Source organism: Stenella coeruleoalba (assembly GCF_951394435.1).
Source record: "Stenella coeruleoalba genome assembly, chromosome: 5".
Classification (NCBI taxonomy): domain Eukaryota; kingdom Metazoa; phylum Chordata; class Mammalia; order Artiodactyla; family Delphinidae; genus Stenella; species Stenella coeruleoalba.
In genome coordinates this window covers 44,242,295-44,314,383 of record NC_137150.1, presented here as the reverse complement: position 1 = coordinate 44,314,383, position 72,089 = coordinate 44,242,295, and positions in this window count along the sequence as shown.

Genomic DNA, 72,089 nt, shown 5'->3' with positions numbered 1-72,089 from the left:
TTAATGAAAATTACTTTATAAAACATTTGATTATTAAAAAATTCTATTTGATACATGTAGTTTTGAAAAATATTTGTTCACATCTACATCTGAAATTAAAGCAGAAGAATTATAATGAAAAGACTAAAATACAAGATAAATCTATTTAAGAAGTTTAGCATCAAAAAAGTTTTATAAATCAAAATTTATCCATAAAATTTTTTCTCATAACATTTAAACATCAAGATCTGAACTAAAACTTTTATTCTTCATCTTGGGCTAGTTTGAGTTTTCTGCATTAAAGGTTTCTCGGGAACATTAACTGATAATATTAATTAATCTTCATAAAAATCAGTAAATTTTTGAATCAAAGAATTATCTCAGTGCAAAGAACTTTAGGTTCATAATCATTTTTTCTCACAATTTTTGTACTATAACCCTTGGTTTCCAGTACTCTAGTACAAGGAATTTAATTCTAATATAATTTCTATTCCTTTAACTCATGGAAAGCTATTTGAATATTCTTAACTTTTGATGGTCTGATATTTCACCAAGAAGTGTTAAAACTGGTTCAAATGAGAATTCAAAGTTTTATATCTACACACACAAACACACATGGACAAAGTGGGGAGGGAGAGAAAGAGAGAGAGAGAAGCAGAGGGTGTAAAGGATGATAAATTGAATATACAAATAGATGAAAAATTGGCTTAAGGGAGAAATAATTTCCATCCACCAGAAATAACTAATTTGCCTATCTGTTAGAAAAACAATTCAGTTGATATTGCTATCAATAATCTATAACTTACAGAATTATAAAGTAGCTCAGAGGTAATGAAATGAAGAGAACTCTGTCTGGTTGATTGGAAAGCTAGTTAGGATACCCACACATTTCATCTCTCTTTTCATTTCAAAGTTGTTTACAACTTTTCTTGAAATAAATATGTAAACAATAAATAAATAAATAAATATCTGGGCCCTTGTGACTGAGTCCCTAAATGAAATCACATTTAAATAAAGAAAAGTCAACACACCACATTTAAATTAATAAAGGATTTTCTTTCTTTACTTGCTTTTCTAGAATTTTGAAGAGGATCCAAATGCAGTTCCACAGTATTCTCAAAAGGCCCTCTCTCCACTTTTCCACTCTTGAAGATCTGGGATATCCTTAAGCTGAAGGATTACACTTTTAGCTAAAAGATAGACTAGCATAAATTTACTTTACTTAGAAAGAGGCTATAAAAGCAAAGCATTACAAAAAAAATTCAGTTGTTTCAGCCAGAGTTTTGCATGAAATAATAATGATAAATGATCCCTGAGAACTTGTTAGCATAGTCCTGCCCTCAAGTGTGTTTGGAATTTGAATTTTAAAATACGGTGGTGGTTCAGAATATTTGTGTGTTAGAGTGCTAAATTTGCTTATATTATAAAGACATCTTAGACAACCATAGCCACTGACCTAAATGGTCAGTGGCAACACTTCTAAATAATAAAATATTATTATCCATCATATGTAAATCATCCTCATAGAATCCAATAATGGACAAAAATATGTCAGGCAAATGAGAGAGGGAGAAATCTAAACGGTTAATAAACACATGAAAAGTATTCCATTCTAGGCGATGCAAAATCAATCACTAGGGGATTCCATTTCAGACAATTTGTGGATCCAAATTGTGAAGTTTCAACCGTACTAAGGGTTGAAAATGTAGCAAAACAGGGAAACTCAAACATCTAAAGTGTAGTACAAAACTTTTGGTGAGCAATTTGGCAACATCTAGGGATTTTGATACTCTATTACACAGTAATTCTAGTCCTAGATTTAAAGCATACAATCTCTCTTACACATATGCACAAGTACATATACAAAGCTATTCATAGAAAAATTTTTAATAGCTAAAAACCACTAACATATTTATTAAATGGAAAATGGATATGTCAATCATAGTATATTAATGTATTGGAATTTTATACAAAGTGGCAAAAAATACATATGTATAAAAATGGCTAAATCTCCAAACATAACATTTTAAATTATAAATTATGATACTACTTGTTTGCACTTTATAAAACGAGTCTATGTATTCCTTAAATTTACAAACATATAAAGTAAAAATATAGAGACATATCTAGTGAAGTTAATACCTTACTCACCTTTAATGCTAAATACCTTATTACCTTCACACCTCCCTCTCATCTTAAGAGGAGGGATGGAACATCAGTACTATGAGTAATCTTGCATTTTCAGCAGGTAGTGTGAACATGAGTTTTTAATATTTTATTCATCACGTATTTTTACACATGAATTATTTCAAAATCATAATACATTAAAAGCAAAATGAAGCATGGTACCAACATGTGTCTTCCAACATTGGCAGCATCAGTGAGATCAGACAGGAAGATATTCTTAGAACAGATTCCAAAAGGGAGGGATAATGGTAAGTAATATAAGATTAATATCTATTCCTTTACTTGGTAAGATCCACTGCTCCAGGTTTCTACAAGAAGCACTCCAGGGTTTTGTTATCCCTTTGTGCCTATTGAGGCACATCCAAGGCAACAGCAGCAACAGTCTTCTATTTTAACATTTGCATTCAATGGATAGCCGCTGGCCTTGGAACCATGCTCTTAACTCAATAGATTCTGGTAGTGGTGTTTCCAGATAGCACAGCTTGGTCATCATGTGGTTCAAAGGTGGTCCTTTGTATTTCACATTCTTTGAATAACTTGCTGCCAGTTAAAAATGGTCCAGAAATTGAAACAGCTATAGATCTTGGATTGTTATTACTGAAGTTTAAAGGAGTGAATCATTCATATCTTTCCTTGTCATGGGATTTATTATTCTGGATTCTTTTTGTCCCTTAACCTAGGAGCTGTGAGTCATTATAGTAGCTTTGGGCCCTTTTACCTCTTTTCTTCAGTGAGCAGGAAGTTTTTTGTAGACAAGTTACAGCCAAATGAACATCTGCTTGTATTGACCTAATGACAGCAAAACACTGTTCTGCTAGTCTTTTCTGCAGTTAGGCACAAACAGTCCACGTATGTACTAACATGGTTAGTCTTTCATGATCTTGGCTTCCTGGGAAGAATTTAATACTAAACATACAGTAAATGCTGTCCTTATAGTTAAAGGATTTAAATCCCTGGCTTCTTTGCCACCCAAGCAATTATAAATTATCTCTCTTGGTAATTTTTCCCTCCATGGCTTGACTAGTTGAGAACCAGATTCATTGCCTGGCATTTTTGAGAGTCTATTACTATAGAGTTGATACATCAGCACGAATTAGCCTCTTACTTAGAGGCTAATTACCAGAAGAAGCTCAATAGGAATTTCTCCTATCTTTGTCTCCACCACCAGTACCATAATCTTTATGATTTAGAAACTCCTGGTATACAAGATAATAAAGTTCTGCCATGCTTACCTCTGATGGACCTTTCATGTACATATTTTGCTCCTCTCTGTTTAAACTTTTTGGGAAGAGACCATGTGATAGGTCTCAAACCATAGGCCTTTTGAGCCTTAGATTCTTTATTTGCTTAATAGTGACACTATTCTCTTGCATAATTATCACTGGTAATGAGGCTGCACGTTTCGCATTTCCCAATGACTGACTTCATATTTTGGGGAAAAAAATCCAAAGTATTTTGTGTTCTGTTTTCCAGCATCCTTTAATGTCTTACATTTGGATTTCATTACCCTTAACTCTAGTCATATATTTGGCAATTATTTAATGACGAGTATATGTGTGTATATATGTATGTTTATGTGTGTCTGTGTGTGCATGTAAGTTTTGTGACAAGGACCTCCCTGGTAGTGCAGTGGTTAAGAATCTGCCTGCTAATGCAGGGGACACAGGTTCGAGCCCTGGTCCGGGAAGATCCCACATGCTGCGGAGCAACTAAGTCCGTGAGCCACAACTACTGAGCCTGCGTGCCACAACTACTGAAGCTTGTGTGCCTAGAGCCTGCAACAAGAGAAGTCACTGCAATGAGAAGCCCGTGCACTGCAACGAAGAGTAGCCCCTGCTCACCACAACTAGAGAAAACCTGCACACAGCAACGAAGACACAAAGCAGCCAAAAATAAATAAGTTTTTTTAAAAATTAAAAAAAATTTTTTGTCAGTGACTTGAAGAATAATATTTATATAATTAACTTAATCCATGCTAAATGTAAACATTACTGTAAGCTAGCTATTTGAAGACTAGGTATGTTTTTTAATGTCCATTTTCAAATTTCTACATTGTTTATTGAAATGCACTTAAAGAATAAATACACTGAATCTTTTTTTACTTCTAGCCCTGAATCTGTAAGTTATGCACTTTCATAAGTAAGGTCCCCTGGGCCTCAATTTGCATCCCCGAGTGGAATCTATTCATTTGAAGAATATATTTAAGCAACTTTCATGCTCAAATAGTCATGAAATTGAGGGGGCTTTCAGTTTCACTAAATCATATACATTTTCCTATTCTCCGTAACTCCTTTTCCTTTGTACAGATGTGGCATGTGTTCCTAAGTTATTTCTGGGAGTACATTTTTGGTAAGGCAGCACCATTAGGAAGGATTCTACTTTAATTTATTTTGAATTACCCCTAAAAGAAGTGAAGAACAATTCAAAACGCCATAAATTAAAAAGCTTATATCAAAAAGTCACAATTAAAAGCATACAGAATAAATTTTTATAGCTTCATTTTGAGATCAAAGACTATATTTAAAATGATGCTCAAAGAGGATATTATATATAATAGACAAAATTATTTCTTTCCTATTTTGAATAACCTGTCATGTTTTATTAACATTAAAATATATTATTAAATGCCCATAATAAGAGTTTCACCAGGCAGTTTCCTATTGCTTTTCATGTGTTGTTTGGTTTTATTGTTTTATTCTCACAACAAACCTAACAAGGCAAAATTATTATTATTTCCATATTACAGATCAGGGAACAGTCAGGCGGGTTAGTCATACAGATCAACTCTAGAATGAATGTGCTTAATTCTCACACTATGTTACCTTCTCTCTCCATACATATTTCCTTCAGAATACGTCAATCATGGAATAATGGTAGCTATTTAATGTTTCCTTATCCTTTTCTTCTGAAGTGATTAATATACCTACACATATATTTGTCATTATAATTTTTTAAGTTTACGTTGGTAGGTATAGCATGTGCATTAATTCTCACTTAATTTTGCAGAGTGGTGAATACAAATAGTATGGGCTCCAAACATTACAGAGGTTTAATGCTACAAAGATCTTAAGTTAACCTCCTGAAGTTAAATAGTCTAACAGAAATTTAGTGAACCATAATGCAGGATAGAAAATCTATACCTCTTTCTCTTTTTCTGTGGCCCACTCAGTAATTTGACAGAGTTAGACATGCTCAGGGGTTGATTAATGAGAAGAGGATGAGATTAGGAAGAACTTAAAGACATTATTGTGATTTTTATGCCATCATATTTTTTAAAAGGTTTTGACAGAAGTTTCTCTCTGAGTATAAAGTTTAGATAAGGCTCATACCACTTCTATGATGTCATCAGGTATCTTATTTTTAATAATAAAATATTCCAAGTTTATGCAAACCATTGAAATCTATTCTGGTACTAAGGGACCACAAGTTTTAGGAATGTGTTTTAGGACCAGTAAAACATTTTTAAAATGGTGACCCCCCCAAAAAAAATTCTAGAATGCATGATTTTCCTGTTAAGACTGACTCTAAAATATATTATCCAAGTAGACAATATTTAAAACTCAACATGCTAGCTAGTTTTGTAAAAAACTTTGTACCAGAAGATTCTGTATAAATGTACACTATCATTAGCCAGTGATGATATTTAAACAATGTAGCAATACTTGTGTAAAAATTATCTTTATATTATAACTAAATGCTATGAATACATAACTGTTTAAATAGAATCCTTCCCATTAAATAGCAGACAAGTATTCTAGTTTTCCAGGTGTCTGTTTTAATAGTTTATACCCATGGGATGATGTATGCTCGTCACTGGGGCAAAACTTAATATCTTAACATTTGTGAACCACACAAATGTACTTCAATTTTAATAAAACAATATGCATCCTTGAGTAATGATTATTATAAGTAATTTTCAAAGGCTAAATTTGTATAAAAGGAATTACTTAATAACTTTCTCCATTATGTAATATATATTCCATTTTTTTGAGTTGCTTGAATATCTATGAAATCTTCCTTTTCCCCTTCTATCTAAGGAAATTTGTAGGGTGGGGCATAGGGAGAATACCAATACTATTTTAAGAGCAAATACAGTTAATATCAATAGATGAGAAAAGCTGACTCTAACACAGAATAATATTTCAGTTTTGATAAGAGTAAAATCATATTAGGATGAATTTTAATGTTCAAATTATTCAAATTCATTAATATATTTTAGGGAAGGTCTTTTGTGTTGAAACCAACATTTTTGCCATAAAACAAAAAACCTAATTTTTTTATGTGCTATTTTTGTGAAGATAAGGAAAGCAGTTTATTGCAGGTGTCCTCATCAGCAAAGAAGGCATGCAACTGTTTGTAGACCCTGTATAAATCAGGATTTAACCAGGATTAGTAAGCAGCATTCCTCACACTCCCTTTATACAAAAATTACTTCCTTACTTCAATTGTTCATATGTCTCTTAAATTAGTCTTCAAGATAAACTTTTCTAATGGCATTGTTATTAAGAAATTCATAGATTAATATGAAAGCTCATAGGTCTTTTACGATGGACTCACATCTAATATTTGCAGGGCCTATGAAGACTTCATATCTTATATCTTAATACTTAATAAATTAAATCATGCTAACAAATTATTAAATAAAACATATCTTCTGCCTTGAAAAATATAACATCATTATGACAAAATTTAAAATATAATGATATAATTGCAAGCATCAAATTTATCAAAGATGATTATATAATATTTAATTATTGTGATTCATGTATGGGCTGATGATAATCGTGTCAAAGCAAAAATTGCGGGCTTCCCTGGGGGCGCAGTGGTTGAGAGTCCGCCTGCCGATGCAGGAGACACGGGTTCGTGCCCCGGTCCGGGAAGATCCCACATGCCGTGGAGTGGCTGGGCCCGTGAGCCATGGCTGCTGAGCCTGCGCGTCCGGAGCCTGTGCTCCGCAACGGGAGAGGCCACAGCAGTGAGAGGCCCGTGTACTGCAAAAAAACAAAAAAAAAAAAACCCAAAAAACCACAAAAATTGCACTGGACAAAGTTAAACAGACAAGGAAGATTTCATTCAAAGCTATTGTAATGGGGAAGAGAGAAGAGTACCAAGTCTGTACTCAACTCCAGTGAAACAAGGGGTGGAGAGTATTAAAGAGCTGGTGTGTGTGTGTGGGTGTGGGTGTGGGTGTGTGTGTGGTGGTGGTGTGGGACGGGGATCAGAGGTCATCTACGTTTGCTAATTATCCTCACTCAAAGGAAAAGCAAACTTTCACATACTTCATGACAGGAGGTAGCTTTACAGTTTGACACCAAAAGAAGATGGGCTCCTATCATCTCCTCCCTCTTGCGTCTCCCTTCCACCCTCCCTATCCCATCCCTCTAGTCATACAGAGTGAAGTAAGTCAGAAAGAGAAAAAAAATACCGTATGCTAACACATATATATAGAATCTAAAAAAAAAAAAATGGTTCTGAAGAACCTAGGGGCAGGACAGGAATAAAGAAGCAAGAGGATTTTTAAAGAGATGTACCTCTCTAAAGAACAGAGAAATAACTCACAATTACAAGTTTCTAAAGGGAGGAGGAGAGATTTCTGTGGTTATGCCATTTGGATTCTGTAGACCCTAGGATGAGAGGGAGGTCAGGACCCTATCATCGGGAAGAAGCCTGCCTAAACCACAATCAAAAATAATAATCTAAAAATAAAATATTCTTAAGCTTTTAAAAATGTTCTTAAGCTTTTTTCCAAAATGACGTATCAATATTAAAAGGCAAAATAGAAGTTATAATTGAGTATACATTTTAAAATCAAAATTATTAAAATTGAATATTTAAAATTGAATTTATGAAAGTGCATTTACAAATCTTACTAAATATTTTAATAGAAATAAAACTACTCACGACTCAACTCTAATGTTCATTGTCCATTAAATGACTATCAGTATCATGTTTCTTGAATGCTTTATCTAGATCAATCTATTTTGTATACAATTTTAAGTATCACACAATTTGTAAAACAGGGCAAAATATTTCTCAGCCACTTGTACAAATGATTCTGAGTTCCTCCAGACCAACAACCTGGAACACAGAAGGAAGCAGGAAAATGAACATTAAGCTCAACTGAGAACTGACACTTTCCTTGTTTTGTTTTGTTTTGGAAGAATCTGTTTCATTCCTGCTGAGAGAAAATAAAAATGATAATAGATTCATCTTTTCTCTTACCTAAGTGCTTCTGTTTTACAAACTCTCCACAGTCACAAGCAGTGTCCGATTTCAGGCTCAGTAGCAACACAGCACACACACTTTCCTGCATTAGGACCATATCTTTTGCTTAGAGGATGTAGATCTTCATTTCTCCAGGTAGATGATGTTGCTAATGAGAAGAGTCGTTAATGGTTTTAGTACATGATGTCCTAAAGCTGAGCACTGAATTCAAGCGTCATCCATGTGTGTGACATACAGATGTCTCTAAGGCTTCAGGTCCACAACATTGGTCCCTTTTACCTGAGTCTATGTAGAGATCCAAGACTGAAATCTATGGGTTATAGAATCATTATTACAGCATACTTAAATTTTAATTAGAATTTTAAACCATTTACCTGAACCTTGTTCAAATGCTTATCTTGTTTTAATAATAGGAATGTATTTAACACCTGTTTTTGTCTCTTTGAAATATGTGGGATAGCTGATTTGGTATCTTCAACTACCTGAATGTTGTTAATTAAAGGTACTAATCCATTTATATTTGGCTTATACTTTTCCTGAAGCAATACAGCACTTCTTAAATTATACAATTAAGATAAATTTCATGTTCTGATAACGGATCCATTTTAATAATTCAAATCTACCAGCTAATTATGACTTTGTGAGTTCTGTGTTCTTGATAAGAATAGTAATATTTCCTAAAACAGTGTTGTCATTTGTCACACATTAAAAGTATTAGTGATGGACTCACATAAGAGAAGGGATCCAATTCAGAGAGAAAAATTCAACTTTTTAATTGTAATTTTAAAAGTAATGTTTATATCACCATGAAGCACATAGTTACTGTGTATAGAATATTTTAACAGAATAATTTTACTGAGGGTTGTAAATATCTCCCATCAGGATAAAGTGATGTGTTTGGCTTGAATGGAAAACCATAATTTTAATTTTTAAAGTGTATGATATAAATTCATTGTGAATACTTGAGTTATACATTGGAATATTCTAAGCATGGTTGTAATTTGTAAAAGGACATTCAAGAAGATGAACAGTAGGGGCTAACTAGCCTGGTCAGGCTAGCTACATCTGAGAAGATTGCAGCCAATTTGAGAACATTCAAATTTTACAAGAAGGTGAGATAGTTAGTAAAAAATACCTTCTTACAAACAAAAATATACTTTAAAGCTCAATTTGAAGCTCGAACAGGATACCTAATTATTGGTAGTTATTGCTACAATTATGATTACAGTGATTTTATAGAAGTTGATCTGTTTAAAAACTTAAATTTTAAGCCAAAGTTAAAAACTAAACATTATTTATATATTTTAATCATTACATGTTTATATTCTTATCACTACACATTTATTTATTGACTAACATTTCTAATTTACTTTATAAGGTGGGCTGAATGTCCTGCCAAGATGGATAGGGCTCAGTGATACTCTGCAAGAATGTAGACTTTGGTTATCAGAAGCATAAATCAATTGTGATGTTTGTTGATATTGCTTTCTGTTAATGACTTTTTAAATATTTTTTTTCTTTTTACACTTACACTAAATTTAGGTATATTTCAATAAGGTGGGAGTGGAGTGGGAAGCCCTGAGGCAAGCTGAGTAGGACAATCCTCAGGAGTAAATTGGTCCTTTGTTTCTGGGTTAAATTTTCAGGCAAGAATGGTTACGGTTTGAATCTAAGTAATCGTTGTTACTGTTTCAATCCTGAGATTGTCTTAATTCCATAATAGTTATCAGTGTTTTTCATTTTTTAATTGTTGAGATTGATGGTTCTAAAATATATAATCATCTTTCTTTGATTAAAAATATAAGTGCTGAGATTAATACAATAGAGTACCAATATATTATTATTTATTTTAATTAGTATTTCCTTCTCAAACCTTATCATCAGCTCCTAAATTAAGTATAATTTTAAAGTTTGTCTTTCAAACAACCATTAACTAGGCATTTACTTTGTGAGGCTCAACACCCTGAGTTGTCAAGATGAATAATGTGTCTTCCTGCCCTAAAAGAGTGCATAGACGCCAGGAGGAAAACAAGCACTAATTTTATAAAGCACATGACATCTACCATTTATTCTGCTCTGAATTAATAAAAGCATGAAATATCCCACAATTCTTTTAATGTTTAAATCAGATGTGTCCGTTAGGTGAATCAGAAAAGTTAAGTGCTGGCAGTCTGAGATCAAGAATAAAGAAACATTTTCTTGGTTGACTACAGCGAATTGTGATATTTTATTTATTTGTTTAGAATAAATATCTACTATGATTACATTACAATTCATTATATGATTATGATATATAATCATGCACATTGAATTATATTTTATTTATGTAGATATATTCTATATAGAATTCAATCATATAGAATATTATTATATTATATTATAGCACATAATAGAATCTTACATACAAAAAAGAATGTAAAAGGTAATACCAGTACATTTAACTTTCTTTTCGAGAAAAAGGTTTTTTCTGTCTCTGTGGGTCTTTTCATTTTAGGAGTTTTTCAGTGACCTGTAGCTCTCAGACACTTAAGTGTTAGGTCAGTCATCTGTGTAGTTACAAAGAGAGGCTAGAGGAACTCAATAATTATATGCATTCAGAAGAAGGAATGGCTTTTTAAATGTGGATTGTTATACGCACATATGGAGGACCATAATATTCTTCTAAGATAGTATCTGAATTGAGTTATTTGGATTTCAAAGTCTCTGAATATCACCATTCCATACTCAAAACTTCTGTCCTCATATGATGGAGTTATTACCCTGTTTTTTATTTGTAACCAAACCTATTTATCATGTATTTAATAAAAATCAAAATTCTTAGCTCTATCATATTAAAATAGCTAAATCATATCCATGTATATGATTAAGAGACTGTAGAACCATTGACTATGATTTACTACTAAAGGTAATAATATGCAAACCATCTCCCCTGCTGAAGATTAAACTGCCAGTTACTTGCTTTCTTAGGCACACGTGCAGTCAAGATGCTGGATGTGACCTGGGCCCCAGCAAGTATTGCATGATTGCAGCTGGACATACACAAAACAGTGAATATGAGGAAGCTATCCTGTGAGTGTTGTGATTGGGAATTTCCACATCCAGGTGGCAGTGCTGGCAGTGGTTTCAGCATCCCCAGCATCCAGAGTTGATGATGTCTGAGGTGCACTTTGGAGTGCCTGTTCTCAAGGATATTGGCAAAAAGGTGTTTATGTAATGTTAGGTGATAGAACTTGTGATGTTATTCCTGGCTATGTAGTCTTCAAACTTGATCTAGACATGTACCAAAGTTTGTGTGAGCTACGAAGTTATCTTTTATTCAATTCCCTTTCTGTTTAAATTGGCTGAAGCTGATATCTGATGCTTGCAGTTAAGAATCCTGACTGATATAGGAAACAAATCAGTTAAAATACTATGTGTCCTGAAGATAAAGATATGATGTGTCCCCCTTCTCCTCCTTCCTTTATCCTTCAAAACACTTTTTACCCTTAAGCAATAAATAACTGTGTTATACACTTAGTATATATATACTAAGTTCTATTCTCTGTGGTAGAGCTTGCAATTTTTGGAGTATCTTGAGTCTCCGGCTCACTGTAATTTTTTTTTTTAATTAGATTCTAATGGCCTATTCACAGCTGGAAAATATTCACTCATGTGACTCCTTCAATGAACCATTTTTTTTTCAGGTCAGAATTTTTATGAGAACAAATTTGTAAAATTCTTCCCATATCTGTTTATTTAATTATCACCTTATATAGGTTTATCATATCACATATATATGTATATGTTATTATCACACATATGTATATGTTTATGCTATATATATGTATATAGAGTTTTCATAAGCATAATAAGGAAAGACGTTATTTAGATATTTTTCAGTTAAGTATTTTGAAGGGCAAATTGTCCAGGCAATGTTTTACTCTATATAGTTCCCTTTCTTTCTGTCCCTGAGGCCATGGGTGCTTTGTTAAAAGTCCCTAAAGCTATTCTTTTAGTCTGAAGGTTTTGCCCTACAATCTGTGTTGAAACACCAAATGCTCTTTTTATTTGTCTCCAGTCTTAATTCCTGGGCTCGATAATTAAATTTTCAATCTTTGCCCCTTGGTTTCATCTCTCTGTCTCTGTCTCTTTCTCCTTCTACATGGAAGCTTGGTGGTAAGATTTGCCTGCACAAAATTGTGGTTTCTCTCCAAGATGCTACCTTTTCCTTGCTCCCCACATCTTCAGGAAATGCAACCTATGAGTAGTACCCATCTCTGCCTGACCTTGGTGCAGCCTCTCTGCATGCTGCACCCAGCCCGGAACCTCTCTCCACAGGCTCCAGCCTGTCTGGGAGAGGAGGTAATCTGACAAGAATAACTTAATAGCCAGAGGCAGCCTGCACACCAAGTGCATAGTTGCCAGAACAGCAGAAATGCTAAGTTTACCGTAAGGGATGGGCAGCTTTTTAAAAGTGTCTAGCTGCAGGGAATTAAAGCTTCCAGATGGCAGAATTGCTGCTGATCTGCAGCCAGACGCCCCACCCTGCAATTCTCCAAGACACAGTCCCATTCTTAGCAATTCTAGGCTTAAACTCGAGAGGCAATCTTTTCCCCTTTTCCACCCTTTCTTCTTCCCACTCTTAGATATGTAGGGCATTCTTATTTTTTTCTGTTCAAATTATAGGTACAGACTAAAACTGATTTTAAAATAGTATGTCTAGTTTAGTTTGGAAAATAAAGAAATAGATTCAGAAGACATAGAAAGGTTTATTCTCTCACCCACACTTGTGCCAAATAGGGCAAATAATTATATCTGCCTAGGCTTCAGGACATTTCTTCTGAAAAATTCATTGTCTACAATGTTTTATGAGAGCAAGAGTTATGGTGCTTTGATTTTAAAAAAGCCTATTGTAAAAGAAAGGCTTTAAAATCCTAATCCAAAATATAATAGTGTCCTACTATCTCCCCGTCTGGAGATCAGACTCCCGGCAACCTGGAGCACAGGCACAGCTCCAAATTCAACAATAGATCACAAAGGTTCTTGGGAGTAAATATAGAATTCACATGCATTTTACTTCTTTCATGGGGACCCACTGCAACTATCAACAGACTTAGAAAGCTGTTCATAAGGAAGTTTTATTACTAAACCAAACCAGATAAATATTAAAGAGAGTTCAGCAGTGTATCATCTTTTAAAAAATTATGACAGTCATTTGTTTCAGTACCATTTATTGGATAGACCATCCTCTTCCCACTGATTTTAAAATCACCTCTGTCATATTATAAAGTTTCTATAAATGCGTGTGACTCTTTCTTGGTTCCCTATTCTGAACAACTGGTTTATTCTCTATGCTAATTCTACAATAACATTGTTTTAATTACTAAATTTTATAGTATGTCTTGAAATTTGACAGGGACAGTTTCATATTTTAGTCTTCAAAATGGTCTTGCCTGTTCTTGGCCATTTATTTTTACATGAAATTTAGGATGGGCTTCTTAAGTTCCATTAAAAGGAAAACACATTTGTGATTTTTATAAATACTTCCTAAAATGTTTATAGATCTTGTAAGAAAATCAACATCTTTATTTTTTCATTTATTACATGCTTTTTAAAATGTTTTGTATATTTCTTAATAAAAATTCTAAGCATCTTTAGATAGATTTCTCAGACCCTATACTTTTAATTCTATTTTAATAATATATTTTCAGTTACTGATGTATAAAAATATTATCAACATTTTTTAATGTTGTTCTGTCTAGTTCACTTGCTCATCTTATACTAACTATTTTAGGTGTTCTGTATTTTATATGTACTTTTATATATTAGCATTCACATTACATAAAAATTGGAATTTTTCTCCTTTTCAGTCTATATCTCATTTTTATTTTTTATTGTCTTATTGCACTGCTCAAGATGATATGTAACAGAAATGGTGAACGAGGGAATCCATTTCTGAAATGTCAGGTTTCTTTTTTTTTTTTTGGTTGCACCACACAGCATGTGAGCTCTTTGTTCCCCAGCCAGGGATCAAACCCTGTGTCCCCTGCAGTGGAAGTGCAGAGCCCTAACCACTGGACCACCAGGGAATTCCCTAGGGCATCCATTTCTTAATACTAAATTTAATGGCAATTATTCTATGGTATCTCTATTACTAATTTGGTGACTAGATTAGTTGGATAGCCTTAATTATGTTAATGAAGTTCCTTTCCATTCACAGATTGCTAAGAATCTGTTTTTTTATTATCATGAATTATAGTAAGTGTTTTTCTGCATCTATAGAGATAATCCTTTTTTTTAAATCTATTAATTTGGTGGTCTACATTGTCAGATTTTTTAAGTTGAGCTATCCTTCTATGCCATGATACAATACTTGTTTCTACTTTTCTGACTCCATTTACTGAACTATTATGCAAAATGTCTGTATCTGGTTAGTGAATGGAATTGAGATTGTCTATTTATCTATGTATCTATCTATTGTAAAAAATTAATAAACAGAAATCTCAATTAAATAGGGTTCGGAGATCAGAGGTGGAGCACTCATGCCCTGTGATGAGAGCAGAGCCCAATAGGAAGAAGAAAGACTCCTCTCCTTTCCTGGCAGGGACTCAGCCAATGAACAGCCATGGATTCTTTGTTTACTATAGCTGTGCCAACTTCCTTTTCCTCGATACAAAAGCATTCTCTTTCCGTTGCCAGGTGGGGACTTGCACATGGCTTGCCATGGTTGCAGACCCTGAATTGCAGTTCTCCGTGGATCCTGAATAAAGCCATCTTTGCTGGAGAAATATCTGGCAGCCCATTTGTTTCAAGTCAGTATTTTGGTGGCCTGTACAGAGAACAGAGGAGACTCTCTACGGCTCTGCCGCTGATGAGCAAACAGGTGCAGGGCCCACAATTGAGCCCATTGTTGCTCACTGCTTTTCTCATCAACCATGGAGTTTGAAGGTGCATCTTTCTCCTGATCCAAGCTCATGCCCTCTTTGCATTTGAAGCTCTCCAGGCTTTATTCTGGACCTACTTAAAGGTTTTGTCTTTCTGGTTGAGGCCTTGTTCTGTATGCAAGTACTCGTTTGACCTCTCTGTCTGATTTTGAAATCAGACTATTTCACTGAAGTTAGCTAGCCTTTGACCCATTCTTCTGGAAACAGGGTTGGGTTGCTTCTCTGAAATGGTGCCAAGTTTTTTAGCCTTTGGCCTATTCCTTTGGAAGGACTATTCTCTCTAGAAACTGGCTAAAAATTCTTTGGCCTGGCTACTCTGGAACCAAGCTGTTTCCTTTAAATTGGCTGGGATTGGCTTACAAGCTGTCTAAATTGAGCCATTTGTGTTGTAAGTTATTCAATCTATTTGCAAATCATTCTTTAGAGGAAAAAAACTCTAAGAAATGGGATCCCGGTTATCTAAGTATTTTGAGAGTGGCCCCCATACAGGAACTTTGGTCAATTTTATATTTAAAAGCCTTGGTCCTTTCCCATGCACATTTCTAACTAAATGGACCAAACTGACCAAAGGAAAGTTAGAATATCAGTGGCCATTATGGGGAACTTTTGAAATCCCCAAACTGAATTTCCTTGAAACCAAATTGGACTACAATAGCTCAAACATTTCCAGTACTGAGTGGAATGCTTACTTTGATTGGTATTTTGAGGCTTCCCCATGATATCAGGAGTCTAAAATTGCCTCTCTGCAAAATAAGATTTTAAGATTAACTGAGACAAACAAATGATTGAAGAAAGATAAAATGTCTCCCAAAGCATCAGGCTCTTCTTCCTTGGCTTCTTTGACTCAGACTCCACTTCTGGCACCATCTTCCTCCTTTCCTTCTATCTGCCCGTGCCTCCCCTATACCCTCACAAATTCCCCCAAACTAATTCTCTTGCTCAACTTCCCTTTTTCTCTGAAGCACTGATCATTTGTCCCTATTGAATCAGTTACCACTTTCCTTATGGGCAAAATCTCCAACTGATGTTGGCAAAATTCATAGCACACCTCCTATCAAATTTCAAATGGACTCCTCAAAACTGCTTCCCAGAATTAATCAATACTCTATAAATAAAGAATCCCTTCAAGACCATAATAGAAAATTACAAGGCTCAAAGCCTCATTTTCCTTTGTCTAGCCCCTGTAATACTCACACATTACTGGTGAAAAAACTTAAGGGCTGTGGGTGGAGATTGCCCAGTACCTCTGAGCAAGAAACAACTTTGATATCCCTCCTCACCCTGCTGTTTCTAACCTTCACACCTCACTAACATCCATTCCCACTGGAAGAAAATTCTTTACTGTAATTGATTTATGCAGTGCATTCTTTAGTATTCTGGTTGATGAAGCTAGATGATAGCTTCATGCCTTCACTTGAGAAGAAAAACAATTCACCTGGATAGTAATGCCTCAGGGTTATACTAATAGTCCTTGTTATTTCTTGCAAATCCCGCAGGCTGATCTGGATGATATAAAGTTTCCTAGAAGTTCTACTTTGTTGCAATATGTGGGTGATTTGCTTCTTTCCTTTCCTTTACAAGTCTAGTTCCCCCAAAGACAGCATCCGCTTGCTAAAGTTTTATCCTTAAAAGGACATAAGGTCACCAAAGAAAAATTGCAGTTTCCCCAAACCCAGGTTGATATTTAGGGCATCTGATATCAGAACAAGGCCTACACCTAGATCCAGATAGATTTTATGGTGTCTTAGGTTCCCCAAAACCCTAAACTAAGTGCCAACTGTGAGGTTTTTCTCAAGCTACTTGGTTATTGCCTAAACTGGATTCCAAATGTCTCTCTTACAGTCAAAACTCTATATGTTTTACTCAACAATAACAACCCTGATCCCATTTTATGGGAAGAACCAGATGACATAGCCTTCAAGGCCTTAAAGGAGAGTTTTATGAACCCCCTGCTCTTGGGAATCCTATATCAGAGTCTTCTTTTTGTATACAAAAAGGAAGGAAATGCCCTTGTGATAGTCACCCCAAAACACAGGGACTACAATTAACCCATAGGGTGTTATAGTCAGCAACTGGGCCCTGTGGCATGGGGATACTCACCTTGCCTAAGAGCCATTACAGACACTGCCATTTTAGACAGTGCCGTTTTGACTGAGGCCACTGGGAAATGCATTATGGTATCCCCTTTAACTCTCTGTGTACTTCATGCAGTAGATGCTCCTCTGAATTCTCACCACAGTCAACATTTCTCAGTCAGTCAACTCACCTCCTATGGAGTCCTTTTGTTTACTGGCCTTCACATAACTCTTTTACATTGTAATAACCTTGACCCAGATACTCTTCTTCCCTCTGTCACTGACAAAGTCCCTCACAACTGCTTAATACTGATGAATCACCTCCTGACTCCTCATAGTAATCTACAGGAAATTCCATTGGGTAACGTTGACTTCTCATGGTTCACTGATGGTTCCTATTTAAAAGGTGACAATGGCAATATTGTCCTGAGTATGCTATTACAATTCCTTTTGCTATTGTGGAGACAACATCTTTACCTATTGCTACTTCAGCCCAACAAGTTGAATTATACACTCTTACACAGGCTTGTACTTTAGTCAAGAACAAAACTGTCAATATTTATGCTGATAGTAGATACACTTTCAGAGTCATTCATGATTTTGGATTGTTGTAGAAGCAGCATGGCTTCCTTACTTCCAGGGGAAATGAAATTAAGAATGGTCCCATGTTTAGGAATTATTCTGTGCAATACTTTTACCTGTCCTTTAGCTATTATTGATTCTGTGGCATTCTAAACTTGACTCTCTCTGGAAGCTAAAAGAAGTCACCTTGCTGATATTTCTGCAAGGAATGCTGCCTTTAAAGGGACCAACAACAGCCAGACTTCTATTATAGTCCAAAGGGATATTTCCCCAAATGATATTTTAGGAAAGCTGGGTAGAGAGGCTTAACAACTGGCCTCAGGAAAGGAAAAACAAGCTTGGAAATTCAACAGTTGTGGTTTTGGTAAAAAGGGGAAGTTCTGGTTTGGACCAAATAACAATCTAGTTTTACTGGAGACTCTAAAATTTCCATTCCTCACCACTGTACATGCATTAGACCATCGGTCTAATGACAAAATGATAGCATTCATGAATTAATATTGGTGGGCAAAAAAGTGGCTACCTCACCTTTCCCTCTTGTCTGAAGTACAACCCAGAGAAGCCTGTTTGTCCTGCTCCTGGACATTTTAAACTGCGTAGCGGACCATTGGTGGTCTGGCAAATGGATTTCATACAACTTTCTCTGTCTCATAAATATAAATATATTTTAGTCACGGTCTGTATGCTCTCACACTGGACTGACTATGCTTACTAGCCTCAATCCTCTGGTTTAGTCAAACACATTAATGCCATTATTAGGACTCAGTTGGCAAAATGTGTAGAGGCCCTCCTAATACCTTGGCCAAAAGCATTGTGGTCGATCCTGCTCAATCTCAGTTCCACCTATTTTGGAACTCACAAACTCTCACCCTTTGAGATAGTCACAGGAGGCCCAATGTACTGCTTCTTCTGACCCACAACTGATAAAAGGACAGATACTCCAATTTTGCAAAGGCCTAATTGCCCCTATTAAAAATAACCATGTTTTGGTAGGGAAATCTTTTCACAGTGTACACTCAGGAGATGAAGACCTTAAGAACCATATCTTACAAGCTGGAGATATTGTCTTTTGGAAAAGATACGTCCAGAAGAACTCTCTTCAACCTCACTGGAAAGGCTCTTATCAAGTGCTGCTAACCTGCTTTTGTACCACCAAAGTCCAAGGAATAGACTCTTGGATTGACATGACACATCTAAAGTGTCATGAAAAGCACTTACTGGACCTGCACATCATCTGATGAAATCTGAGATTAAAGATATTTCAGAAGTGAATCAGGTGGCATTTGTCGAGACAGCTTTCCCAAGATATCTAAACCAAGCCTGTTGGAAGTTTGTCACCAAACATTTGATGATGGTATAATTCTTCAGATGATCTCCAATGTCTATGATCTTGAAAACATATGGATTTTAGATAAAAAGTGCCTAAGAGTTCACTCTCTTACTTCTCCTTGTTACTTGAATGTGACTTTAGTAGGTTTCCAATCTGTCGCTTTCCCTCCAATGTGAGACACTAAACCCAGGAAAGGTCTTTCTTGACATTGAAGGACAAAAAGCCACTGAATCTAGAAAACTTGACTCTTCATCAGCAATGCTTTTAGGGAAAGATCTTGATCAAGATGTATGGGGAAATGTAAAAAATTAAGTAACAGAAACCTCAGTTAGATAGAATTGGGAGACCAGAGTGGGGAGCTCCCACATCCTGTGATGACAGCAGAGCCTAACAGGAGAAAAAGGACATATCTTCTTTCCTGTCAAGGAGGTAGTCAATGAAAAACCCTGTACTCTTTGTTTACTATAGCCCTTCCACTTCCTTTTCCTCTCTATAAAAGTGTTCTCCTTCCCTTGCCCTGTGGGGACTTGCATGTGACTTGCCATGGTTTGCAAACCCTGAATTGCAATTCTCTGCTGATCCCGAATAAATCCATCTTTGCTGGAGAAATATCTGGCAGTCTATTTGTTTCAGGTCAAAATGTTTATCTATCTATCTATCTATCTATCTATATCTAGCTCTAGACAAATCAACTAAGACAATCAGGGACAAAATTGTAATTTGAGAAAGTTAGATTTATTGACCCATAGCAACAAGAGAAAACACACTCAAAACTCACCATGGGACATCTTACCAAAAACTGAAAAAGATGGAGTAATTGTGAGATTAGAAGAAAGAATGGAGTTTAGGTAAAATTAAAATGAAGTGTTTGGACAGGCTTAAATCAAAGTAGGTTGCATGTAAAGGGGTTAATATCTGCTCTGGACAGCAAACGGAATCCAGGTTTCTGTTTCTTTCAAAACTACAAAGTTATGATAAATGTGAAAAAGTGTTTTTAGAAACTCCTTATCTGACACTCTCCATCTGGATTGGAAATCAAGGCTGCTTTTCTGTGTCAAAGCCAATTAGATCCTCCAGGCAAGAGAAGGATGTTACATTTCTACTGATGTAATTTCAAACAACAATTTCTGATAGGCTTTAATTTTGGAGTTAGAGAAAAAAGTTTTGCTGTGAATAGAAAGTAGTCACTTAGGAAGGGACTGCTATAATACTTTAAAGTTGTAGAGGGACCATGGGAAAAAAAGTTGTTTCTTGTTAACTCAGCAGCTGGCTTTATCTGTATCTATCATCCCAGCCTGATGAATGGAAGAGCAGATTTTTGCTTTCTCAGTCAGAGTTAATTCTCTCTTTCTCCCTCTCTTTCTCATATATAAATGAGCTATACGTATGTAGTTTTTATATATATATATATATGTATTTATATATGTACACATACATATATTTACACATCAATATACACATACATTGGTAATAGTGCATTTATATTATAAACTAATAATATTTTATAAATACACATACCTACACAAGCATACATAATTTTCAATTTTTACTAACCCAGATTATTTTAGCACCAAAGCTTTAACTTCCTGAAAAAATTAAGTTGTATATATGTCCCAATTTAGAAAGATGCAGTCATCCAAATCATTAATAAGGTGCTTTATTTCTTGTTATTATTTTGTTATTTAACAGTATTCTAATTTTAATAATATAAAAATGTATGGAGGATAATATAATAAAGTAAAACACTTTAACAGATATTGTCATTTTGCCAAATATGCCTCAGATTTGTTTTTCTTTAAGAAACAGACTATTACAGACATAATATCTCCTAATCTTATTCTCCCTAGTGTTAGCAACTGAATTTTAGTTATACATAAATGTGCACATATACACATGTATGAAGCTGTGTGTGTATACATAATTAAATTGAAGAAAAGTCACTAAAAACCAAGAAGAATGTATATATATATAAACCCACAGATGTACTTTTTAATTTTCTATTGACTTTTTCATGATAAATAATTAGTAGTTTTCATGTTCATTGTTACTTCTTCTGCTTTTACCTATTATTGTTTTATAACATCTATAGTTTCTTGTTGTTTTTGTTTGATTCATTTTGTTTTGTTTTAGATGTTATGTTTTCCTTTTTCTGTTTTAGGATCTTAACCATGCTTACTTCAAGTTTACTTTTCATTAATGCAGCATATTAATTTTGTCAAAATTATGTTTCTATTTTTTTTTTGCAGTACGCGGGCCTCTCACTGTTGTGGCCTCTCCCGTTGCGGAGCACAGGCTCCGGACGCGCAGGCTCAGCGGCCATGGCTCACGGGCCCAGCCGCTTCGCGGCATGTGGGATCTTCCCGGACCGGGGCACGAACCTGCGTCCCCTGCAACGGCAGGCGGACTCTCAACCACTGCACCACCAGGGAAGCCCTATGTTTCTATTTTTGATTTTAGATTTATTCATGGGTTTCTTTAAAATATTCATGAATTTTAATTTTCAGGTTCATCATGGATGGACATTTATTTTCCTGTCCTTTTTGCTTTGTCTATCTGCATTCACCTTTATTCATCTAGTAGTTTTGTGTTTGCTTACTTTTGGTCTCTGTGGAGTCTCCATGTTTGAAATAGATTTAATATCTGTTGTTGTCTCCCCTTTCTTATGGTAATGGTGATATTAAAAATAAGTTATATCCAATGAGGAAGGCTGTCAGTGAGTTGGCCAAATCCTGAATTTAATGCTACATTTTCATTGCTCTCCCCTCCCATGTATGGGGCTGCATATAAGTCATTGCTCAAAGAGTCATGAGTAAGAAATTTTCTTTAAATGTGTTCTTGAATGGGGGAACCCCACCCCACTTTCTGGATTCAGGCATTCTGTCTCAAGCATCTACTCTCCCCTCACAAAAACTGAAGGCCTGCATAATTTCTAATCCTCATTACTCTGTAATTCTCACCACATCTACTCCCTTTCAAAAGCCAGTGATCAGCCAACTACAACTTCTGTCTTGTTCAATACTTTGTATTTTAAACCCAAGATATTCTTGTTTTTAAATATAGCTCTGTACGTATAATTTGCTTTTAACTCTTTATAACACATTGCTATGTGTTTGCAGTAGTGAGTACGGGAGAAATTTCCCAAACGTAATCTACTAACACCATCTGGAATGGAAGCATATTTACCTTATTTTCATATTTGAGGTGAAAGTCCTTGTAATTGCTTCACCATTTTATGTATATTGCATCTCTTCTATATTACCAGTGGTGGTATTTGTTGAATGGATTAATGAAAATTAATGAATGAATATTTTTTGGCTTGGTAGAGCAATTTTAATATAAAAAGACATCATTAGTAATTATTATAATGAATTATAATTCAGATATAATATATATATATAATTCATATCTTATTTAATAAGTGAAATTATTTGTGCTTTAGGTTCTTTTTATCTTACTTGGATGATTTCCTTTTAAAAATGACTCAATTCTCCATTATGTGAGATGAATATGTCAATAAAAATAAGGTAATATTTTCTTAAGAATACAATAGTTTGGAAAGTGAAGTTGACCTAAAGACACAAAGAAAATTATTTTTCTACTGGAAAAGCTAGGTAGATTTTAAACTACTTCTTAAAACAAACAATTATTTTAGATCCTGTAAAGGAAATTCTTTAGAGAAATAATTTTTAGTACTTGAAAATGATTTGAGAAAGCATTTTAAAGTAAATATATATTTCTCTTAATGTCATTTAAAATTTATATTTTCTAAAGCAAAACTTTAATTTGAAATAACACTCACAGAAAAATACTACTTAGCATCTAAAAATGAAATCATCCAAGAATGAAATCATTTGGATATAAGTGGAATTGTTATTATCAAATTAATTTTACAGCATTGTTCAATTTAATTTTTACTCTGTTCATCTAACAATCTTTAAAAATATTATATATCATAATCCTTATAAGAAAACAATTATATTATAGTGTCATTCAAACATTCCTGTGCTATTTTCTGACACTTTAGTTTCACAGATATAATCCTTACCTATTTAAAAGCAGTAACATTCTTCCCTTCCTCAGCATTTTTTTTTCTTTTTTGTAATTTTCCTTGTTGTTTAGTCCCAGCATGAGCTGCTTCATGATTGATGAAACCCAGCAGGCTGTTACAACCATTCAGAGAACAAGCTATGTCTTCATTTATACCTTATTAACGTAAATGCCAGGGTTCATTGGCAAGTTGTAATTGCTAAAACACAATCTGATCAACCACTTGGGGAAAAAACGACTGAAAATTTACTTAGAAATCTCTCGGTATATAAATATTAGTGACATTAGTTATGAAAGTTATCTTGTCCAGAATACAGGCTTTGCCATCTTATGAATCCAGTGGCAAATTTCACAGTCACTTGGATTATTGTACTTAAGAACAAACACAAATCTGAACAAACACAAATGACACTTCTCTAGTTAGAAATAATATTTGACGCAATGAATGCTATTTTATTTCCAGAAATAAACTGTATAGGTTAAAGTAAACTTAACTGTTACTATCTCCAAACTTATTCTTATGCTTTTATTTTACCGGGCTGTGTCTGTAACTCTCCATCTCTGGAAATTCTATGTTCTATATTCTAGTAATACAGACCGTATATAGTTCTACCAGGATGTCATATACTTTCCTTCCATGTCTTTTTTCAGGATATTCTAAATTTTGAGAATGGTCTTCTTTTAACTGCAAAGTAACTAAATTCCTACCTATCTCTCAAGGACGAGTTTAGAAGGTAAGTGCTACTTTGCAGACCACCTCGGATTTAGAGACAGATTTTTTTTCTCTTCTTCCTTTGCAGATGATTTCATATCTACATCAATGACAATAATTTAATTTAAACCACATTCAAACCAAATTAACATGCTTTTGTGCTATTCCACTCCACTAATCATACAAATATATATATATATATATATATATATATATATATATATATATATATATATATATACCTTCAAAGAATTTATAGATGGACAGAGAAACAAGTAAATAATTATTTGATGTTCTGTATGTTAAGTGCAACAATAAGCAGGATAAGTGTCTGTGGTCTGCTGAAGAATGACAGGGAGTTAGTATTGCAGAAGATTAATGTCTTAACCAAGGAATTGCATGAGATAAAGCTGGAAAGACAGACAGGCCATGCTATGAAGGACCATATTGTGAATATGAATTCATATTCATCACATGAATTGTAAGATATAGTAAAGAGCTTGGCATATTTCACTTTAGGTACTAGATGATTACAGAAGGATTTAGAGCAAGGAAGAGTTATAAGTTAATGAAGGGAAAAAGAGATGGATAAATGGCTGTTTTTACAATAACTGTGGAGGAAAATGAGTAGGAATTGATCTTAAACTTGAAGTATGAAATAACAGAAAATAAAATGAAAGAAATGAAAGAACAAAAAGGGGGGAAGTAGTTCAAAATATTTAGGAGGTAGAAATAAATCAACCACTGACTGATTGTATATGAAGGAGAAATAAAAGACTCAATGCCACTTCTAGATATTCTACCCCTCTTTGTGAGGTTACTGTAATGTAGAGGTTTGTTCTGTTATACTGCCTTGTCCCCCTACTTATATCTATTTTCCACCAGTCTCTCTTACTCATTAAACTTTAGCCCTGACTTATGTTTTTCCTTTCCACTATAAGTTCTGCTATTTTTCTAGGTTGTCCTTAAGGATGCACATCTAGCACCTGGCCTCCCAGGTCAGTAACCTCCTCAATTCCAGTGCAGTACTCTATGACTAACCTAAGTCTATACTCTAGACTCTAACTCAAGGCTTGACTCATAAAATTATTATTGATAACATTCTGTCCTTCCAACTTACTTGTTCATAAATATCCCACTTTGATGTCAACAACCATCAATCTGGAATATCCCCCACATAGCTGAATAATTCTTAAGCATCTTTCAGACTCCAAGGTCACTTATGGACCTGTTCTCTTACATTCAGTGTAAATCACACTCTCCAACCATCTTTTATTTTCTCTTTTAGATCTCATCATATCTAATTATTATATATTTATTTTGAGGGCATATTTTTTACAGTGTATTCTTTGCAATAAACTTTAAGTTCAATTTTTAAAATGATTCTATTTTTACCATAAACGACTAGTCAAGTTTCTGTCCCAGGCAGATAAGTTGCTATTGTTAACAAGTGACAAAAACAGCAGAAAGAACAGATTTGAGTTGGAGATGGGAAAGGAAAAATAACCATTATTTGAGGTACTTCATTCCTGATAACATTTTCAAGTATGCATCTCTTTGTAAGGGATATAAGGCTGCTTATCACCCCATAATCAAGACTCTGGAGCCAGCATGCCAGAGTTCAAATCCTAGCTTCTCCATGGACCACTTGGTTAAATGTGGGCAAATTACTCAACTCTCTGATACCTCCTTTGTAAAACAGGCATAATAATAGAGATTAGTGTTTAGCTTTTGTGTGAATTAAATGAGCTAAGTGCTGAGAAGATTGCCTGTCAAAATGAGCGCTTGAAAAATTTTAGTTGTGATTTCTATTACCTTTGTTATAATGAATGCTATTTCTAATTGTACTTACTTACATAAGTAACTTACTCTTGTAAGTTACATGTTACATGAGTAACGTGTAACTTTAGAATTGTTGAGAAAATTAAATGAAATTATACCTGCAAATAACTTACATAGTGCCAGACCCTATTATAATTATTGTTGTTATTAACATATTATTACTCACCTGCTAATATTTACACTTGTTCACCAGGGACACATTATTATTACTTTCTTTGTGAGGTAAAAGTTACAAATTTTTCCACATATATTTGGAAATATTTATATTTAAGGTTTTAAGGTAATTAAAATAGTTTATTTAGTTCACCTATGTTTATTCTCTTGTCACTTGACTTACACAAATAATCAGTATATAAAATGACAAATAAATAAAAATTAAAATGAAAACTTATCTTCCTACCAAAGATAAGTTCAAGGTGAATATTTGCCAAATAACATACGAATGTGTGTGTGTGCATGTGTGTGTATGTGTGTAGTTGGTTGAGACTAGAAATAGTTTTGATAGAGACACACATTAAAGCTAGATAAAATGTAGTACAATTGTATATAATTGAATAAAGCATCAAATTAAATAAAGTTATTTAATCAAGAAATCAGTGGATAAAATGCAATTGCCCAAAAATAATAATTTGGATATTCTAGGTCTTTTCCTTTTTACATACATTTTATATTTGGCTTATAATTATCTAACAAAGTCAGATGGAATCATGATTGTGACTGCATTAAATTTAATAGGTCAATTTGGGCTTCATTGATGTGTTTACAATATTTAGATTTCCACTCCAGGAATATGTTGTATCCCAGTTTATGCATGTCCTCTTTAATATCTCTCATTATTATTTTGTTCTTTTAGTTCAAAAGACTTGCACATCTTTTGTTGAATTTGTTTTTGAGGATTTTAAGGTTTTTTTTTGTGTGGTACTATGCATTAATTTTCAAATAAATCCATTGTGGTCAGAGAATTTACTCTATATGATTGTAATCCTTTTAAGTTTATTTAGATTTTTCTGTGGCCCAATGTATGGTCAATATTAGTGAATGTACCATGTGCCCATGGAAAAAAACATTTGTATTCAGCAGTTACTATGTGTTTTGTTCTATACATATCAATTAATTTAAGATGGGTGACAGGTTTATTCAGGTTTTCCATGTTTTTATACTTTTTCCTAGTTTTTCTATCAATTGCTGAAAGAAGGATATTGGAATCTTCAGTTCTGATTGTGGAATATTCTATTTAGCTTATTCACTTTTTCAATTCTTGCTTCACACCTTGTGAAGCTCTGTTATTTTTGCGCCTACATGTCTACTATGATTAGTTATCTTCCTATGAATTGAAATGTTCCTCTTTGTCTCTGTTAATACATTTTGTCTTGAAGTCCACTTTATCCCATATTTATATATCCATTCTCATCCATTAAGGTTTACTGTTTCCATAGTATATCTTAACTCTTCATTTTTGGGTGTTTATATGTGTTTATGTATACTTAATTACAACTCTTGCAGACAAACTCTGTCTTTTAAACAGAAATTTTAATTTATTAATTCTTAGTGTAATTGATATGTTTAGAATAGGCTTTACATTTTACTATTTGTCTTCTTTTTTCTGTCTCCTTACCTTTCCTGTTTTTTGTAATATCTTCCTTTTGCCTATTTAGAGGTTAAATGGATATTTTTTGGAATCTATTTTTACTTATTCATTGACTTTTTAGCTATATCTCTTTTCTTCATTTTTAAGTGGTTGCACTAAGAAATACAACATGCACACATTGTTCATGGAATAATTAGAGTTAATATCACAGTCCTTAAAAAAATAGAAACTTTGCAACTATATGGGTCTATTTATGACCTGCCCAACATTTATGATCTAAGTGTCAAAAATATATTATACCAACACACAATAAAGTTTCCTGAGATATCTAAACTTACCAAATAACATGCAGTATGCTCAGTTAAGTTTCAATTCCAGATACACAACAAATAATTTTCAGTGTAAATATGTCCCATCCTACATTTGGAATATATTTATACTTAAACAAATTATCTATCTAAAATTCAAGTATAAATGGGAGTTTCATATTTTAACTGTTAATCCTTTAAATTCCACAATAAAGTATTATAATTTTTGACTTAGTCTTATTTATTTTAAAGAAGCCAAGAGAAAAAAAATAGTCCTTTATATTTATCAAGATCACACCCACCGCTTTTCATTCCTACCTGAATATCAAAGTTTCCACTGGTATAATTTCTCATCAGACTGAAGACTCTTTTTCATTCTTAGAATCTGTAGATATTAAGTTTTACCAGTTGCTTTTAGTAAATATCTTCAATTTTCCTTCCTGCGAAAATGATGTGGCTTGTATGAAAAAATAAGCTAAATAATTTTCCCTAAGCCCTGTGCTATAGACTGAATATTGTGTCCCCCACCCCAAATTAATGTTGACATTTTAATCCCCGATGTGATAGCATTAGGAGGTGTGGTGGTTGATAGATGACTAGATCATGAGGGCAGAGCCCTTGTAAATGAGATCAGTGCCCTAATAAAAGAGATCCTGGAAATCTCCCTTGCCCCCTCCACTATGAGAGGATTATTCTATCAGATACAAAAAAGTTGCTATTTCTTGCAGTTTATATAAACTAACAAACTGACACACAAAACCAAAAACCTATCTTGAATGAATATTTCCACTTCTGTTAAAACCTCATTTTTCTTCTCCCTTTTTAGAACAAGAATCTTAAAGGATTTTCTATATTCAATATCTCCTATTATTCTGGTTTTTTTTTTCACCTAAACCACTCAATCAGGCCTTTGCCCCCACTACTCCTACTGTAAATTCCTTTGAATGTTCCTACTAACATCTATATTGGTCAATCCAATGATCAAGTCTCAATTTTGACCTGACTTAAACTATCAAGAACTTTTGACACAACTGATCTCTCTAACTTCTTTGAAATAAAGTAGATGTGGCTGAAGGTACCCAGGTAAATTCTGTGCAATACATAAAGTAGAAGCTTTAATACACAGAATCAGACTTTTGCATCCCCAAACAAATCCTCCCATGAAGAATTTAATGATATAATTTAAAGAAATATGCAGATGATCCATATATAATGTGATGTTTTCAGTTTTATGAAAATTGAGAGAAGCTTGATAATATGAGAAAAAGAAATGTACCTAGGGAATATGAGAATATAAGTCCTACAAGGCATATCAGAAGTTGTGGTCCTCTTGCCCACAATAAATATAGTGGGGTACAAAAATTATCTCATAATTATTTAAATTACTCAACATATATATTTTTTCCCAAAGATTCTATTATAATTATAGATTATGTGAGTAAAAAGGGTCTACGCTCTAAACTAGATATACCTTCAAGATAAGATAGACTGATATGGTTTAAATAGGTTAGCCAGACTTACATTCTTAAGTTATTTTCAGGAGTATTATTGTAATATGTAAATAAATTTAAATATTGCTACCTTTGTGCACACAAATTCTTTCCTTACACATGGTTAAAATAGACACAGTGGAATAATCTCTTGGAAATATTCCATTATGCACATCCAGAAAAGAATCATAGAACAATTTCTTTCATTTCTATGGTTTTCAAATTGATTTTTGTTTATAGTCATTTTTATAAATGTCAATAATTCCTCTAGTATACACAGTTTCACATTTACATTATCACACTCAATTGTACTGAATTCACAAAAATAAAATATAAGCATTATACTTTTATGTAACACACCAAGTTTGCTAAATATCATTACAAGTTGAATATATATATATACACATATGGTACAGAGAGAGAGCGATTTCTAAATACAAAAAGAACAGATTTGCCCTGCTATTGCTTTGAGCCATTTAAAATATCCTGACTTTGGTTTATATAACTAATGCTATTTATGATTCATAAAAGGAGATTTTCATAGGAAATTAAAGGTGTAAGGCCACACTCTAAAGATGTTAAAATGTGTGCGAAGAATGCTTGTTTCATTTTCAACAGCATAAGTGTGAAATATTCTTTCTTTCTCCTGAGTTTATCGTATAGCTATGAAATATTTATGACAGATGCAAAAATAAAAATGAGAAGGCTGAAAAGGATGGAAAATTAAGGGTGTTGAAATAAACTTGATTGATTCTAAAACAGAAGCAGAAACAAATACTAAACACTATCACAATCTTGTCTTAGAGACAGAAATCTCTAAGACTCTAAGACTCTAAATCTCTAAGACTATCTATCTTGTCTTAGAGATAGAAATTATTGGAATCCAAATGCAATAGTAGATATTTCCTGGCTATAATATTAGTTTGCTTAAAGAATATTAATAGAGAAATAAGAATCAGTGTTCGAACCTGATATTATCTTTAACCTTATTTTGGAGTGATGATCAGAGAATCTTCAGAAATGACAAAGTTACTTCACACACACATACAAAAATAGCACTTGTGTATGAAAAGCAACACCCACACACCCACACACACACACCCTTAATTAACCTCAAAGATTTGATTTCTATTGAGTAGGGCTAGTGATCTTTAGTGTATATGACCTTTTGTGTCCCTTCCTTAAGTTTCTCTAACCCATTAGATAAAAGTAACCAGAGTAATATTTTTTTAGGTCAAGGTAAGGAAAGTGTTCTCATAAAGCTGGACAGAGGTAAATGATCTCTTTTGGGAATTAGTGAGTTTTCTCATGTATATTCTATAGAGCATGACCCCAACTACTACCTGATTGGAAAATGTAGAAGGATTACAAGTGTAATGAGTACAAAATGACACAATTCACACATAAAAAAAGAAATGGAGCTTTATATCTCTATAACTGAATTTAGTTTAGCTTGATGATTTTCTTCTTATGTTTGGGAATAACAATGTTCTAAACTAATGGTAAACATTGTGTGGAATTTTTCTCCTTTCTTTTTTTTCTACACTTCTGCTCAATGAAGACCTAGTTTGCAGTGCTTCAAGTATTATTGTAGTATCCAGGGAAATAGGGCATGTGATTCATTATGGTCCTCTGTCTCCTAGAAGACTTTGCAAATATACATAATCCTTTCTGCTCTTTGGTCATCAGGAAACTTTTGTGCTGCCTTTGCATTTCTAATGCTCCCCATAAACATTTTTGCTTTTCTGTTTCTACTCAGCTTTCTCTGCATCATTCTATTTCCAAACATGATGTCTCTCCAGATTGACTAGCTCACAGGTAGCCAATTTTTTATTTCCCTCAGAAGCATAGGAACTATTCAGATGTACTATTGTACATTCTGGGAGCCCAAACTCAGTGTGTCTGTTTTCCAGCTCATGTATCTAGTTGTCTTATTATCTCACTGAATTTCTATTTAACTTGGCAACTCATGCACCTGTTTTTCAATTGGTCTGGCATCAGGCTAGGTGTTTAAAGTTCTCTAACAGGCTTGCAGTCTCCCAGAATTTTTCTTAGGAAGATAAAGACATATTCCTTAAACATTCAAGGATCCCTAATCTTATTCATGTTTCAAATTTCCCTCTTTCCCCCTACCAATTAGGATTTCGCCTAGTATAAGAATGGATCATTGCCCTCTCTGGGACACTGTCCTATGTCAAGCTTTATTAATTTCTTAGTCTTCTTTCAATTCTTAGGCTCTTCAGACCTCGGCCCAGAAATTAACTTTACCTCTTCTCTGTGTGATGGGGAAATTAGTTTTTACATTTTTGTGCATACTTTCTAATTTACTTCTATGTCATATATTCTATGACCTTAAATTGAATAGTGGCCCCAAAGATATATACAAATCCTAATCCCTGGGACATGTAAATGCTACCTTATTTGGAAAAAAAATCTTTGCAGATATATTTAAGTTAAGGATATTGAGATAAGGTGATCATTCAGGATTATTCAGGTAGGTCTTAAATGCCATCACAAGTATCCTTATAAGAGGAAGGCAGAGGAAGATTAGACAGACACACACAGAGGAGAAGACAATGTGAGGATGGAGGCAGAGAATGGAGGGAGCCAGGGGTCCCCAACCCCTGGGCAACGGACCAGTACCGGTCCTTGGCCTGTTAGGAACTGGGCTGAACAGCAGGAGGTGAGTGGCGGGCGAGCAAGGGAAGCTTCATCTCTTCCTCCCCATTGCTCCCCATCTCTCGTATTACCTCTTGAACCATCCTCCCCACCATCCGTGGAAAAATTTGTCTTCCACAAAACCGGTTCCTGGTGCCAAAAATGTTGGGGACCGCTGGAGTGAGCCACTAATACCAAAGAATGCCAGTGACCACAAGAAACTGTAAGAGGCAATGAACAGATTTTCCCCTAGAACCTCTGGAGGAAGCATGGCTCTAACAAAACCTTGAGTTCAGACTTCAGGCTTCCAAAGCTGCAACAGGATAAATTTCTATTGTTTTAAGCCATGTTGTTTGTGATAATTTGTTTCAGCATTTGCAGGGAACTAATACAGACTGACTTTACCAAGGATTAGCTTTTGATAGTTAAAGATAGTTGAAGAAAACATTTTAAGATAAATGTGCTTGTGTATGTATACCTCAAAATGCTCAGGTTCTGCATTAATAAGAACATGGCTTCAAAAAACATGGTTACTGTTATGAATTTGGAGATCTATTCAGAAACTCTCTTTACTTTAGGCTGTGTTGTAGGCAAAATAATAGCTTCTCAAATATGTTCCTGTTCTAATCCCCAGAACCTGTAAATATGCTGTTTTATGACAAAGGGGAATGGCAGGTGAAATTAAGTTTGCTCACTAATCAGCTGACTTTAAAATAGTGAGATAATCCTGGGTTATCCTGATTAGTTTAATGTAACCACAAGGGTCTTGAAAAGTAGAAAAGGGAGGCAGAAGAGTCAGTGTCAGAGTGATATATATGAGAAAGACTCGACTATACATTGCTGGCTTAAAAGATGGAAAGGGGTCACAAGCCAAGAAATGTAGGCAGCATTTAGAAGCTGGAAAAGACAAGAAAACAGATCTCGTAGAGCCTCCAGAAAGAACACAGCCCTGAACTCCTTGATTTTAGCCAAGATCCATTTTGGACTTTTGACCTCCAGTGGGATGTCCCAAATATTCATAAATTTGAGTTAAGCTACCCAGTTTGTGGTAATATGTTACAGCAGCAGTAGAAAACTAATACAAAGATTTGCCAAGGATTACATTTGATACAGATAGCTAAAGATAACCTTTTAAGATAAACGTGTGTATGTATATCTTAAAATGTTAAGCTTCACAAAGAACTTGGTTTCACAGATTGTGGTTTCTGTCGTAAATTTGGAGACGTATTCAGAAACTCAGTTGACCTCTGCTTTAGCTTATTTCTTCCCAAGCTCAGAGGCAGTGTTCATAGTAATGTGTCACTGCCATTCAAATCAGGAGAGAAGTTTATTGGGTACAAGGAATCACTAGGAATAGATCATTCACTAAATTTCTACCAACTTCTTCCAGTCTTCCTATTCTCACAAAAAACAATTATTTCTTGTCCAGTTATCCTTCTCTCCTCTTTATCTAAGAAAGTAGCAATGATGTCCCATTTCTAGAATGCTGTATACAGTTTTTATTTTCTACCATGGTGTGAGGAGATAAACACTTTTACTCTCAGGAGGCTCTTTTTATTGGCTACTTTGAAGTGATCAACTATGTCTCCTGGAAGTTTCTTCTTTCTTCGAGTCTAATGCATATGAGCTGAGGTTCCCTTAAAGGGAAATTGATAGGATTAAATAATCTTTTGTAAGAGCTTAATGCAATTTGGTCTGCTTTCCAAACTCAAATCTTCTGCCATTAGTCCATGTGTATCAATTGTCTAATATTGATCACCAGGAGGACTAGAAAAAGACTCTAGGGAGGATGGAAGAAAAAAAAGAAAATTCTTGTGGGTCAGCTTGACTCTATTCACTGGTTTCTCTCTGGCTTTTTAAGTCCTATCAGCCTTCTTAGCTTTGATATTGAAAACTGGCTATCATTTTCTTAGGTAACATTTTCTTTTTACTTTATTTTATTTTATTTTAAAATTTTTATTGGAGTATAGTTGATTCACAATGTTGTGTTAGTTTCAGGTGTACAGCAAAGTGAATCAGTTATACATATACACATATCCAGTCTTTTCTTAGTTTCTTTCCCCATATAGGCCATTACAGAGTACTGAGTAGAGTTCTCTGTGCTATACAGTAGGTTCTTATTACTTATCTATTTTATATATAGTAGTGTGTATATGTCAGTCCCAGTAACATTTTCTTGACATTGTTCATTTTCCATTAAGCAAAAGTAAAGGGTCATTGTACTTTTTTTAAACAGCAAGAAAATAATTCTCCTTCAAATGTTAGGACTCCTAACTTTGCTAAGAATCCTTAAATCTTTTACCACAGACACAGATGAGGCTTGGTTCTCTCAGAAAATTTAAAGCTGTTGAATTTCTCTGCAAACTATCTCAAATCTACCCTTTCATAATTTTCCTTCTTTTAAAAATTGTGATTAGATTGTTAATAGAAAATGAATATCTTAATTTAGAAAAACAATAAATATTAGTAATCAAGAATAAGAGGTGGGCACACCATGACTGTACAACCAAAGACAATCTCCAGCCAGACCACTTTGATTACACACAAACCAAAAATATCTGGCATTATAAGCACATATTCTATTGAAAATTTAAGTTTTTATTTAGGAGAAATATGTAAACTCCATTTCATGTTAAAATAAATTTATACTTTTGTCATAAAGACCAAGAATACCAAAGTTGTGAGATTATTATAACCGAAATAGAGAAATAAAACTTTATTTTTCATGATAATCCAATTCGTTGTGATTTCTATGAAAACTAATAATATGGTGCACATTCCTAAAAATATTTTAAATTAATCTATAAAAGAATATGCTTATATAATTTTAAAATGTCTTTATTATTTTACATTTAAGAAAATGTGATAAATACTGCAACGTGCCAGTGAGACTTGGTCCATCTTGATAACACGGTTCACATCAGTAATGCACCAGTAAGGAAATAACTTCAAATTATAAAGGGTAAATTTGAAAACCTGGAGAAATGGAAATAGTAAGAAGCCTCTATAATGAACATAGAAAATAAGGATTTGGAATAGTGATGGCAATTCAAGAAACAAATATATATCTTTTGGTGCTCTAATATTTCAAGAATATCTTAAAAGATTATGACTTTTTTATAGACTATCTACAAAGCGTTAAATCTTAAAACATTTTGAAAAAAGAGCATAGTTTCTGCTTTTATTTTGGTGGGGGAGAATTGGAGAAATAGGAGTTGTATATGAGATTAATCTCTGAAATTTTACTGAATCTCTCCACCACTTTCACTTTGGCAAGGTTAAAGAAGCAAGACATAGTGGGCAGTACCCAGCATTCTGCCCATCAATAGAGAGAGATTGTGAGTAATAAAATTATTCACAAAGGATTCTTCAGGTGCCTTTAGACACCCTCAACCAGAGTGGAGCCCATTATTTTTGAAGATTGAAGTATTGTAAATTGTGAAACCAAGTTCAATAAATATGAGCTAGTAATATTCAATTAGTAATCAGTTGATCTAGTGATTTTTTCATTTCATTTCTACTTCAACTTTTTCTATTATACTCACTGTAATTTCCTTCATTCATTTCTACCCAAGTTGACTGACTGACCACTAAACTGATTATATAAACAAACATATCCTAAGGCCATTGTTTACATCAATATGAAATAAATATTACATTACTTGTCTTCTACTGTACAATATCAGAGCATCTCGTGATGTGTCCAAAACTGCATAGCCTTTGTGATCTAAATGTTTTCCAAATAAAAATGCGACAACTTTCTATTTAGTATTTCATGACTGACAAAGTAAATATACATGTTACTGGGTTAAATACCCTTGCCTGCATACTCTTCATGTCTGTATTGGGTTGCTTAAAACGTACCAGAAGTGACAGGTAGTGGAATGAAGCTCATCCCTAAATTGCCTGCAGCCTAAAGGCAGCACATGACCACGCTTTTTAGTGTAAACATATTAATTGGTTGGGAGGCCTACTCTAGTCTGCTTTTAATGCTTATACAAAGCTGACAGCTTTCAATTCATGCTAAATAGAAGAAACATATGAAGAGTTATTGTAAAAGGACAAAAAATAAGAGAGATAAACAGAGTTTATCTGATTTCTCATCTGTCAAATTTTCATCCTTCTTTTACTTCTATTCCCCTCTCTATGGTGACTAAAATAAACATCTTTTAAAAGTTACTACCAGTAAAACACCACTGTGTTAATAGTGGCTGCTATATCTGCTTTGCAATGGGAGTTCTTCCAGAGGCAGTTTTCTTTAATTACTGATGGAAGTAGCTTCTTTAGACAGTATAGATAAATCTATACTGGATAGGAGGCAGTGGGATTGGCAGTTGTGACTGAAAAAGTAAAATAGTAAAGATTAAATACTGGTGATAAATACAGAAGGCAACTGTAACAGTATTAATGTTATGATTTTCTTTTAGCTTACACATTTAAGAACTGTAGCACAAGGTCCCAAAGAATAACCACATATTTAATACATATAGCAGTTGGTTATCTCTAATACCATTTATTGAGTGTACAAAATGACTAAATAGGCTTCAACATAGCAAAAACATGTGGAGATACCAGCTTAGCCAAAGCAACCCAATCATAGGGACTCTATTAAGGCCCTGCTCAAACAAATCTGAATTTAATTTAAACTCCACAGGAAAGGGTGCTCTTTGCTATTCAACTGCTGTTTTTGCCTCAACACCAAGGAGTGGGGCTTTTTATCAGCCACCTGCTCTTCCACAAAATTGTCTTCACTGAAATGGATACTTTGTCTTTATTTTTATGGTTTTTAACAATCAAAGTCTGTGATCCAGAACTGCAGAGATATCACTGAGAAAGAAAAACAGTAAATCCTTCTGAATATTTTGAATCAGCTTAAGCAAGATAAGCAAGATAGGTAGATTTATGTAGAAATCATTACAACACTTTATGTGTTGAATGTGAGCAGAGTGGGTGGACAAGGCCATGGATGCTCCAGGCTTTGTGTTAAGTATTTTTGAATGAGTGAATGCAATTTCTAGTGGAATGCTCTCTCTTTTAATTGTTTTCTACTCTTCATTACACAAACCAGTTTTGAGGTAGATAGCAAAATCATAGCTTTTCTCTAAACAAAAATTTTTATTTCAAAAACTTCTATACTATTTCTTGAGTTAGGATAGACTAAAGAAGACTAAATGCTATGTTTCCATGAGCTTAATCAAGGTAGTATTTAAAGCATTACTTCAACAATATCGTCCTTGGTTATATTGTATTTATATATTTGGGTCACTAAAGTCATTTCAGATGACAAAAAGGTGGAAAATTAGGGGCAACTGTGTTCTATTGGAAAATACTCTGAACCAGGAATCCATTCTAGTTCTATCGTTTATAAGTTGTGCTCTTTATACCTACACAGAATCCTCTGTTTACTTCTCAAATTGGAATGCCATAATAGATATTTTAAGCATATGCATCACATCCTAAAATACTATGAGTTGTAAAGTATTTTCCCCAAAGAAATTTTCAAATTGCCTTAGTAACTTTATCTTTCCTGTGTATTTTAGATTCCACAGACATTTTTTCCTGATGTATGTTCAATATATATTTTTGAATGAATTAAATCTTATTCTTACTAAGGCCTTTGGGAGAATACAAAGTTGAATAGAAATTAATCCCGGCACTCAATAACATTTAAAAATAAAACTGGAGATGACTAAAAGAAGTGCCATTTAAGAATATCAATGATTGAAGCCAGAAAGGCCAAGTAAGAGAAACTTGGTGAATGTGAACATGTGGAAAATTACCTCCCAATTCCTGAAAGGATTATAGAGCCTGAGGAAATATGTATTTTCATTGAGTAGTAAGAAGAAAAAAATCCTTTGTTTTTGTTGTTTGTTTTTGTTTATTGTGAATTTATCATCCACATGCTAACAGTTTATAGATAATTTTATTTATCTTCATAAAATTTCATGGGAGGAATGAAAATGTAGAGCAATAAAAAGAGAAAACATCATTTCTTTTTAGATTACCTCAAAGTTTCTCATTAAATAGCCTCAATATTGATGGCCAAGCTCCTGCTTCATCCCTAAATCTGATTTAATTTTTCTGACACTGAATATTAGCACTTTAAAAATATCTTCCAGGGACTTCCCTGGTGGCATAGTGGTTAAGAATCCACCTGCCAATGCAGAGGACACGGGTTCGAGCCCTGGTCCGGGAAGATCCCACATGCTGCGGAGCAACTAAGCCCGTGCACCACAACTACTGAGCCTGCGCTCTAGAGCCTGTGCTCTAGAGCCCGTGCTCCGCAACAAGAGAAGCCACGGCAATGAGAAGCCCACGCACTGCAACAAAGAGTAGCCCCCGCTCACCGCGACTAGAGAAAGCCCGCGCAGCAACGAAGACTCAAACCAGCAAAAAAAGTTACAAAATAAAAATCTTACAGGGCTTCCAGCATAATCCGTTGTTAAGAAGTGCCGTAGTCAACGGTACACTTGTTGTTTCTTTAACTATTAAAAAATGAGGACTATTCTAAAACAATGGTAAGAGGAAAATAGTAATTTTATTCCTAAAGCAGGTTTATATCTGACTTACAACTAAAAATCTTAATGTTGTAAAAGCAAAAAGCTCTTTAGATTCACAATTTTTCATAAGAGAAATCTGAGATGCACAGTCTAATTAAAATTTTCACCAGCGTTTATGGAGGGCTCACCTTGAGCTGGGAGCTGTTCTAGGAACTTTGTATATTAACTGATGTAATATTCACAATCAATCTATGAGACTATACACAAATGAAGAAACTGAGGAAGAAACACAATATAAAGGTTATGTAGCTTGCTCATGGTCATAAGTGCATTCAATAGCAGATCTAGAATTCCTTTTCAGACTTTCCAGCTCCAGAACCCACTCTCTCAGTTATGGAGGTTTTTTCATAGCCCTATGATTCTCCTGACTCCTTTCCTAATTTTATTTCCACTGCATGGAGCTGTATCTTTCTCTAGAAGAGGAAGAGGACTTTTTCCTCTAACCTCCTGTTGAACCACTGACATAGGTCACTAAACTTGGGCCATGCCAGGTGAGAGCAATGTCTGTCAGGAAGATCTCCTGGATTTTAAATACTGCTCTTGAAATTATTAGCTGTGTATGCTGGGAAGTATTGTCTCCTCCTTCATAAAGGAACTTGGCATATGAAGAGAGGACCTCTGTTTGGGACACTATTGTGATCGGATGTGTCATTTTTTGTGTGACAATGATGAAAGCCTGAAGACAAAAACAAAACAAAACAAAAAAAACTAGCCTAACCAAAATCTCCCCCTAATTTCCCAATGACCAAAATGAAATCTCATGACCACCTTTAATAGCAAGAGGGGAAAATGAGCTTGGTGCACCTTAATCTTTTTTTTTTTTTAACATCTTTATTGGAGTATAACTGCTTTACAACGGTGTGTTAATTTCTGCTTTATAACAAAGTGAATCAGCTATACATATACCTATATCCCCATATCCCCTCCCTCTTGTGTCTCCCTCCCACCCTCCCTATCCCACCCCTCTAGGTGGTCACTAAGCACCAAGCTGATCTCCCTGTGCTATGCAGCTGCTTCCCATTAGCTATCTATTTTACGTTTGGTAGTGCATATATGTCCATGCCACTCTCTCACTTTGTCACAGCTTACTCTTCCCACTCCCCATGTCCTCAAGTCCATTCTCTACGTCTGTGTCTTTATTCCTGTCTTGCCCTAGGCTTAATCTTTTAATCGTGTATTGAACAGTTGCCATGTACCAGACACTATAGTATGAGGTTGGAAATGTTACTTCTTTTAGTCCACATAGTAGCCAAACAAAGAAGGCACCATTATTCTTGTTTCACTTTGTCCCTGTGAATGATTAAAAACAAAGACATTTCATCATTTTGCAATCTAAAACTTAGTCTGCTGCTTCTACCTATAAATGCCCCCCCCACCAAAACTGCCAAATTACATGTTCTCATTTTCAGTGTAAAACATATGGTCACTATTTGTATGTATTAGCTACATTATATGCTACTGGAGGTGACTGCTCATTTATGGCTTTTATAAGTGGCATGGGACTTTAGCTTTAACTAGCTGTAATGTCTTAACTGGAATATACCTTACTTGGAAAGACAGAGAGAGAGAGAGAGAGAGAGAAATAGAGACAAGGTAAGAAGGGAAGGAGAGAGAAGAAGAGAGAGAGGAAAGGGTTGGGAGAGAGAGAGATTAGACTGGGAAACAAAAGCAATCAATTGACTCAATTAAACTTTTGTCTAATTTTGCTTAGAGTGAAACTTGAATAAAGCCATCAACAATGAAAGCCATTAAAAGTAGACTGCATTACCCTAGTAAATATTTTAAAACACAGGAAATAGTGGGGAACATATAAAATTGATATAATATTCAGAGTTCAGTAATTACAAATTGATTTGTCCTCTGAGATTAAAGCTCAGTTTTCATCTATCTTTCAGAGTATTGTATCTATAATAAAAACATCTTAATTTTATGGCATTTAACAGACAATTTCAATTATCATTAATACCTCGATGAACCAAACTTTAAGAAATTAACCTTAGTTTAAGAGTAATATCTTAATGTCTTAATGTAAATATGTTTCAATTTCCAAAAAGACAAAAGAAATTCAAAACTTAGATTTTTATTGTCAAAAGAAAACTTTATATTTGTCATCATCTAGATATCAGTTAACATGAACAAAATATGTATGAAGTGATTAATATATGTAGCATATTATTAAAATATACACATGATAAGAAGCCCACTGTTTAAACTTTATATTGTAGAAAGTAAAATTTTATATCTAAATATTAGCACTAGTGTTTCTAAGTATTTAGAGTATTCCATAAACCCTGTTCTTTTTTCTTTCACAAATCAGACTTATTTATTGAATGGCTTAATCTATGTAATTGCCAAGGCCACTATGTACAGACAAGTGAGTTGGAGCTTTATTTCTTGGTCTCTTCTTCCTTTGATGGAGTCTTGATTTCCTCCTTCTAGGCCTGGAGTGGTTCTTCACAGCTTTGCACCTTCTGTGGTTTTAGACCTGTGAACTTCAGGCTGGTCAGCCAAAATTTTCTTGCAAGCCTCCTCTGCCTTCAGTCTGGGGACGAGTTCCATGAGAACCCGCCTGTTTCTGAACAGACTCCTCTTCACTTTCAGGTATAGGCTGTGATACACGTGGTGGTTAGTCTTAGATTCATGCATTCTGAGCAGCAAGTGCAGAATTCTCATCCTCGTCATCCAGGTAAATGTCTTGAGCATTCCAGCATTGGAATGCTTACCTATGCCCACATGCCCGCCATTCTCATGGAGCAAGTTGAAAGCCATTATATTCCTGACATTGAGCTAATTTACATTTCTGACCCTACATTCTTAACACTAAACTAAGTATTGATTTTATTCCTTCCTTCCATCAGTCCATATGATCCTAAGACACTGATATCTCTAAACATCTACAATTCCTTCACCCTTTATTTCCTTGTTTATCACTTAAGAAAAAGGAAACTTCAACCATTTGATTTCAAATTTTTATTTCTATAACTTACAGTGCTTTATCATCTAAACAGAAGAGCTTGTGCTCTCTAAAGGACAGAAGAAAATAGCGGTGTATAGTCATACCAGGGTGAAAAAGATTGAAATTTGTAAAGGTAGTGCAATTTGAGGAAGAGAGATGACAGCAATGAGCAAATGAAGGCTAGGCATTTTCTACCTAAAATGCTACATTTTGTATATTTGAATGATCTAGGAGTGTTAAAATTGATGTAGAAATTTTATACCATGGTAACTGTGATAGTTAATTTTATGTGTCAACCTGACTGGGCTAAGAGATGCACTGGTAGCTGGTAAAACATTATTTCCGGGTATGTCTGTGAGGGTGCTTCAAGAACAGATCAGCATCTGACTTGGTAAACTGAGTAAAGCAGATGGCCCTCCCCAACATGGGTGCGTATCATCCAATCCACTGAGGGCTAGGATAGAACAAAAAAGCAGAAGAAGGGTGAATTTCCTTTCTCTCTCTCTGCTTGATACAAAACCTCTACCTTGACCTGCTGTTGGACATCAGTGCTCCTGTTTCTCAGCTTTTGGACTCAGATCTGGACTTAACACCATCAGACCCCCAGTTCTTGGGCCCTTGGACTGCATTATACCACTGCCTTTCCTGGTCCTCCAGCTTGCATGCGGCAGATCATGGGACTTGTTGCCCTCCATAACCATGTGAGCCAATTCCTATAATAAATGTTGTCATATATATATATATATATATATGTATATATCCTGTTGGTTTTGTTATTCTTGAGAACTCTGACTATTACAGTATCCACTTCCTAAAAGGAGATTATGGGACCAAATGAGCAGGTAGTTCTTGGTATCAAAATAACATGGGGGCTTCCCTGGTGGCGCAGTGGTTGAGAGTCTGCCTGCCGATGCAGGGGACGTGGGTTCGTGCCCCGGTCCGGGAAGATCCCACATGCCGCGGGGCAGCTGGGCCCGTGAGCCATGGCCGCTGAGCCTGCGCGTCCGGAGCCTGTGCTCCACAACGCGAGAGGCCACAACAGTGAGAGGCCCTCATACCGCAAAAAAAAAATATATATATATATATAACATGAAAACTCTCACTACCCTGTATGACATTTAATATGAATTTAGTTTGATGTTATCAATAAAACTCAAGTTATTTCACCTTCAAAATGTTAATAAGTGGACTGATTACTTTGATGGTAATAATAGCCATTGGGCACTTCCCTGATAAGCCTCCTTAATTAAGAGGAAATTGAAGCATGCTTACTAGTAGGACACTTCACCATTTCCTTATCTACGACAAAACATCTCCCTGTTTTTCAAATAACTCATTACAAAGTAGTATCTACACATTTTGCATTTCTTTTAAATCCACATGAATTATGTCCACCAAATAAATTATATCTACTAGGATTTAAATTCACTGCTGTTCAAAGTATTTGCAAAACTTTGTTCTCTGAAAGGAGTTTGCTGCTAAATACATTTAGTGAAGTTTTGTTGTCTTCAACTGTTTTATAGTAACTTGAAAATAATTATTTACACAGAATTTTTCACTTACATAAATATTATTGCTATATTGCTGCTGATTATAAAAATAATATACATTCATGGAAGAAAAATGGAAATACAGAAATCACAACATATATAAAAATTAAATAAAAAATGTATCATATCCACTAAGCACAAAAGCTGAAAAACTGTTACATTTCTGAAAAAAAGGGAGGATAGGAGGATATCATTGTGACCTTGAGTTAGGCAAAAATTTCTTGTGGTAGGATACAAAAAGCACAAACAATAAAATACAAAAAAAAAGATGAATTAGATATCATCAATATTTAGAACTTCTGCCTTGCAAAGGATATCATGAGGAAAACGGAAAGAAAAGTACACTAATAGACTAAGAAAAATTCACAGTACACATATCTGAAAAAAGGACTTATTACATTTTAAAATATAAAGTCTTGGAAAATAAACACTATTAGGTGTGTTATTGCTCTTAGAAACAATAAGCTGGTGATGATAGAACATAAAGTTCTATAAAGTTCATTTTAAAGTCTCATTTCTGTAAAGAAATTTAAAGAGCCAAGAAACTTTAGATGATTTCAAGAAATTAAAATCAAGAATATTCATTTGCTTTGTTAAAATTAAAGTCTATAGCATTTCTTCTACTTTTCTGAACAGTAGGATGACATACCATAGAGGGAAAGAAATAAAACTGCCCTGTTGCAAGTAAATTCAATAGAAAGTAAGATTTCCAGATTTATATTATTATAGAGCAGTATTTTATGCCTGGTAGGTAATATTCATCTCTCAAATATATTTTAAAAAGTAAAGTTTAGAATAATACATTTTAAGGACAGTAAGGTGATGGTAGAGAATTGAAGTGGTAAAAAGTATTATTAGGAAAATATTTCTTTATACAAACTGATTAACTTGTGAATTTACTGAATTGAAAAAAATATATAATGAGAAAAATCAACTTATCACTCATGCTTAAAGTTAAAACTTTCTATGAATTTTTTTAGATTATGAGCTCAACTCTAAGGCAGGAAATAATTATTTTTGCATAACATTGCTTCTAATGATTTATTTTTACATCTATATGAAGATTACACTACTAATGCTCTTAGGTCATTTGAGAAATTGCTGATGGAGATCATTATTTTGCTTTTCTTAGCACTACTTGTAAGGTAGATATATAGATTTCAGGTTTATATTCCCAAAGTACTTTTATGAAATGGCTCAAAAGTAATATTTTATGTGGATTTTTTTTTTTTTTACTATTTTAAGGTACAAGATATCAGCAGTTTTGTATTATTAAATATACTTAAATAATTAAAATTCCCTGGGTAAAATCTTCATTGTAGCATAGAACTCTGAGCCTCTATCATGTTGCTAAATACTGTTTTTAAAAAGAATAATTTACTTCATAAAACATGTAGAACATAATCACATGCTAAATATAAACTTTATCAGTTAGTTTTTACTGTCATAAAATATAAATAACATGAAGATTATCATTTTCACTATTTTTAAGTATATAGTTCTGTGGCATTAAGTACAGTCGCAGGGTGATGTAACCATCCACTACTATTTATTTCCAAAACTTATTCATCAACAGAAACAGAGACTCTGTAACCATTAAGCAATAGCATTCCAAATTCTGCTCCCAGCCCCTGATAACCTCTATTCTTTCTGTGTCTATGAATTTTCCTATTCTGGATACATCATATAAGTGGAATCATACAATATTTGTCCTTTTGTGTCTGGCTTATTTCATTTAGCATGATGTTTTCAAAGTTTATCCGTCTTGTAGTATGTATCAGAACATCATTCCTTGTTACAGCTGAATAATATTTCATTGCCTGTGTATATCACAATTGTTTAGCGTTCATCTATTGATGAACACTTGGATTGTTTCCACCTTTTGGCTATTGTGAATAATGCTGCTATGAATATTGGTATACAGATATCAGTTTGAGTCCCTGTTTACAGTTCTTTTGAGTAGTTACCTAGAAGTGGAATTTTGATGGGTCATGCAATAATTCCACATTTAAATTTTTTGAGAAACTGCAAACTTTTCCAAAGCAGCTGCAACATTTTACATTCCCAATAGAAGTGCCCAACAGTTCCAATTTCTCCACATATTTGTCAACACTTGTTATTTTCTATTTTCCTTTTTTGTAAAAATAATTAATAGTCATTGTAATGGGGGTTGTGTTATCTCATTGTGATTTTGATTCGTATGTTCCTAATGTAATGACTAATTATGTTGACCATCTTTTCATGTGCTTATTGGCAATTTTTATTTCTTTTTAGGAGAAATATTTTTTCAAATCTTTTGCCTATTTTCCAATTTGGCTGTTTGTTTTGTTGTTACTGTTGTTGTTTATAATTTTAGAAGTTCTTTGTATATTCTGGTAATTAATCCATGATCAGATATATGATTTGCAAATATTTTCTCCCATTCTGAAAGTTGACATTTCAGTTTATTGATAATGTCCTCTGATACACAAAAGTTTTAAATTTTGATAAAGTCAAATTTTCTATTTTCACTTTTCTTGTGTGCATCCCAAAAGTCATTGGGATTTGCCCTATATTTTCTCCTACAAGTTTTACAGTTTTAGTTCTTTGATCCATTTGAGTTAATTTTTTACATGATATAAGGGAAGGTCAAACTCTATTATTCTGCATGTGAATATCTAGTTTACCCAGAGCCATTTGTTGAAAAGACTTTCACGTAGTAACTCTGGAAATCTGATTCTCCCACTCCTCACTCAGGGATTGCTGATTTCTGGTTGAGTGTTGGTACTGTTCACCTGTGACTTTTCCAAACTTTTTTTTTTTTTTTGGCCACGCCGCTCCACTTGCAGGACCTTAATTCCCTCACCAGGGATTGAACCTGTACCCTCGGCAGTGAAAGCACAGAGTCCCAACCACTGGACCACCAGGGAAGTCCCTTTAAACTATTTTTGAAAAGTATGTATTATTTTTTTGTGGAAGTCACCAAAATTTTGGTTTCATTACCTCTGTGGTCAGCTAATAATCAAATATTTTCTTAAATGTCTGGCTCCAGAAAGGGCAACAAAAAAGTGCACAGGCTCTTTAAATCTCCCCTAGATATCAATGGGGAAAGCTGCTGTGTCCTAGAGGGCACCAGCCAGCTGCTCCAATAACTTGAACCATTCACCCTACAGACTAGGTGGGGTTGAGAAATGGGGATTGATGACATGTTTAAGCAAACCACTCTCATGCCTAAGAACAACAGTCTTTCCCTTCATCCAGTATACCCCAGTTGTTATAAGTGTCCAGTCAGGCTTCAGAGTTTCAAAATAGTTTGTTTCAAACTCTCTTCTCATTTCAATGGTTGTTTTGTTGAAGAAACCTACCCTCAAACATTCCTACTCCACCATTTTGCATGACATTACTCCTTTCTTATCAGTGGTTTTGTGAATAAAATTTCCATAATTTTCAAAGTTAGTGGTAGGCAAAGGCTTAACTCACATAGTTTTGAATTAAACACAAAATCCTAATTTTTTAAAATGTGAACATGACAAAAATTTTCTGCATGACACATTTATTCCTACCTAGACATTAATAAAATCATTATTGGAATCTTGCATTTTCTTCTTTTTGGCTTTTTAAATCTGTAAGATAAATTTTATCATGAAAAAATATAGTGTGGTTATTACAATACCAAAAGATATCATTGGTATGGTTATTATAACTGAATTGGAAACACTTTCCCTACTCCTGACATGGCTTTTATTTAGACCTGTTAATATCCAGACTCATGTTTCTCTTCAGATCATATAAATATTTCCCCTTATTTAGACATGTTAAACTGAGAGCTTCTGGATTTACTAAAAGCAAGAATTGTGAATTGTAATTCAAAAGTAACTGAATATCCCTGGGGATCAATAAGAAGTGTTTTAATAAAAATATTGATGATTACAGGGAAAGTGTTTCGTACTAATTGTTTGTATAATGTTGTAAATTTGGCCAGTACAAAGGTGGACAAAACCTGTCAACTGCAAGAGGTCAGTGGGAACTGGAGAGAGCTGGTCATTGCTTTCTCTATTGCTCTTGTTGAGCCTGATGTGGTTACAATGAGAAAGGAATCTCCTCAGGATAGAGGAGAAATATATGCAGTGATTCACCATTCTACCACAAACTTTTCATTCTTCAGGTTGAGCACAGTCAGAGGAAGTTTGCATTTACATGAGAAATGGAATGCAATTCTCTTCAACTATGTTGTTGATCCTCCTACTTAGTGCCATAACTTATTAAGGAGAGGACTGGCTCTAATTAGTAATGCATGTGTTTTGATTAAGTATAGTGATGCTAAAATGTTAAAATTACTCAACTGGATTTTATTTGCCTAAATAAATTGTAAATTCTTTAAGGTCTGTGGGTTTGGTAAATGTTTCTTTTGTATATACTTCAATGAATAATCCAATGTGTTCATAGATGCCTTGTCTGATTAATGTTTATAATATAAATTTAAAGAACATTTGATTTTGAACAACTTCAACTGCATTTACTCCTGTTCTTGATTTTTTTTAACTTTTAAAATTTAAAAATATTTCTATTAAAATAATGAATTAAAACTACACTCATGAAACATTTATGGATAAAATAAAACTACATTTGAGATTTGTTATAAAACAAGTCAGGAGGGAAGTAGAGAGATGTATAGATAAAACAACATTGTTGTTGATGGGTAAATGAAGACTCATTACGTGATTTTCTCAAGTTTTGTATGTATTTGAAATTTTCCAAAATAAAGGGTAAAAAGAAATTATAATCATACTAGCTGAAAACTACTTGTTTAGAAGTATTTCTGATTTTTTCCAAAGTAACATATTTTTATCTTTTTATTATGTTACACTGGAAGGAAGTGTTTTAAAATTTATACTTAATGAAGATTAGAAGTCACTTTTTGGCTTCCTGGAATAGTTTTTATATTTTAATGCATATTGATTTGCATCACTGTTCTTTATGAATATACCTCTCTCATTTTTCAGCTAAGTTCATTTTATGCTGTAAGGATGCGGCATTAGATATTAACAAAAATAACATGTCTGTCTGGTACTAAAGACTATTATGTATTCTTGGGTATATCAAATTAAGGACATTAGCCAAATAGTTTTACTGAAATAGATATTAAAGCAATAAAAGCAGACAAACCTAAATTATTCATTTATTATTTTTTCATTATTTTATTTGCCCCTCCCCACTAAATTAAAAGTGTAAAGAATGTATTCCTTTAAAGGATTTTGAAAGCCACATATATGGATAATTTCCCTTTGCTTTGACTAAATGTTTAGTTAGATATAATTTAATGTTTAATTAAGATATGATAAATATATAGTTTTTTTCCCATTCAATAAACTTTACAAACATTCCCTAACTTATTTGATACAGTTTCTTATAAGTTTTTATGTTATCTTTTCCAAAGTTCATTATGTATCAGAGAATGACTCAGTTACTGTATTTTTGAAAGTACAATTCATCTACATGTTAACATTAATTTTTAATTACAAGTCTTTACAAATGAAAACAGGAGCTCCATACAACTTTTGTTTCTATTCCCTAAATCAATTTATCTTCCAACCACAAATCATATGGGTATTTTTATGGCTATTCTAAATCTAAACCAAATTCTAGAAACAAAATAATGTTTCTAAACTGTTTCTGTAATATAGAGAAAAGCCTTCTAAGAACAAAATCATAGGAAGAAATCATAAAGGAAGAGATATCTTTGAATACATAAATATTAAGTACGTCAATTTTCAGAAAGCACAATTTGAAGTTACATAAAACTTGGGAAAATAATTGGTTATTAGCTCATATTCACTTTCACAAGCTGTTTACATCTACTGTATTGTGAACTCCTTGGTGTCAGGAAATATATCTTTATAACACTCTATTAGTAGACGATGCTTTTTGTTTTTTCTGCGGGTATTGAATCAGTTTATATTCTGGGCTATTTTTGCAAGGACATTTGTACAGCACATAGCCTTGGAAGACAGAGATAATGTCACTCTTTAGGGCTAAGGACAAAACCATTTGCAAGCCTGGATGATAAAGATAATGTCTTCCTCCAGGCAAAGATTGTCCAGGGTTGCTAGCACACTGTTTAGAAAATTGGGAATTTCCTAATCTTGAGCTTTCTTGACTGTGACACAAACCTAATGAGGGTGCAGTACACATCAGGGCCAAGCCACTTGTTGCAATTGTGGGTCAAGGGGAACCAACGGAGAATCACTTAGTAATATAGTGTTTACTACTTTTGAAAAAGATCTGCATATAACCGGACATGTTCAGTTCAAACCCGTGCTATTCAAGGGTCAACTGTAAAATGATTGCATCATAGGGTAACAACTGAGGCCTAAGAGTGTTGAATCTTGCTTAGTTTACAGCCTTAGAAACTAACATAGTGTCTAAACACACTGGGAATCAGAAACAAAAAAATAACAAAGCAAATCAACCACGACAACAAATGCTTTAAATGAGCAAATGAAGCAGAATCCAGATATTTTGTATCTATTTCAATTGTTTTCCTACCGTTCAACAAATGTTAGTTAGATTTAATAGAATAGAATTCAATTATTTTAGTAAATTTAATACTCAGGAAATATCTGTCACCAATTCTTTGAACACATTAATTCAAACTGCATGTTGTTGGTGGGTTCTTGGTTCATTTTGTATGCAAAGAACTGCATAACTGGAACATTTTCTATTTTGAAAAACAGAACAAAAATAGTTGTCTGAAAATTTTCTTTTTATATAAAATGAACTAAATGCTAATCCTCTCATGCTTTAAATATAATCATATCAAAAATTAAATAAGTCATTTTGTATTTTTAACTCATGTTTTACACAGAAGGGTTTGCATTTTTAACTCATGTTTTACACAGAAGGGTTTGTCTTTTTACATAGTAGCAAAGTGAGTTCACTGCTAAAGATATGTGCCTTTTACCACTTTGTCTTTTTTAATTTTGCAAGAAAATGCAATTGAATGGGAATTATGTTCTTGTAATATGTGATTCAGAGTGGAAGTAAACTCTTCAAATGAATATGTCTGAGAAATAAGTAGGCACATCAGACTAGACACATGAAGAAAACAGAGTGTGGAATGGAAACTAGATATAATACTTAAATAATGTGATTTCATAAAAACCAGTGAAAGTGTGAAACAGTAAGAAACATTTTGAATCACAAACACTTTCAAGAAACAGTGAAAATACTGATGAGAATTACAAAGGAGGCTAGTAAAGAGAGAAATGAGGCCTGTTCAGAAAAATGAGTTTTTCCTTGCATATGAATTCGGTTATGCAAAGAGGTTGTCACTTCATATATTAGAACACTAGTGAATGAGTTGTCTCTTTGCTACTTCTAAAGGGCCCCAGATAGCAAACCTTATAAGAAAGGAGATAACGATAAAGACCAGGAGAAAAAGGAGGAGGAAGAAGGAGAGGAGCAGGGAACCTCCTATCAGAACTTCGCCAGACCCCTTGGGAATGTAAAACAGCAGCCCTGGGAACCTTACAGGAAATCAGAAGGTGCAGCTTCTTTTCCAAAGCAGAGCATGAAATTGTTTAGGGAAACAATTGCAAATGACATAAGTGACTAAGGAGTATATAATAACATAATAAATATTTTTTAAATGTTATCAACTGATGAAGTCTAGAAAGTCAAAAGATGCAAGGCCTTTGCCAAGAATGAGGTCTGGTAAGAGCCTGTTGCCCCATGCTGTTATGGCTGGTTTCTGCTTCTGAGTAAATCTAACCTAGTGTACTAGGATCTACCTGCCTAGAAACTTGCTCTCCAAACACACATAGTGTAAAGAAGACCCAGCAAAATGTAAGGGGTATAATAATTATAATCAATGCTATTGTGTCTTTGTAAATGTGCAAATCTTTTAGTAAATAAGTAATGTTAAATATAAATAAATCTAGATAAATAATATTATGTAAATGTCTCCAATAATTTTATTACACAGAGATAACTGTATTAAATTTGAAAGTTCCCTTTCTCCCTCTCCAACAATTTTTTTTTTTTTTGCGGTATGTGGTCCTCTCACTGTTGTGGTCTCTTCCGTTGCGGAGCACAGGCTCTGGACGCGCAGGCCTAGTGGCCATGGCTCACGGGCCCAGCCGCTCCGCGGCATGTGGGATCTTCCTGGACCAGGGCACGAACCCGCGTCCCCTGCATCGACAGGTGGACTCTCAACCACTGCGCCACCAGGGAAGCTCCTCTCCAACAATTTTATTCCAATTATATACCAGGCACTCGGCTGATCACTGAAGGTAAAATAACAGACATAGTAGTTTATGCCCTTAAGGAGTACATATTTCACCAGGGAGAGAGAGAAAAATTAAGTACAGGAACAAATTTTATAAAAGCTATAGATTATAATGTGTTATGAAAAACTTTGATGTTGGTTAGGGATTATTAGGAATGCTGAGTAGAAAGGTACTTTAAATGGGATGGTATAGGAAGATTTCTCTGAGATGGTGACCTCTAAATTGAGCACTGAGGGACTGAAAAATATCCAGCCATTTGAGGCACCACCAGGTAGAGTGAACACTTGGGTAAATAGAAAGTTGGAGAGGTAGAAAGGGCACAAAATAAGACAGTGTCTATTAGACCAATCATTACTGATTGATGGATTGAGTGATCCTTCTAATTATTTAATATGTGTTTATTGAGTACCTGTTATGTGCTAGGAACTATTCTAGGAACTGAGGAATATTCTCTATGAAGTTTACATTTTATGTCAGAGAAAGCAGGTAATAAATACAATAAATGAGAAAACTATTTAGTATATTGATAGGTGGAGAGAAATACAACAGCAGATGGGAATAGGGAATAGCCCCAGGGGGAATGGTTTGCAAATTGTATTGTGTGGCCAGAGTCTGCACAGAATGGATTTGCTTATCCAAGAGGTGACCCTTTGACATCAGAGAGCCAAAAACTCCACCCTCAGATCATGCTAATGCTGCCATTTTCTGAACATGCATCCCGTGAAGAAACATGTAACTCAGATATGTCTGCACAGAGCAGCAGTTGCCTCACATTTTTCCTGCCTCTAATCACCTTCCCTTACACATCTGACCACTCTATACTCTTCACCCATAAATATGCCAAGCCCCTAGCCTTCAGGGGGTGGATTTGAGATTTATTCCATCTCCTCATTTCGCCTTGTGAATAAAACTTTCCTCTCCTGCAAACTGTAGTGTCTCAGTGTTTGGCTTACTGCATGTTGGGCAAACAAACCTTGTTTGGTAACAAGATCATGAAACCACTGTTGCTTTAAGAGATTAAAGATGCTGGCTTGGAACATAGTGGCAATAGAGATGGAGAGAAAGGAACAGATTTTTAAATGTATTTTAGAAGAAGAAACTACTAAACATGTGAAGGATTAGATGTAGGGTGGGGGACATAGAAAATACTGAAGGATGAGTCATGAAATTTTGGCTGGAAGAAATGAGTGTTTATCCAGCCTGTGACCAAAATATGAGAGGAGAAGGCTAGCAAAGGAATAGGCTTTGTTCTGAGCATAGCATGGGAAGGAGCTAAAATCATGTTTTTCTTTAGCATTTACAGAATGACATATAAAAAAGTGAGTTGATCAGTCAACAAGATACTGTCAACAATTTTTAAGCTCACATATGTGTCAGACACTGTTATAGTCTCTAAGGATACAGGGGAACAAGTTAGAGAAGTTAATATCTCTGTACCTCATTTTTCTCTTCTGTAAAACTAGGTTAAGAATGGTGTCTACTCCATGGAGTTGTTGTGGTGATTATATAAATAAAAATACACATTTTTCCATAGTAATTGTGTTTCTTAAAACAGGACCACACAGGATAAAAATGAGTGTAAGTTAAAGTTGGAACAAAACATTTGCTTTAAATTTAAATTTGATAGTTTCATAAATTTATGCAAATACTTAAAGGCAATTCTTCCTGCAAAATAAAATGTTCCAGGAGTAGGGGGTTGGATAGGAAGAAACTGGGGTCCCATAAAACATAGTTTTGAAAGTTAAAGTTGAAATCTATGATTTGTTACTTGGCAAGTAGTGCTTAATTGGCTTGGTTCAAACATTCTGTTTCCAATCTTAAATTTAATTTCCCCAAGTAAGTGCATTAAATCTTCCATATTGAGATATTAGAAAATAAAGGTAATCTACACTTCCAAGGAGAAGCAAATTAATTTAGCCACCAAAATTCAGTAATGTTATTCCAGTGCTGTCAGATTCTATATTGAAAACTCTCAAATTTTCATGCATCAGTGATCAGAATAGACCCCTTCCAGTTTCACTTCTCTGTTAAATGCAGGTAAATTAACCATTTTTCTTTAAAATGTCTTTATCTTCTCTTCCAGCTTTCATGATTTTTTGTTGTTGTTTTCCTAGTGAGCAATTTACTATTTTAAAGATGCTCCCTGCTGCAATGTTGAAAACAAAATTTTTGGCTTCAACTATTTTTATTTTTCAATAATGGATTTATATATTTTCATTAAAAAAGGAACTTTCTGGCTATTGCCTACCATTGAAATGTAGAATATTGATTTAACAACTGTATAAGTCTACCAAGGATCATTCTTCTTGGCAACACTATTGGTTGAATTGGTAGGGTGGCTATAATGACTCACCATCTGTTTGTTGAGTGGGCTGGGGGTTTCTTTTTCAGCTCCCAAGTGGGCATTTTAGAAACATGATTTACTTTATACTTTTCTTGATCTATTGAACAATATTTTTTCCCTGGCCTCCTCTGTATTGTCCATGTTGTAGCTTTAAAACTATTTTCTTCAGAGAGGCTTTCTCTCTGATCACACTCTATCAAATGAATTCTCTTCCTACTATGTTGTATCCGTATACTTTGTTTATTCTCTCAACAGCATTCATCACAATTTCTAATTATCTTTTTGTTTGCTTATTTTTTATTTTCTTATCTACTCCAATTGATTATAAGTTTTACAAGGTTTTATTCACTTAAATGTTTATACTTATAGCCCAGGAAATCTTTCAGCTAGTTCCCTGACTGCCATCACCACAGTGCTGTGGTGATCATGTTCACAAAGGCTTCCACCAACTTCACACAAGTCCCTTATCTGGGGCCCATATCCATCACCTTCTTTTTTTCATCACCTTGCTTTCTATTGTGAGTTTCTTCTAAAGCCCCTGTAAACAACATCCATGGTAAACCCTCTTAGTCTTCATGCATATGTGTCATTGAAAAAATACTGTCTGCCATGTCAATAAGCAGAGGATGTTACAGCCATCAAACCCTCACATTACAGCTGCCCCTGAGAGTGAGCCCTGAGAAAACTCAGGATGGAAATGGAATGCCCTCCATCAGATAGTCAGCCACTGTAGCCACCCCCAACGATGCACCCTGAGCAGACTCAAGATGAGAAAGCACAGGATAGCTGAGGTGCACATCAAAGGAATGATTTCAGTTAGCCCAGACTCTTGCTTCTTCCCATACATAGAAAAGTGCTAAATTCCTTAACTTGAGATATCTGGTTTTCATTAATTAACAATAATCTCTTGATGTTCCGACTACCTGGCCTTTGTTGCAAAAACTCATGTATCCTGGCTCCTCCCTTACCTCCTTGGAGCAGTTTCTCAGAGCTATCTGAGAGGCTACATCCTGGGCTTAAGTCCTCATTTTTGTCTGCCAAATAAAATGTAATTCTCAACTTTTAGATTGTACATTTTGTTCAGTTGACATATGTAATCCCAAAGTGTGGAAAAGTTAATGCCTTTGAGATTCAGAATCAATGGGAAATGGGAGCTGAGGGATAAATGCTTCTCCCTTTAATCTTCTGTATGGACAGTTCTAAAATGAATTTCATAAAGTATCTCAGAAGTCCTAAAAAACTGAGCATCAGTTGCTACAATCAGCTTCCAATTTAATAATTCATCCTTGTATTAATCTTTTGTTCTTCTTTTTTCACTTCCTCTATCCCTCACTCCTGCTCCCTGCTATTGTATTCCCAAATAAATTAACCTTATGTAAGCTGCTGTCTCAGGGTCCACTTTCCAGGTTACCCTAAAGCAGGCTATTTTAATTTAAATTAATTTAAATGAACACAGTTAAAAAATTAATTTATCAGTGCCACTAGCTGCATTTCTAATGCTCCATGGCCCCATGTGGCTAGTGACTACCATACTGGAAAGTGTAGGTATAGAACATTTCCATTAAAGCAGAGAAGTCTACTGGTTAACCCTAACTAGTCCACAGACTAGTGCACTACGGAACCTCCGAAGACAAGTGAAGGCACATCCTTAGAAGTTAATCTACCTTTCTTGTCTAGAGAGAGGATCTCAATAGACCTGATGGTATTTATGAATGTGACAGAATTTTCTTCAATGATTCATTTCTCTTAGGTCATTTAGTTTAATCTCCAGGATTTACCAATGTCCACGATTTATCAAATGCCTATGTTAATTGTGAGATTTCTTGGAAGAAGATGTGAATAATTTATAAAAGCAACAATAGCACATAAAAAATGATTACAGATTTTTTTAATTAAAAGCAAATATACTGAGAGGAGGACCTTCAAGAGGCAGAGGAATAAGATGTGGAGATCACCTTCCTCCCCACAAAGACATCAAAAATACATCTACGTGTGGAACAACTCCTGCAGAACACCTACTGAATGCTGGCAGAAGACCTCAGAATTCCTAAAGGCAAGAACTCCCCACATACCTGGATAGGGCAAAAGAAAAAAGAAAAAACAGAGACAAAAGGATAGGGACGGGACCTGCACCAGTGGGAGGGAGCTGTGAAGGAGGAAAGGTTTCCACACACTAGGAAGCCCCTTCACTGGTGGAGACAGGGGTGGGTCGGGGGAAGCTTTGGATCCACAGAGGAAAGTGCAGCAACAGGGGTGCAGAGGGCAAAGCAGAGAGATTCCTGCAGAGGATCAGGGCTGACCAGCACTCACCAGCCTCAGAGGCTTGTCTGCTCACCTGCTGGGATGGGTGGGGGCTGGGAGCTGAGGTTCCTGCTTCAGATGTCAGATGCCAGGGAGAGGACTGAGGTTGGCTGCGTGAACACAACCTGAAGGGGGCTAGTGCGCCACATCTAGTCAGGAGGAGTCCGGGAAAAATTATGGACCTGCCTAAGAGGCAAGAGAACATTGTTTCGGGGTACGTGAGGAGAGGGGTTTCAGAACACCACCTAAACGAGTTTCAGAGACAGTCGTGAGCCGCAGCTATCAGCGCAGACACCAGAGATGAGCATGAGATGCTAAGGCTGCTGCTGCAGCCACCAAGAATCCTGTGTACAAGCACAGGTCACTATCCACACCTTCCCTCCTGGGAGCCTGTGCAGCCCGCCACTGCCAGGGTCCTGTGATCCAGGGACAACTTCCCCGGGAGAACACACAGTACACTTCAGGCTGGTGCAATGACATGTTGGCCTCTGCTGCCACAGGCTCACCCCGCATTCTGTACCCCTTCCTCCTCCTGGCCTGAGTGAGCCAAAGACCCCTAATCTACTGCTCCTTTAACCCCTTCCTGTCTGGGTAAGAACAGACACCAAACGGTGACCTACATGAAGGCTCAGGGCCAAATCCAAAGTTGAACCCCAGGAGCTGTGCCAAAAAAGAAGAGAAAGGGAAATTTCTCTGTGTAGCCTCAGAAGCAGCAGATTAAATCTCCACAATCTACTTGATGTACCCTGCATCTGTGGAATACCTGAATAGAAAATGAATCATCTAAAAATTTAGGCAATGGACTCCGGGAGCAACTGTAGACTTAGGGTTTGCCGTATGCGACTGACTAGTTTCTGATTTATATGATTATCTTACTTTAGTTTTTAGCACTTGTTATCATTGGTGGGTTTGTTTATTGGTTGGATGGCTCTCTTCTTTTTTTTAAATTACTTTTTAATTTTGATATTTTTTACTTTAATAACTTTTTATTTTATTTTTTTATCCTTCTTTTTTTCTCCCTTTTCTTCTGAGCCATGTGGCTGACAGGCTCTTGGTGCTCTGGCCGGGTGTCAGGCATGAGCCTCTGAGGTGGGAGAGCCAAGTTCAGGACATTGGACAACCAGAACCTCCTGGCCCAACATAATATCAATCGGGGAGAGCTCTCCCAGAGATATCCATCTCAACGCTAAGACTCAGCTCCACTCAAGGACCAGCAAGCTCCAGTGCTGGACACCCCATGGCAAACAACTAGCAAGACAGGAACACAACACTACCCATTAGCAGATAGTCTGCCTAAAATCATACTAAGTTCACAGACACCCCAAAACACAAAACTGGATGCAGTCCTGCCCACCAGAAAGACAAGATCCAGCCTTATCCACCAGAACACAGACACCAGTTCCCTCCACAAGGAAGGCTACACAACCCACTGAACCAAACTTACCCACTAGGACAGACACCAAAAACAATGGGAGCCATGAATCTGCAGCCTGAGAAAAGGAAACCCCAAACACAGTAACTTAAGAAAAATGAGAAAACAGAGAAATACACAGCACATGAAGGAGAAAGGTAAAAACCCATCAGACCAAACAAATGAAGAAGAAATAGGTAGTCTACCTGAAAAAGTATTCAGTGTAATGATAGTAAACATGATCCAAAATCTTGGAAATAGAATGGAGAAAATAAAAGAAACGTTCAACAAGGACTGAGAAGAACAAAAGTGCAAACAAACAATGATGAAGAACACAATAAATGAAATTAAAAACATTCTAGAAGGAAGCAATAGCAGAATAACTGAAGGAGAAGAATGGATAAATTACCTGGAAGATAAAATAGTGGAAATAACTACTGCACAGCAGAATAAAGAAAAAAGAATGAAAAGAATTGAGGACAGTCTCAGAGACCTCTGGGACAACATTAAATGCACCAACATTTGAATTATATGGTTCCCAGAAGAAGAGGAGAAAAAGAAAGGGACTGAGAAAATATTTGAATAGATTATAGGTGAAAACTTCCCTAATATGGGAAAGGAAATAGTCAATCAAGTCCAGGAAGCACAGAGAGTCCCATACAGGATAAATCCAAGGAGAAATATGCCAAGACACATATTAATCAAACTGTCAAAAATTAAACACAAAGAAAACTATTAAAAGCAGTAAGGGAAAAGCAACAAATAACATACAAGGGAATCCCCATAAAGTTAACACCTGATCTTTCAGCAGAAACTCTGCAAGCAAGAAGGGAGGGGCAGGACACATTTAAGGTGATGAAAGGGAAAAACCTACAACCAAGATTACTCTACTCAGCAAGGGTCTCATTAAGATTTGACGCAGAAGTTAAAACCTTTACAGACAAGCAAAAGCTAAGAGAATACAGTATTGCCAAACCAGCTTTACAACAAATGTTAAAGGAAATTCTCTAGGCAGGAAACAAAGGAGAAGGAAAAGGCCTACAAAAACAACCCCAAAACAATTAAGAAAATGGTAATAGGAACATACATATTGATAATTACCTTAAATGTAAATGGATTAAATGCTCCAAAAAAAGACATAGATTGGCTGAATGGATACAAAAACAGACCCATATATATGCTGTCTACAAGAGACCCATTTCAGACCTAGGGGCACGTACAGACTGAAAGTAAGAGATGGAAAAAGATATTCCATGCAAAAGGAAATCAAAAGAAGCCTGGAGTAGCAATTCTCATATCAGACAAAATAGACTTTAAAATAAAGATTATTACAAGAGACAAAGAAGGACACTACATAATGATCAAAGGATCAATCCAAGAAGAAGATATAATAATTGTAAATATCTATGCACCCAATATAGGAACACCTAAATACATAAGGCAAATGCTAATAGCCATAAAAGGGGAAATTGACAGTAACACAATAATAGTAGGGGACTTTAACACCCCACTTTCACCAATGGACAGATCAACCAAATGAAAATAAGTAAGGAAACACAAGCTTTAAATGACACTTTAAACAATTGATATCTTAATTGATATCTATTGGACATTCCATCCAAAAACAACAGAATACACTTTCTTCTCAAGTTTTTATGGAACATTCTGCAGGATAGATCACATCGTGGGTCAAAAATCAAGCTTGGTAAATTTAAGAAAATTGAAATCAAATCAAGTATCTTTTTCAACCACAATGCTATGAGACTAGATATCAATTACAGGAAAAAAACTATAAAAAATATAAACACATGGAGGCTAAACAATACACTACTAGATAACCAAGAGATCACTGAAGAAATCAAAGAGGAAATCAAAAAATACCTAGAAACAAATGACAAGGCCCAACACTTATGGGATGCAGCAAAAGCAGTTCTAAGAGTTGTTTATAGCAATGCAATCCTACCTCAAGAAACAAGAAACATATCAAATAAACAACCTAACCTTACACCTATAGAAAGAACAAAAAAACCCCAAAGTTAGCAGAAGGAAAGAAATCGTAAAGAACAGATCAGAAATAAATGAAAAAGAAATGAAGGAAACAATAGCAAAGATCAATAAAACTAAATGCTGGTTCTTTGAGAAGATAAACAAAATTGATAAACCATTAGCCAGACTCATCAAGGAAACAAGGGAGAAGACACAAATCAACAGAATTAGAAATGAAAAAGGAGAAGTAACAACAACTGACATTGCAGAAATACAAAGGATTATGAGAGATTACTACAAGCAACTATAGGCCAATAAAATGGACAACCTGGAAGAAATGGACAAATTCTTAGAAAAGCATAACCTTCCAAGATTGAACCAGGAAGAAATAGAAAATATAAACAGACCAATCACAAGCACTGAAATTGAGACTGTGATTAAAAATCTTCCAATAGACAAAAGCCCAGGACCAGATGGCTTCACAGGCGAATTCTATCAAACATTTAGAGAAGAGCTAACACCTATGGTTCTCAAACTCTTCAAAAAATATAGCAGAGGGAGGAACACTCCCAAACACATTCTATGAGGCCACCATTACTCTGATACCAAAACCAGACAAAGATGTCACAAAAAAAGAAAACAACAGGCCAATGTCACTGATGAACATAGATGCAAAATCCTCAACAAAATACTAGCAAACAGAATCCAACAGCACATAAGGATCATACACCATGATCAAGTGGGGTTTATCCCAGGAATGCAAGGATTCTTCAATGTATGCAAATCAATCTATCTGATAAACCATATTAACAAACTGAAAGAGAAAAAACATATGACCATCTCAATAGATGCAGCAAAAGCTTTTGACATAATTCAACACCATTTATGAAAAAAACCCTCCAGAAAGTAGGCATAGAGGAAACTTACTTCAACATAATAAAGGCCATATATGACAAACCCACAGCGAACATCATTCTCAATGGTGAAAAACTGAAGCCATTTCCACTAACATTAGGAACAATACAAGGTTACCCACTCTCACCACTATTTTTATTTTCTTTTTTTTTTGCTATACGCAGGCCTCTCACTGTTGTGGCCTCTCCCGTGGTGGAGCACAGGCTCCGGACACGCAGGCCCAGCAGCCATGGCTCACGGGCCCAGCCGCTCTGCGGCATGTGGGATCTTCCCAGACTGGGGCACGAACCCGTGTCCCCTGCATCAGCAGGCAGACTCTCAACGACTGTGCCACTGGGGAAGCCCACCACTATTATTCAACATAGTTTTGGAAGTTTTAGCCACAGCAAGCAGAGAAGAAAAAGAAATAAAAGGAATACAAATCGGAAAGGAAGAAGTAAAACTGTCCCTGTTTGCAGATGACATGATACCATACAGAGAGAATCTTAAAGGTGTCACCAGAAAACTACTAGAGCTAATCAATGAATTTGGTAAAGTTGCAGGATACAAAATTAATGCACAGAAATCTCTTGCATTCCTATACACTAATGGTGAAAATCTGAAAGAGATACTAAGGAAACACTCCCATTTACCACTGCAACAAAAAGAATAAAATACCTAGGAATAAACCTACCTAGGGAGACAAAAGACCTGTATGCAGAAAACTATAAGACACTGATGAAAGAAATTAAAGATGATACCAACAGATGGAGAGATATACCATGTTCTTGGATTGGAAGAATCAACATTGTGAAAATGACTCTACTACCCAAAGCAATCTACACATTCAATGCAATCCCTGTCAAATTACCAATGGCATTTTTCACAGAACTAGAACAAAAATTTCACAATTTGTATGGAGACACAAAAGACCCCGAATAGCCAAAGCAGTCTTGAGAAAGAAAAACAGAGCTAGAGGAATCAGGCTCGCAGACTTCAGACTATACTACAAAGCTACAGTAATGAAGACAGTATGGTACTGGCGCAAAAACAGAAGTATAGATCAATGGAACAGGATAGAAAGCCCAGAGATAAACCCACTCACATACGGTCATCCTATCTTTGATAAAGGAGGCAAGAATATACAATGGAGAAAAGACAGCCCTTCAATAAGTGGTGCTGGGAAAACTACACAGCTACATGTAAAAGAATAAAATTAGAACACTCCCAACACCATACAAAAAAATAAACTCAAAATGGAATAAGGATCTACATGTAAGTCCAGACACTATAAAACTCTTAGAGGAAAACATAGGCAGAACACTCTATGACATCAATCACAGCAAGATCCTTTTTGGCCCACCTCCTAGAGTAATGGAAACAAAACCAAAAATAAACAAATGGGACCTAATGAAACTTCAAAGCTTTTGCACAGCAAAGGAAACCATAAACAAGACGAAAAGACAACCCTCGGAATGGGAAAAAACATTTGCAAATGAAGTAACTGACAAAGGATTAATATCTAAAATACACAAGCAGCTCATGCAGCTCAATATCAAAAAAACAAACAACCCAATCCAAAAATGGGCAGAAGACCTAAATAGACATTTCTCCAAAGAAGATATACAGATTGCCAACAAACACATGAAAGGATGCTCAACATCACTAATCATTAGAGAAATGCAAATCAAAACTTCAATGAGGTATCACCTCACAGTGGTCAGAATGGCCATCATAAAATATCTACAAACAATAAATTCTGGAGAGGGTGTGGAGAAAAGGGAAGCCTCTTGCACTGTTGGTGGGAATATAAATTGATAGAGCTACTATGGAGAACAGTATGGAGGTTCCTTAAAATACTAAAAATAGAACTACCATATGACCCAGCAATCCCACTATTGGACATATCCTGAGAAAACCATAATTCAAAAAGAGACATGTACCCCAATGTTCATTGCAGCACTATTTACAATAGCCAGGACATGGAAGCAACCTAAGTGTCCATTAACATTTGAATGGATAAAGATATGGCACATATATACAATGGAATGTTACTCAGCCACAAATAGAAACAAAATTGAGTTATTTGTAGTGATGTGGTTGGACATAGAATCTGTCATACAGAGTGAAGTATGTCAGAAAGAGAAAAACAAAGACCGTATGGTAACACATATATATGGAATCTTAAAAAAAATAAAAAGGCTCTGAAGAACCCAGGGGCATGACAGGAATAAAGACGCAGACGTAGAGAATGGACTTGAGACATGGGGAGGGGGAAGGGTAAGCTGAGAAGAAGTGAGAGAATTGTGTTGACATATATACACTACCAAATGTAAAATAGATAGCTAGTGGGAAGCAGCCGCATAGCACAGGGAGATCAGCTTGGTGCTTTGTTACCACCTAGAAGGGTGGGATAAGGACAGTGGGAGGGAGATGTAAGAGGGAGGGTATATGGGGATATATGTATAGATATAGCTGATTCACTTTGTTATACAGCAGCAACTAACACAACATTGTAAAGCAATTATACTCCAATAAAGATGTTTTTTTAAAAAAAAGCAAATATACTCACTAAAAATGCAGGAGAGATAAACCACTCGTATATTAAATAAATATTTTGCTGCTTATGCATTAAATGTGATTTAACGGTCAATTTTATAGTGTAGTTTAAAATAAAATTAAAAGAAATGTACCATTCAAGTTTAACCAAATTAGTTAGAATTATTCATTAAACTTGTTCTTGGCACTATTTAATATAATCAAGCATTTGTTCTTCCCTGATCTAAGAGGAATGCTCTTTGGAATGTTTCTTGAAATCTGCTGGATAATCTGCTGCTTATTTATTTTTCCAAGACAGAAAATGCTTATTGGCTACACCACTGTCTTTTTCTTCCTTCAGAGTCACGAATTGTTTCATAGATCAGTTTGAATTTGTCTTTTAAAGCTTCTTCAAGTTGTAGGATTTGTCATTCAAGCTTCTGTCAGAAACAAAGAAATTTTTACTAAATAGGAGAAACCATATTCCCAATAAATATTTGAAGTATAATTATAACATGACTTTTCTCATCCTACATGGATCCTCATATTTTGGTAATTATTTCATTATTAATATAAGTACTTATCTGTATGGACACAATCAAGTGCTGTTTAGAGACTTAAAGATATACCTTCATATTTCATAAGCAGGAGCTTACAAACATTTATATAACAACTTTATAATCAATAGTGCTATTTCTGATAATTTTCAGATTATGTGTATAGATTTTCCATTTTGAAGCCTTTGTTAATTATTTCTGGATATCATCCTTTGCTACACTTATTTTTCTCATTGCCTGTTATACCACCTTAGAAAATAAAGTGAACACAGTCATTCTCAGTAAATACAAGGAAAGCCTCCTCTTCATTCAACTATCATAGAATTTGGTTCTCAGCACACCGGGTCATTCTGTAGCTATTTCTTAAGTCCCCAGTTTTACTCAGCACAGCACTGGGCTAGCATCTCTGTTTCTGATTCTCTCTATTAGATAGATGATGTGGATAGATAGATAAATAAGTAGATAGATAGATCTCTATAAATATCATTTATAAGTGAAGAAAGAAGAATATTTATGTAAATATTTATATATTACTATACATATAGTAATGTAGAGGACATAGAGGTGAAAGGACAAAGTCTCTGGGAGGAAGTAACTAACCTGAGAAGACAGGTCTACCTAAAGCTTTTATTGAAAAGGTAACTTACATTAGATGATCTCTCCAACTAGGAGTTACCTGAAGGGAAAATTTGGGTCATAACTCTGCATCCACATTTTTATCCACAGTGTCAAGAAGGTGCTCTGTATAGCTTAGTCACTCAAACTATATTTATGTTTATTTTAAGTGACTTCTGACCTTAATTCCATGAGACATGCTATACAGAACTGTTGCAGGGACTTCCCTGGTGGTGCAGTGGTTAAGAATCCGCCTGCCAATGCAGAGGACATGGGTTCAAGACCTGGTCCGGGAAGATGGCACATGCTGTGGAGCAACGAAGTCCGTGCACTACAACTACTGAGCCTGAGCTCTAGAGCCTGTGAGCCACAACTACTGAGACACACACCGCAACTGCTGAAGCCCGTGAGCTCTAGGGCCTGGTGCTGCAACTACTGAAGCCCATGTGCCTAGAGCCTATGCTCTGCAACAAGAGAAGCCACCACAATGAGAAGCCCAAGCACTGCAACGAAGAGTAGCCCCCGCTCACCATAACTAGAGAAAGCCTGCATGCAGCAACGAAGAGCCAACAGTCAAAAACAAAACAAAACAAAAAACACTGTTGCATATTGTACCTTACATTTTAGTATTGTTTATTTTTGGGAGTTCTGCAGCCAACATTTCATATAAAAATTATAAATGTGATGCCCAGGGACTTTCAATGATTTGGTATGAAATAATTGACCCCTTCGGGGCTTCCCTGGAGGCGCAGTGGTTGAGAGTTCGCCTGCCGATGCAGGGGACACGGGTTCATGCCCCGGTCCGGGAAGATCCCACATGCCGCGGAGCGGCTAGGCCTGTGAGCCATGGCCGCTGGGCCTGCGCGTCCGGAGTCTGTGCTCCGCAACAGGAGAGGCCACAACAGTGAGAAGCCCGCGTACCACTAAATAAATAAATAAATAAATAAATAAATAAATAAATAAATAAATAAATAAAATAATTGACCCCTTCTCCCAATCCACATACAACAATTGGTTAGGACGACTTTTAAAATCAATACTTTTTTTTCCTTTCCTTCCCTCCCTCTCTCCCTCCCTCCCTTCCTTCCTTCCTTCCTTCCTTCCTTCCTTCCTTCCTTCTTTTCTTTATCCTTAAATAATTACAACTTTATAAGAAGTTTTTCAAGAAATAATACTGCAAGGAATTCTCAGTGCTAAATTAATTTTAGATAAAATGGCTGCTATCCAAAAGCTTTTAAGCCTTTTAAAAATGAAAATCTCTCTCTTTTGATGACCTACTTACAAGGAAAAATCTTTGTCTCAAGAAAAGTCTGGTTTGAAACTCTTTGAGAAAAAATTTCTGAATAAATGCATTTCTTTTAAAAAAAAACATAAAAAATATACATATACAAATCTCCTTCCCTTGGCAGAAATATAAAAGTGTCAAGTTTAGAAAAATACCATTTCTAATTTCTATGTGTTTTATTAAAGTCCCCATTGAAGTCAAAAGGCAAGCATTCCCCTAGTCTGTTCACTGAGTCTGAATTACTGTAAAACTTTGCCTAATTTTCATTCTCCTAAGATGAGAAAAATTTTTGTATTTAAAAATAAATTTTTATTTAAAGTAGAATCATTACATTAAAAGTTTTATCATATATATTAAAAGTAATCCTATGTAGTAAATGATGATTAATATGAAAAGGAAAGTTAATCTGCTGCTTCTGTGTTCAGCAACTTTATGAGAAATTTGCAAAATGATGGTTAGTGGCATATAATTAACAAATAGTATAGTGATCAAAATCTAAATATTTGGTATGAACTTGCACTTATAAAAATTAAATATGACTTCCACAGTTAAAATGAATGTGTCAAGAGCCCCAAAAGATAAAATAACCAGTTCACCAAAAAAATAAAAAAAATTTAAAAAATGCTATGTGAATATAAAAATAAATGAATACCAATTACCAATAAAGCATATTCAATGTATTCATGTTCAACAACCAATGGAGGAAAAAGAGAGATAATTTAAGTGTAATCATAGATCTGTGCAAATGTATGGAGGAATATTTGGCAAAAAAACAAAACAAAGAAATTTCATGTTATCACTTTGACCCATGTCATACCACATGTACACATTCATTTTAAGGAAAATAATCAGAGAAAGTAACAGAACTGTTTGTTTTAGGATATTTAATATACAAAATTTACAATGGAACAAAAGTAGCAAACATAAATTGTCTACTTTAGAGATTGATAGAGATTGAATTATCTTATTAGGTAAAATATCTCCACACGATAGCATTTTATAAAATTATATATATATCTATATCTATCTATATATATATGTAAGCCTAAAACGTTTTTAAAAACTAAAGTACTTAAAATTATATTCTTAAATTTATAAATTTGTAGAAAATTTCATAGTATGTTATTAGATGATTAAAACCAGCTATAAAACATTATGTATGCTATGATATTAACACTATAATTAAAAATAGAGATAGATTGGGACTTCCCTGGTGGTCCAGTGGTTAAGAAACTGCCTGCCAATTCAGGGGACACAGGTTCGATCCCTGTTCCGGGAAGATGCCACATGCTGCAGAGCAAATAAGCTCATGCGCCACAACTACTGAGCCTGCATGCCCCAACTATTGAGTCTGCATGCTGCAACTACTGAAGCCCGTGCACCTGGAGCCCGTGCTCCTCAACAAGAGAAGCCACCACAATGAGAAGCCCATGCACCACAACAAAGAGTAGCCCCCACTTGCCATAACTAGAGAAAGCCCGTGTGCAGCAATGGAGACCCAGTACAGCCAAAAAAATAATAATAGAGATAGAAAGTTGTAAGGATGTAACAAAAGCAACATTCTTTAGGCAATGTTTCAAGTGTTTTATTTGAGGTGTCTCATATGATCATTCTAACAATTCCACAGGATAGATACTAAATTCCTAATCCTGTTTGATAAATGAGTAGACTAAATCTCATAGTCATTAACTAATTTACGAAAGATCAATTACTAAATATCATCTCTAAAAGATTAAATTATGCTTAATTTTAACATTGTTCTTTTTCCAGCCTATATTACTGAATTTTTCTAGCCTATATTACTGCATTTACTGAAAGTAACTTGTCCTACACATACAGTAAGAAAATTCTACTAGTTGTTCTGACAATTAGACAAAAATACTGCTCTATAAACAAGCATATGTCTTTTAAAATACTGGTGTCTGACATTAAAAATATATAGGGACTTCCCTGGTGGTGCAGTGGTTGGGAATATGCCTGCCAATGCAGGGGACACGGGTTTGAGCCCTGGCCTGGGAAGATCTCACATGCCGCGGAGCAACTGAGCCCATGAGCCGCGGCTGCTGGGCCTGCGCTCTGGAGCCCGCGAGCCACAACTACTGAGACTGCGCGCCTAGAGCCCGTGCTCCGCAACAAGAGAGCCCACCGCAACAAGAAGCCCGTGCACCGAAATGAAGAGTAGCCGCCGCTCACCGCAACTGGAGAGAGCCCACGTGCAGAAACAAAGACCCAAGGCAGCCAAAAATAAATAAATAAATTAATTAATTAAAAAAATATATATATATATAGATATTTACATGACACCAGCAATTAGCCTTATCTAAATATTTACAATATTGAGAACTATATCTAACCACAGAAATGTATATTTAAATATAAATCATATTTTATACTCATCATAAAACTTACTCAAAGTCTCCATCAATTTAGAACTCAATATTTTCTCATGGCAAATAAAGTTATGCCTCATGTGTAAATTCTGAGGTTTGGGTGATAGAGTCAAATATCAAAGTCTAAAATTAAATATCAGATTGTTTAGAATATATTTGGGATAGATGTTTAGGGTAAAAGTTTGAAAAATCTTACATTAAATATGAATAAAGGGAAATCAATCATCAAAGACAAGATAAAAGTCAATATTTTTTCCTCTGAGTTGTGGTCAAAATTCTCTGTGATTTAGATAAAGTTAGCCTTTCAGAACAGACACAGTTCTCAAATTTTCATATTTTTCTATACAATACTCTTCATTAACCCTTAACTACAGAGAAGTGATTTTGAACTCTTCATTGCCATAGTTTAAGACAAAATCATCCAAGGTCCATCACAGCTACAGTGCATTAAAATGACTTGATAATGTATTAATGAATGAATTATGGACAACTCCCCCGCTTTCCTATTTCAGGGTCTCTTTCCTTTCCTTCCTCCCTTCCTTTTACTATTCCTTCCCTCTAACTATTAACCATTTGATTAGCATTGTTTGTTATTCTAATGTTTCTTAAAAATATTTTAAAAATTATGTATGTATTATACCAATGTTAAATTCTTACTTTTGATAAGTATCCTATGATTACAAAAGATATTGGCATTAGGAAAAGTTCTATGATAGAGAAACTCTATTAATTTTGCAGCTTTTCTATAATCCCCAAATTATCTCAAAATAAAAGTGTTGTTTTAATGTATGTAAATTTCTTTAAAAATCTTTTAATATTAAAACAATCTTAAACACAAAAGTATACACACACATGCATACATTCAGCCCTCCATATCCACAGATTCTGCATCCTCATATTCAACCAATTTTTTTTGAAAAAAGAATTCCTGAAAATTCCAAAAAAGCAAAATTTAAATTTGCTGTATGATCTTAACTATTTACATAGCATTTACATTGTATTAGTTGTTATAAGTAATCTAGTGATAATTTGAAGTACACTGGAGGATGTGAGTAGGTTATATGGAAATGCAATGCCATTTTATATAAGGAACATCTGCAGATTTTGGTATCCGTGGGGAGTCCTGGAATGAATCCCCTGTGAATGCCAAGGGAAGACTATATTCTCTCTCTTTGTAGATAGATAGATCAATAGACAGATAGATAGATAGGTCTATTTCTTCAACTTTCTTATCCCTAGTAATCCTACAATGCTTAAAAAGCAATTTCAGCTATCTTTCATTTATCTACAAATCTACCTAGCCTACCTATCTGTCTACTTGTAAGGAGATACTCTAAATTTGCTTTTTTCACTGGACAGTATATTTTGGAAACCATACCTATCACTGCATAGATGTATTTTCTATTTCTATGTGTGTGTAATACTTCATTTATGGATGTGCTATTGTTAATCCAATCAATTTCCTGATGCATACTTGAATCATTTCTAATATTTGTTATTACAAATAATGTCACATGAATAAGTTTTGTGTATGGCAATTTATATTTTGCAGTGTATGTTTAGATTCCTATAAGTACATCAAAGACTATGTGAACAGATAATTGCCAAATAGTGCCAAATTTCCCTCCAAAAAGTTTGCACAATTTTATATTTCCACCAACAGTATGCCATTTCCTCAAACTTTTTCAAAAGAGCATGTACTGTACTTTCTGGATATCCCCAGGGGCTTGGTTCCAGGACCCCCATGGATACCAAACCCTGTGGATACTCAAGTTATTTATATAAAACGGTGTAATACAGTTGAACCTCTGTATCCATGGTTCTGCATCTGCATATTCAAAAACCGAAGTTGGAATTTGAATTCGAGAATCTGTGGATGAGGAACCCATGGATATGGAGGGTCGTCTGTAGTTAAATTTTTGTGATGTGATAGATCAGAAATGGTCTTATTATAGTGTTAATTTTTATGTATGTTCAAGGACGTTTGCTTTTCTTTTTCTACAAAGTGTATTTATGTATCATTAGTTTATATCTTCTTGATTTTGTAGGAGTTTTTCACATATTAGGAACATCAACCTTTGTGCCTAACGTAAGGTTATCATAATTTTCATTTTCAAGAGTTGTTTGGTCTGTTCTTTCATCTGCTATAATTTCTGATTTGAAAAGTTACTGCTGATCTTATAATTTGTCTATTTTATTCTGAAAATTGGAAAAATTCAAGAATAAAATCTTTAAGATTATTTCTAATGGTAATGTAGTTACAATTTGATGAAGATTTTAGAGAATTGATATATCATTTTGTCATGAAGCAAAAATATGATTCAGTATAGGTCAACCTATGCCTCCACAGTTCCACTAAGAGTGTCAGTGTGCCAGACAGAGACAGAATTAGATAATTTGAGACAGGTGCAATAGTATCTGTATAATAAATCTCTTCTATAGAGACAATGATGTGGGTCGAATGGCCCAGGTGTCAAGAACAGAACAGCCAGCATCAACTAAGAAGACAGGTTTGGAGCTGATACTGTTTGAACAGGTGCAGGATATCTGCAAGTATAAAGATGTCCATCTATTGAATGGAACATGTCCAGTTGGAATCAGGACTGATTTGTAACAGATGAAGAAAATGTACCAAACACCTGCTAGGTTTTCAGAAGAGAAAATATGTTGATGGTGTTAACTAACTAGGTTGTCAGATGATTATGAAAAACTATTATGAGACAACTGAAATTAAATTCTAATTTTGCTGTAATGAATAACCTCACTGAACTAATTCCCTTGGAGATAAGGGTAATACTAACTTGCCATCAGCAAAGGAACTTCTCCATGGGAAATGCTTGAGGACAGAATTAAACATAAATTAGAACTTCAAATTTATAGGCAAAATCATAAATTATTTCACTAATACCACTGAATTGGCAGATTTGGCTAAATTCTTATAATTGGTATTCAACTATAAAATTAATTTATCTGGTTATGTACTTGCTTGTGAAAGGATAAACTGGATGTCATATTTTCATTTTAAATCAGAAAGGTTGCTTGTTTCTAGTCGAGTCACTTGTCAATACCACCAAAGAGAGTGAAAGAGAGAAGGAGAGAGAGAAAGAGAGAGATACTAGTTTGAAGTAACTATAAGTCAAAATTATTCTAAAAATTGAACCAAAAACATAGCTATGCTTCAAGGTACTCTGAAATATTGTTGACTATGGAACTGGTACTTAATTTAAAGATAACACTAAACTTTTTATATTCAGTCTAATATATCAGCATGCCTGAGTATTATATTCATATGATCTACAAAACAAAAGGTATAATACCTACCAATAAAGAACTCTTAATAATGCCTATAATCCACTCAAGAGTAGGAGAATTAGTACTCTCCCTCCAAAGTTATATATGCAAATATATATGCAAATATATTTGAAGTGTTATTGAATTTTTTTCAAAACATTTAATTCACATTTTTCAAAAATTTTAAGGATGTTACATTAGAAATATGGATTATTTGGAATCTATTCTAAAGCTAAAATGGAGACCATAACTTTTCCAGAACAATATCAAATGCTTATAAGAATTTTTAATATTTATTGGCTGGAGTGTGCCCACACCTAAAATAGACGAAGTAATTAAATACTTATGAACTTGTTACACGTCAGTTTGTGACAAGCATCTAAAACATCATTTCTTTAGCATATGTAGTCTTCAAGTCTCTCCCTGAAAAAACAGATTACATGGTCAACCAATTCAAGTCATTATAACTCTTGAGAACATTACAAAGTATATCTATTGAAGAAAGTTTAGCATCTCAGGGTATCTCAGATGTTATTTTTTCTTAATCTAATTATTTTATAAACTAGAAAATGAAGACCAAAAAGTTTATATGAAGGGAGTCATAGGACAGGACCAGAATCAGTAGCCAAAACACTTTGTATGTGAACTGTATCTATCAATATTTACTGTATTAGAATTTAAAATGAGAAAAAAATTTAAGATATTATTATTTATTTAAAATGAAAATAACATATCCATATGTTACCATGAATAACATACTTTAATGTCATAAATGTATTTTCCAAAATAAAATACTTGTGTGAGAGGTAGCATGACTTTACATTTTTGCAAACCTTTTCAATGCTTTGCTTTATAGAAGACAGCTAGATTCTCATATCTTTTTGTGCATTCAGTCTGGTTATATCACACATAATTTATCCCCTGGAAACTGTCATTGTATACTGTGAGACAGACTGAAATAGGCAAATATTACCTGGATCTTATTATGAAAATAATTTTGATATCAAGGATACTTGAATGTTCTTCTGAGATTCCCAAGTGTCTCTGATCCACACTAGGAGAACTGCTTTATCAAACCACCCCAAATTACACACTCTGGAATTACAATTGTGAAATAATATACCTTTTATTATTCAGGGCTCTTTTAGTAGGTTCAGTTGTTTGTGGCTGAAATAAGTTTAGTAAAACAACAGCCAAA